Source organism: Liolophura sinensis, chromosome 8, assembly GCF_032854445.1.
Source record: "Liolophura sinensis isolate JHLJ2023 chromosome 8, CUHK_Ljap_v2, whole genome shotgun sequence".
Taxonomy (NCBI): Eukaryota; Metazoa; Mollusca; class Polyplacophora; order Chitonida; family Chitonidae; genus Liolophura; species Liolophura sinensis.
The window spans coordinates 41,328,509-41,380,870 of record NC_088302.1 but is presented as its reverse complement, the minus strand read 5'-3'; the positions used below and the strand labels follow the sequence as shown (position 1 = coordinate 41,380,870).

Sequence of the window (52,362 nt, the reverse complement as noted above, 5' to 3'; positions counted from 1 at the left end):
AAAACAGCGAGAGCTGGATTTGAACACACAACCTAGCTCACTAGTCAAGAACCTGGTCTACTGATCACCAGGTGTACTTTCAGGCTTTCATCCATCATCTGTGCAGTGATTAGGCAACTGTGTGGATCAAAAATTTTACATTCAGTAAAGTTGTAAGGTTCAACAGTATCACGAGGCAGCACTAAACTAACAGTGGCATGCATAAGTTATAAGCAAACTAGGTATAATGTAGTTTGGTTATAAATCAAGCTGTCCACTATCATGCCAACTATAATAAAACAACAAAGACCACAAACCTCGGCATTTTCGACAAAAATGGCATCATCGAACTCAACTCTTGGTCCAGATTTTTCTTCTGTCGAATACTTGGCAGGAGTATCCTCGGCTAGGTGACATCTACAAGTAGGACAGTGACCACCAGATTGAACTTGACCATCGGATTGAGCTTGATTATCGGAATCCTTGACAGGCCGACGAGTACCAGAACGGCCAGCACAGCACGTACAGTAACAGTGTTCACAACACGGAAAGCAGCAACACAACGAAGCCCAAAATCTCCGCGGCTTTCGTCTGTTCTTTGATTCCACCTCTGTTGCCAAATTTTCCTTATTATCAGAAGAGATCGATGGAGTGTTATTGGCATCCTTGTGTGAGGAACGGCTTGAGGTACTAGGTGTCCTCTTACCCGGACGCCTTGGTATAACCGGACTTCTTGGTGTACCTGGACTTATAGGTCTGACGGGACTGCTTGGTCTGACTGGATCGATCGGCCTGACCGGACTGGTTTGTCTGATTCGATCAATTGGCCTGACCGGACTTCCTGATCTAGCAGGGCTCTGTTCCCCATCAGGAGGCGACTTCACGGGAGCCTTTATCGGCCCCATCGAAATGGACGGCTATCAGTGGTTCAAGGCCAACCCGTTCTGTCCACTAGATTTCAACAACAGCACAACCATGAATCGCCGACCATGAAGCGAAGAGCCGTTGATGTCACTCAGACGACTTGGCTACGCCAAAACAAAGCGTCTGCTTGACGACGCCAGAACTGTGACGTCATAGTCATAAGCATTGAGCAAGGGAACAACGCCTGCGATGAATTGACGAGTATATTGTTACGATGTTTCGTTGCACAGGTGCAATACGTTTATTATGACGTCACAAAAATGGGTGGATGGGCGATCGAGTCATCATGACGTTACATAAAAATTTAGTTTATATAACCAATGTGTCCCTCTTTAAAACAGAGTTCGCTACATCTGAAACGATTTAACGTACTGAAAAACCCACGCTTGGACGTTCTATCGCGGTGGGACATTGGGTTTACCAGTTTCAAACAATGTGTTACGGATACATTCAACACATCCGATATCCAACCATCCCTTCTCGTGACAACGTTACTTTCCATTCCACTCCCAGTGAAAACAATTGTGACATCATGACGTCACAGGAGGATACTGAACATTTGTGACCAACGTGTGGGACATCCGGTTGACCTATTTGCAACAATACTACTTATGATTGGTCAATTGCGTGTTCTTGATTGACAGTTCGGAAAGGTCCATTGAACGACGTTGTCGTCAGCGGGATTTGGCTGTTACGCGGTAACACCTTTGCTTTTATTGTCGTTATTGCTTGTTAAATGCAATGGCAGCAAAGCATAAAGTAGCGCAATTCTAGACTTCTAACGTATTGTTATTAACATCACTACATATTTTTAACTTAATTCTGCTTAAGAGGACATAGGGGTGTGTAAGCTAATGCTATTGAACATTTACATGAACAGTTTAATAGCGCAGGGGGCACTTTCACAAAACTTGTAAGTCATATTTCTCGTAACCTTTTTCGTAAAAGAGTCGTCTAGGTTATAGTGTGCCACAAGGCGATGCCGTTTACGAGAAAAGTTGGGGGAAACTGATTTACGAAGTTTAGTGAAAGAGGGCCCTTAGCCGGCGGACGGACAAAAGCCTCGGTGGACATAAACCCCGGCGGACATAAGCCCCTCGATCAGTATTAAGTGTATATGATAAATGACATATGTTGTTTGCTCGCTTGAGAAAACTTGAAACATTCTCCCAGAAGTGACGTTTCAGATTTCAATACATGTTAGCAATCAATAGAACCCCTTTCTTACTCGTTCAATCTCCATATTTCCTTACCGTTTTCGACGACATCGGAATACACAATGCCCGACCACTATTCCAGGCTCATCTAAAAATTGCCGCCAACGTTCTTTTTTCCCCATTTCGGGGAATAGTATATAAATTATAATTTTACCAATTAATATAGAGTACTTCCGATTTAATGTTTAGATCACTGATTCGTTTTATTTATCATATACATTCATGTAAGGCATATAAAATTTTAAAATAGTTCACAGTCACCCAGAAAAATAAATTATTATTTTTTATTCTTTTTAAGAGTTTTTAAAAGTAATATATTCGTGAAATATGGTATGATTTCGAATAAATTTCTAAATAATCAAAATTTTAAATACATTTGTTATGGTGAACACATGCTGCATAAGATGCATGTAAACCGACTCAAAATACATACCTTGAAGCAGCTACGAGGTGATACTGTGAATCGTAGTAAGCTATAACCTATATACAATGCTGAAATATTTCAGCCAAACAAATTGAGTATAGTGGTAGAATAAATTTCCTCGAAGAAAAGCAGTCGGTAATAACATTAGAGTCATTCTGGTGATATTGTTTTGAAAACGTAGGTGTACAAGGCTTATGAGAGAAACTCGAATGATAAATGGGATATGCTTTGATGACAAATTTTTAGATGGAAAACAAAGTCACACTATATGAATTCAACAAATATTTAACATCATGTTTGTTAGACTCTCGAATATGTTTTATCGGTTAATTAAGACCACGGGGCTTTTGTCCGCCGGAAGTTTTGTCCACTTGGCTTTGTTCGCCGGGAGATTTGTCCTGGATTCGCCCTACCCGAGGTGGTAACCGTGCCAGAGCGGCGCAATGACCCAGAAGCCTCGTGTGTTTCCCCCGGGCTATGTCCGGTTTCCTGCCACTTTACTGTTGGTTGCTGTCGTGTAAGTAAAATATTTTCCAGTTTGAGGTAATACTTTAGTCAAATCATTAAGCAAGTTAATAGCGTAGTAAACTGACCTGAGGTAAAAAGGCCTGATTTTACTGGTCACATGTGACTATTTGCCAACTTTCGCACTGTCGTCGCTGTTTGACTCGCTGTGTTCTGTCTTTTATATACGATAGTGTCATCAGAAACACTATTACCGCACAGTGCCGACAAGAGAAGGCAATTCATAGGTTCAAATACGTTATAGATTCATGTCCATTTTAACTAGTTGAATACTTGCATGTATAAACTTTGTCAGTGAGATTACTATAGTATATTCCCCAGCACGCAAAAACGTCATTTGCCATATTTCGGGCAGAATAGTCGTGTCTACATAGGCGTATTACCATATTTACCCTAAAGTATTGTTCAATTTGTTAATAATGTAAAGCCATATACACCCACAGTAGATAATATTACTTCAATGGTAAAACAAAGATTGACACACCATTAGTTGCTCTATAAGCCCATATATCTATACCTTCTAAACTGTAGATGTACTATTGTTAAGAGTTGGCTAAACCCTTATGTTCATACTGTTGTAATATTTAACACTAAATAATCAGTTAAGTTTTTCTTAATCGTTTCCCACTAAGTATCTGTTTGGAATATATTTTCTTCTCTGCTGATTAAAAAAAGTTGCCATAAAGTGTTTTTTATCACCTATTATATCCGTGTAACAAACAGAACACTTTCTATCAACTCTAAGCGTGTTAGCCTATCGATTAGTTTTTTTATTGGTAATCCGTGATTACATATTCGAAAACGTGTGATATTGGGTCTCGCCTAGATGGAGCAAGAGCCAAAGGATAATATTCAAGTGAGCTTGATGATTTCACTACTAACTAAAACTCCTTCTTAGATGACATGGATAGGCATTCAGAACATTTTTTTAACTGATCTTCCTGGATTTGAACGAGTACTGCCTGTCATGAATCAAACATAGCGTGTTGATCTATACGGTTTGTTGATACGACATAAACCACCTTCATAAAATTTCGCAGTGATTGCATATATTTATGATATGCTAGCTTAGAAAATTTCTGCATATCGTACGCCGCAGTTATAAGAGAACATCGGAGAATGGTCATTGCTGACTCTAGCGCGTGATATGTTTTTAACAGATTCACGAAATGCAGAAAAGCAATTGAAATTGTCTCAGCCTTGCCCTGTACTACTACATGCAGTTTAGTCAAAATTTCTACACTCCACGCACAATCCGTGACAGTGCAATATAATTTCTTTCGATTGGCTCTGAAATAATATATAAGAGGATGTGCCAATTGACGATATTATCAGTTATAGAGAACAATGTACATGGATATCTACACTATGCTGACATTAATGTATTAATTGTCTGACAGTCCTTTTTCAGTCTAAGACCATTAAATAAATGTAGGGAATTTTTATTACAAATATTCGGTAAATGTACATGGTGTAGCCAGTTTTGGCAATTCTGCGTCTACGTTGCCTGCTAACTGTCTTTTTGCAGCCTTACAAATGAGGTATTTAATGATTCAATTCTGTTTCGCATCTTGTCATTGTAACATTTGAAACAAACTATAGTATCACCTCATGGACGTGATTTCATACAACCTAAGCAGGGTTTTATACAGCATAAACATGGTTCTGTACAACACGTACGACACTGATGGGTTCTATACAGCCATTTCAATTTTCAACTAGATTCAGAGAAAAATTTACCGTTGTAAAATTCTTGTCCACGTCTGTAAACAGAGTACATGTATAGTTGTGAGCTGAGTTAACGGGCAAAACGATATATAAATCCGCATTTACACGATGCGATTTGGCGTATCGAATGAAAACAGGACAAGTCTGTTTAATAAACCGCCTTCAGACGATACGGTTTGTCGACGAATGCTACAATCGCATGAAATAGCATACACTCCCCTGGCTGCAGGGAGCGTAGAAATTGCATACGTTCTGTTTTACTGGACTAGTGGAATTCGATGGGTCAACTCGACTGAATGAATGCTTGTGGTTTAACGTTGTACGTAACAATTTTTCAGTCATATGAAGGCGAGGAGTCATTTTTTGTCTATACATATACCGTGTCTCCTTGTGGCAGAGCGAGTCCATGCCGAAGACATTAGACACCCAGTCACATTGTACTCACACCAGGCCAACCAGTCCTGTTTCCTTGCTATAACCTCTCAAGCGAGGGAGCAGCAAATACCAAGTCTTTGGTATGACCCGACCCTGGTTTGATTCCGGGTCTCACGACTTCGAGGCGGACGCTCTAACCATTAGGCCACACAGGCGGTCCGCGGCGACTGGAAACTGAGCGTGAAGCGCCTGTTGGCGGCATAGTACAGAAATCGCGTCAGCTACTTACAGCGTTACACGACTTTTGGATTTTGGCTATCATCAGAATCAAACCGACTGAATCTTGTCGTTAACGGGCAAAATGATCAAAATTTTCCAGTAGTATGTATTAGCTTCTGTTAAGTCAAGTTGAAACTAATTTATTCGCCTCAAGGATAGAAGAATACGAAGTAGATTATTTTTGTATATGACAACATTACATGCTGAGCAATATGTTGTGGTTGAAATACATGTATTTTGGTCAATTAGGTATTACTGACCCCAGCGTAAAATACAAACGAATTAAATAAATACCTATCTGCAAGCAGCAAATAACCACCATAATAGTGAGATGAATTGTGATAAACATTTTAATAAAAAAAAACATACATATGCATGAAAATCAGAATTGTGCAATTTTCCCTATTCATGTTAATATCATGTTAAGTATGCGGTACACGAATTAATGTCAATTCCGTAATTAGCGATGAAGTGTTAATGATACTGTCCGGTAGGTTCTGTGATGGAGGTTTTTACATTGTGGTCTCACAAGCACACGGTGTGTCACTGCTCTCGGGTGTTTCATCTGGTCGACTATCCTGAAACACATACATGAAATCGTATAAAACTGCCTGAGAAGTTTGCGGTCGTTTGAATCTTAAACACATCAGCACAATCAAAGTTGATAATAGTGGGGAGTTCATGGGGTTTATTCATTTTCAGGAAATTTCAGCAAACTGATCAACCCATTTGCTTTCCATTCCCCAGATTCTCCTTTTTCCCCTTTTCAACTTGTAGGCGTACATGTAATTGTAAATCGTGCACTCAACAAATCCCTTTAACTTTCAGGTTTCCCTGTCATCTCCACCCTCAATAATACTACCTAGATTTCATTAAATACTGATTCCTTGTTGCTCTGATCCGTTCACCCTTGTACCTCCTGATTCTTTCACCCTCTGTACCTCCCGATTCTTTCACCCCCTGTACTTCCTGATTCTTTCACCCTTGGATACCCGGGGGCATTTTCACAATCTTTCGTAAATCAATTTATCGTAACTGATGTCGCCTTATGACACAATAACCTAAACAACGTCTTTTAACAAAATAGTTACAAGAAATATGACTTAAGAACTTTTGTGAAAGTGGCCCTGATCCCTTCAAACCGCTATATACCTGATCCTTTCACAACCTGTATATCTGATCCTTTCACCCCCTGTATACCTGAACCTTTCACCGTTGGTATAGCTGATCCTTTCACCTCCTGTATATCTGATTCTTTCACCCCCTGTATACCTGATCCTTTCACCCCCAGTACACCTGATCCTTTCACCAGTTCACCCACTTAACCTGATCCTTTCAACCGGTGTATCCGATCGATCCTCTGATCCCCTGTACCTGATCCTTTCGCCCCTTGTACCTGATCCTCTCACCCCATGTTTCGAACCTCTCACCCATGTTCCCGATCCTCTCACCCATGTTCCCGATCCTCTCACCCTCTGTTCCCAGTCTTTTTTCTCCCATTGTACCGATCCTCTCACCACTTGTACCCGATTCTTTAACCCATTGTACCCGATGGATTCCTCATACCTTGTACCTGATCCTCTTATCCTTTGTACCTGATCCTCTCATTCCTTGTACCTGATCCTCTCATACCTTGTGCCCGTTTGTTTCATTCCCTGTACCTGGTCCTCTCACATTTACTACCAGATCTTCTCACATCTTGTACTTGATCCTCTCACACCTTGTACTTGATCCTCTCACATCTGGCTCCTCATCCACATCAAACCTTATCTATACACACCTGCTTTTCCTCTTCTTCCAGCAAACCACTGAACTCCAGCTTCGGTTCGTTGTTGCTCAAGAAACCAATCGGCTCGTCAGGCCCTGGATCGCCGCCGAAACACCGCCAGACACAATCTGAGGTGCAGGCCACTAGGCACCGAACAGCGCCAACCACTGCCCGCAGGGCCCGCCGCACATATCCCTCGTTCCGCTCAGGAACCGCGTCTTTTCGACCAAAAGCTGGGATATCTTCGTCATTTAGGCCAATATCGTCCTCTGGGTGACATCGTTTAGTCAGACTCGGATGAGAGGATCCCTCGAGGAAGTGTTCTTGTGTAGGCGGAACCTCCAGGTATGTTTTCGGTCGTTCTGAGGATTGTCCAGCCTGTTTCAACCTCCCAAGTTTTACCTGGTGACTGGCATTTTTAAGTCGTTCCCTTAACGAAGCAGGATGTCCAGCGGGTCTATCACTTTCCGGTTCTATGACGCGTACTCCTGGAATGGCCAATGGTGGAAGGTCGTCTGTTTTCCGTTGTGGCGGCTTATGGAGACTCATATTTTGAACTCGCTCCACGAATGACGTTGGCGTTAAACGCTTCTGTACAACTGGTGTGATCTTCTGAGCCAAACACGGATCTTCAGGCGATCTCTTCAGCGAAATCGTATGAACACTATCTTCGTTGTCTACTCCGGAAGGCTCGGAGATTGCGATATCTTCCCACTTCTCATTAGCGTCTTTTAATTCCAGCAGATTTTCGTCGCAAGGATCTACTCTTCTTTCATCCAAGTCTTTGCCCATGTAGTCAAATTGTTCCGGTTCACTGATAACTGAGCCAGACTCAGACATTATTTTTCAGGCATTCTTCAAGGAAACGTGTCGTTTTTTATGGCGTGACTCGATTCATGTGTGAACTTCATGGCAACAGCATGAAAACGTACACATGGACAAACTCGCGTCACAGTCAACTCACGTCATAGCTAGGCGTTGTACGTGAAGGAAGGCGTTGCACTGATCATAGGTGTCTGACGTAGAGACAAACGCCTGTAACAGGACGCTGACGCCTTTTCATTTACGTCAAATGTTCCTTTCCCAGATCATTACAATGACGTCATATTGCAGCATGACGTTGCATGCAGTTAAGAGTGACACATTGCAACAATTAATGAGGTGGCATATTTTTCCCGTGAGGTGGGACTAGTTTCTCTCGTTATGTAAAAAAAAAAAAATGCCAGCACCGTTACAACATGTACACTGTATCAGTTTCTATTGCAACGCCGTATTGTCTTTAATGTGACGTCATCATGCATGAGCTGGGAAAGAAACATTTTACGTCAGTAAAATGACGGTTTCTGTTGCTTGCCGCTGTCGTATAACTGAAATATTTTTGATTACTTCGTAAAACACCAATGAAATAAATAAATGAAATAATATAATTTGCTACATAAAAGCATGCTTAGCCAATCTACAGATTGCATAACTTTTCGTGACAATGTTACTTCGCAATGAACTCGCTATGACGCCACAGAAAGCTTGAACGAGGTCACTTGTGTCATGCACGGTGATGAGTAAGAAAGTGATGTGAGAAGAGAAAATTTTCTGTTTCTGATAATACTTTATACACATGTATTCTCTTTACCTAAAGTATGTTGACTGCTGATTAAGTAGTTCCGCACCAGGATATTTGTGGTAAGGCTAAGCCATAACAATCAAGACTACCGATATGTGCGTCGCACGTACAGTCTGTATAGGTCAAGCTTAATTGCCCAGTGGGAACGGTGATGTAAATTAAGCGAGCGTAGAGAACGGCACATTAATTGTTATGAGGACTATAGAACACATGTATCTAACTTGTGCATGGAAATCCGATTGAAATATTTGCAACACTGTTTATGGTTGCGGAGTGGAGGGACTTGAGAAAAACATTTGCTCGAGTTACGAAGAGAAACAGCCCAAAATATGTCGGATTGACTGTAAGGAAAATTTACAGTTATTCACAGGCGCATTAAATCCCAGCATAAACCGACTATATATAAACCGACTGTATGGCGGTGGTTTAATGAGAGATAGGCCTATTCTGTGCACATGCAGTCGTTATATATATATATATATATATATATATATATATATATATATATATATATATATGACTATCCCCACGCCGAATTTGTTTTGTTACCATTTTGTTACTGGTAGTGATTTATTTGCCTATTCTCTCATTTGAGATGGCAAATGTAGGTTACATCCCGACAATTTAAAATATTTGCTTGTGTCGATTCAGTCTATAAAATGGACAGAATTTGTGAAAAAGCATTTTCCGAAGCCTGAGAGATTTTAACGGAATAAGGTCTGAGAAGTTTATTAACGTCTTACCAATAGAGGTGCTGCATTCATTCTGTGAGCCAAAGTATGAACAGTATATTCCGAACCTACATGGACACAGACCCCCATTACAACTTCCGTTTTTCGGTAGGGTTTTGTAGTTCTGTGTATTTCAGGGTGTAAAGTCTTTTTTTGCTGCCAGCCTGCCGTTTTTGGTGTACAGGTGCATGCTTGGTATCAAAATGATGGAAATTGTCTAAGCTTTGGGCAGGTATGAGTTTTAATGGTGAAAGTTTGAAATTCTGGGCGAGAGGACACAAGGAGACAGGTGGTGATGAGGCTGCGAGTGACGTCCCCTTGGCGTTGCTAGGCATCCCTCCCAGCTGCCGGCATGGAAAGGTCCAGATTTTGACGGTCAACCTATGTCAAGATTTTTACAGCTTCTTTCTCACAGGCTGGGACAGGTATGCACCAAAGCTTATTGGCCTCGGAATGTTTGGGACTGAGCTACAGCGCTAAACGTTAACATTGTCGCTTATGGAAAACTAATGGGGGTCTGTGGCCACATGTAGAATGTGATTTGAAGAGTGATTTCCCCTGTTCTCCATCTTCTGCGGCGTAGAATCGAGAAAACGCGGTAAGTTAAAATTCGGAGGAACTTGAAAGAAGAATTAGTTATGGTAAAATTCAGGCTAGGTTATATATTTCAGTGATTCCAGTTGTTGTACAGGGCGAAAGGAAATACGGGGGTGATTAGAATAGGACGTGATTGACTGTCCGACATTGTTTTAACACTTTACCTGACGAAATCTACACACCCTGTAATGTCGGCCACGTTTTGCGTTAAGCCTTCAGGCCCATCCTAAAGAAGGATAATGCCGTGTAGTGCCGTGTTCGATATTTACGGTCGGAGTTTACATCGAAAACAACAGCACATACTGAAAAGTATTGCAGAGATTAACATTCAAAACAGTTTTGACGTGATTTTTATAGTGTTGACAGTGTGGTGGGTTGCATTCAAATGATACGTTTTCAGCCAATGTTGATATATTGCATGTTGATAATGGATAAGGCAACTAGTGGTGTAGGTAAAATGGTAATTGGGGGCTTGTTCCTTTTATTTCTTTGTTTCAGACTCCTCTCAAAATGGGACGCTGGAACATTTGTACACTTTACTACGACCTTAAGATTAGTCCTGTACTGACATCTCTACAAATTCATAAAACTGTCCACGAATGAACATTATCATTCGTGACGACTCGCATATCACAGACTAGTCTGAGATTCCCCTGATGTTTGTTTTTGCAAAATTTTGGCCCTGGTTCAATAAGTCGAATGATACACTACTATTTCTTTGCCGTAAACCGGCTTTAAGGATGCTGATTTATCCCAAGCATAACATCGATCTGTTATTTCTTAAGCTGCATGGGTCTGAGATTCTTTGGTGATGCTCAAAGCAAATGGCTAAACTGGCAGCCTCAACATATATATATATATATATATATATATATATATATATATATATTTATATGTTACCCAACTGTACATGTCATATATATATATATATATATATAGTCTTTATTTGTAATCTTTGGAACCACAATAAGCCGTGACTTATACTGTGATCCCTTTGGTGAATACAACAATTTGACAGATACATAACTGTATGTGTGTGTATATACAATATAATCAGACTAGCGAATTACTTGTGCAAGATGGGGCCTCCGTGGCTCAGTTGGTTAGCGCAGCGAAATAACCCAGGAGCCTCTCACCAATGCGGTCGCTATGAGTTCAAGTCCAGCTCATGTTGGCTTCCTCCTCGGCCGTAAGTGGGAAGGTCTGTCCCGGGCTCTGCCTGGTTTCCTCCCACCATAATGCTGGCCGCCGTCATATAAGTGATATATTCTTGAGTACAGCATAAAACACCAATCAAATAAATAAATAAATAACATGTGCAAGAGAAAGTGCCTTTGGTGGGAACATGCAGTGCTGAATGGGCTACATATCAACGATTCAAAATGGACGATATAATATAGACACGTGCTTGAATAAATAAGAAAATCGACAGATATTTAAGAACAATATTTTGGAAAATTTCCTACAATTATACAGCTAAATATGCAAATAGGATTACAGATGTTTTTGTCTCTTGGAGTAAAGCCTGAGACTGATGGTATAAATATGCATTGCTTAATTAAATCTCCGGCTTTCTTTAATGAAGCAGCCCACATGTTGCATAATTATTTCATTAGATTTTACATTAGAATGTGTTGTCCCCAAAAAGTAACGTAACAAGTGTAATAACACCAGTATAACCCGACGCTGTAACACCATCCATTAGTTTTACCCTCTTTGCATCATACAGATGACATTTTAACAGGTAATGTTCAGTATTTTCATACTTGTGGCCACAAGCACATTTTGGAGAATCAGAAAGGAAGTTGTCAAATAGATCGCCATTGAGATTACTGCAGCCATTTCGAAGTCAGCATATTAAAATGTTTGTCAATCTAGATTCTGAGTAGTGCCATGGAGGTGGTTTTGTCGACTGAAATAATAAATTGAGCTTAGATTTAAAATGGGGAGGATCACTGAGTTGTTTCACATGATGGGGGAGAACATTCCCACCTCGAACAGTGTTAGGGAAAATGAATTTCTGAACCGTTCTGTTCGGCAGAAGAAAGGGGGTAATTGATCCAACAGATCTCAACGGATAGGGATTTCTGTTAGAAGAAAAGTATGGGATAAGACGATTTAGAATATGAGTTGGTGGTGAAAAACTATTTTATGGAAAAGTGTAAGTCTGTGGATGAGAAGCCTTTTTGCTAAAGGCAAGAACCCAGATTCCTCATACAACATTGCTGTTGTACTACTTCTTGTAAGACGAGTTATAGTTCTCAAGGTTTCTTTTTGAAGGATTTCAATTCGATTTATTTCTTGTTCCGTGAGGTTATCCCAGACTACATCAGCATGCTCAAGATGGAGGTCTAACAAAAGTTTTATACATAATTTTTAAACTTTAAAAATTTCTCAGCATATTTGACAAGGGCACGTAACTTCATCAGGTTTTTAAAAAATTGAATGTGCTCTGACATTGGTTTGGGGCCATCCTTGGCCAAACCAAATTTTTACCAAACCAAATGTTGGAGCAACTAATCACAGATCATAGATATGTTACCCAACTGTACATGTCATAACCTTGTCCTAGATGTTGCTATGTGCCAGTACTGTTTTGCATTGTAGGCAGGATGCTGCGAGAACCAGCATAATACAGCAGGAAGCCATGGCGACTGCCAGGACCAGTACACACCCGACCCCTGAGGGGTAGTGAGGAGATGGAATCAGAAGATGTGGGCAAGACGCTCATGGGTCAGTTAACAGCAGCTATGTTACAGGGCACCAAGGACCAGCTACAGACAAACTTGTGGAACCAAGATGCTGTTCTGGAGGCAGGTAAGGCTTGGTTTTTTTTTTGTGACAGTGGACTGGTGTGTAATGGATGATTTAGTGATGAGACCAGTTTAGCAGCATTTAAGCCACCTGATTTCACATAAAGTTTGGTGTGTGCAAATGTACTGTCAGAAGCACATTAGGGCCTTAAAATAACACTTGAGTTTTTCAATAAGAAATTCACCAAACTTCGCAAAAAATCAATAAGTAACCTTACTCCATGGCAGAGGTGGTTAATGTGCCAGCACAGCGCAATTTCCCAAAGCCTCTTACCAATGCGGTCGCTGTGAGTTCAAGGACAGCTCATGGTGGCTTCCTCTCCGACTGTACATGGCAGGTCTGTAGGATGGTGGTGGTGGGGGGGGTGGGGGGGGGGGGAGTTCCCATGGGTTCTGCCTGATTTCCTCCCACAGCCTAAAACACCAACCAAATAAATGAATATTGTATAACTGAGAGGTGAAAATTGTAAAAGGGGACAAGATTATTCTGTTGGCTTTTCAGAAAGACAAAATTTATGGTATTCTATTTAGTTCTTGACTGTTTTAAATTCAGGTGTAATAGACATATAGACAGAAATTTAGCCATCAGACAACAGACAATTTAGTCATTCACTTCTTTTCAACAACTGAAAATAAAAATGTCATCAAAAGTCACCACAAAGATTACTTTGTATCAAGATTCATGCAAGTATTAACAGTTTCAAACACAAATGCATGTTGGTTGTATTTGCTCTGCCTCCATATAGTTTCAGGATGATATAAAAGTTTCACACCTTTAAATCATATTGGTTGACCTTAATTTTTGCTGAGGTCATCACTGTGAAGAACTCCAACATTTTGACCCTGCCCATCCATACAATAACAAAAAAGTGTCATGGAAAGTGTTATAATGGAGTGCACGATTGTGCTTTCATCTGACTTTGACTTTTAATCCAATGACTTTTAATGACATTTGTATTAATGTTTCCTCTTATTTTTTTTTTCCATAGCAAAGCTGCCTCTGCCAGAAGAAGATGATGAGGAGGTGCTTAGAGCAAGTAGGTGAAAACAAAAAAAATAATTAGTTAGTGTTAGCATACAAGCCCTACCGATAAACCCATGTTCTTACCTATCCCATTTCTTTATGTCACTTTTGTAGCTTTGAAAATTTGAAATATGACATTGTACAAGACAATATCTTTGATGTGTAATTTCCTTTTTCAGTTTGCAAGAGTTACAGAGAGAGCTACACTCAGTGGTGACAGACCTGGCACAGAAAGAGCTAGTTATGAGGAGGTCCGTTTTTATAGTCTCTCATATCCGTCCAGATTATTGCATGTATTAGCATGTAAAAAATTGGATAGGGCCTTTGCTGGCTTGTTCAGTTTAAGTCAGTTTTGATTTTGAAATATGTGTAAAGACCCAAACCTTCAGACTCTTGAAATGGTACATAGCTATATGTACTACTTATAGCATACACCAGATATAATCAAGTTTAGATAATGTGTTTAATTTTATAGTTGTTCATATCACAATCCTGGTGTTTAGCAAGAACAGTGGAAGTACACACTTGAAGGCCTGTGTTAAAACTGATGATATCGTTGAAGCAGTTGACCCACTGACCATCAAGGTCACAGGCACAGATAGTGTATACAGCTTTATAGTTTTTATAGAAGTGTTTTTGAGTAAAAGTGGTACCCTCGGTCGCTGATATGATATCTATAGCTTGTGTTTTAAACTCACAGGTTACAGCTGAGCCACACCTTGATGGAAACACTGTACCCAGCAAAGGGTGTGTCTGCAGAGGGAGATGCAACCCAGAGAGAGGAGTAAGTTAGGGGGTCAGCCTGACGAGTCCACTGTCAGTGTAGTGGCCTTAAAGCGAGATTATTAAAGTTATTAGGCCATACAGACCAGTCACTTCCTGTTTGTTTGGCCTAAGTGACATTATGCTGATGACTGCATCAGTAAATAAAATGTTTAAAAGAATCCAATAAATATATGAATTTAAATGAAAACTAGTATAGGGTCTGTCAGATGGATAAAATGTAGATAATTTAAATAAATAGTGGAGCAAATGTACAAATTCACTGATTTATTTGTAAAATGGAGTTGAACTTGGTGTTACAGACTAAAGGAATTAGTGTTACAACAGTGTGATCTTGTGTCCAAGATTCTTGAGGAATATAAGGTAAGTTAAGAAATCAAACAGTGAATCTGATGGTAAACTCTGAACCTGAACCTGGTTGAAAGAGTTACAAGAAAATAAATGAACAGCCTTCTCCCTGTTCTTTTGTCTTTTTCTGTGTTTTTTTTTTTTTTCTGTATATATGATATTAATTTGTTTTCTAAAAATATCAGTCTGTTTTTGTTTGATTGTTTTGGTGGTGTCATTTTAATATTAATAACTATACTGGCTCAGAAATGTTCTCACCACAACATCAGTGACATATATAATACATGTGAGCCATAATCTTTCATTCACTTTTATTCTTGTGAAGGAAATGCAGGAAATGAGGCCCTAAACTGGAGGATGCATTAAACAAGAAATTTGGTATGGAATTTACATGTGTGAAGTTTGCTTCACGTTTTCATGTCATGTGTGTGAATATTTGTTATAAGCAGCTCATGGAAGAGCAGCGTTGTTGTTGCAAGGGTGTTCTGCTTGTCCTTGATCGTGGGTTGCATATTTGAAATGTGCATGCGTGGCATTAGTAAATGAAGGCAACACCGAATTACCTCCCTTGATGTCAGTCTCTGCATTTAAATGGCACGTTTGTAGGTGTAAGGTGTGGTTGGGTTGGACCTCTGGAAATGCCTAATTTGGACTTCGGAATTTTAAGCAGCATGAGCTAGTAAAGACCAGCCTTCAAGATAGATTTTAATTATCTTAACCGATTTGAAAAGACCATGTCAAATGTAATAGAATTTTTTTTAGCCATTCAGAAGAAATTTAGAAATCTCCTAATGACATTACAACATACTGCCTTCACAAACTCTTTTTCCTACATTCATTTGCCTAGAAATAGTTGTCACTTGTGACATATACAAAGCAAAGATACCTCATGGGTCTACTTCAGTAGACGAGGTCCCACTTTTCCAAGTTTTCACTCCCCAAAAACTAATCAAGTGTTTTGTCAAAACTACTGACATGTGACAAGGGAGGTAATTCTGATTAAACTTAATCAGGTACTTGGTCTTAAAAGACATTGCAGAATAAATGTAACCCCCTGCCCCCTTCACCCCCCAATCCCTGGGTCAGTGAACTTGTCTTGTGCACAGTGAAGTTTAATGGCAATCGTGTAAATATTTTCATACTACAATTTTGATAATTACCAAATACCCCACCTTAGCACTTCGTGTATTAATAGTGCTTCTCCATTTATTGAGATTTTGCCCAGGTAATCTATTTCCATGAAACTTTGAATACATCTTCCCTATCATCTGATCATGTTTAATTACAGTCAGGTTATTGATTTGTTTGTTTGTTTATTTGATTGGTGTTTTACGCCATAATCAAGAATATTTCTCTCACATGATAGCCACCAGCATCATGGTGGGAGAAAAGCGGGAAGAGCATGGGGAAAAGCCACGACCATCTGCAGGTTACTGACAGACCTCCCCACGGGTTATTATTTTCATAATTACTCCCGTTCAGGTACTAAGTGCAATAATGGATTTTCATGTGCGCAGATTTTGTTTATGCATCTCCTGCCAAAGCATCGCACCAACTTAACTGAAACATTGTGTATATCTTTTATATTATCTTATATTATCAAATCAATTAATAATATGATTATTTAGGATGTCGCTCAGAAAAGTAACTACGAAACTGTACACCATTGCTTTGGAATGAGGATCTTTTTGGAAGAAAACAACATACAATACAGCTTATTCTTTCTGACAATTTGAACCAAAATTTCATGTCTTTATGATCTCCTAACAATTCCTATCACCCTACATGCAACACTTTGTCCTCACCCACTCTCCAAACTGAACTGAGCCCAGGCATACCAGATAGGACACTAGAGTCGGGTGATTGCGTGTCATGTGTCGAGCAACCTGAAATGTACCTACTCAATCAGGTGCAGTGATCATCAACACTGGCAAGACGCTGTGGTGGCTTTCAGCACCAGACCACATTGTATTTGATATCTGGTAGTGTGGGATTCAAACATAGTTGATTAGTTTTCATTTTTGTCATGGTTTTTCTCCATGTTGCCTGGTTTTTGTAAATACTGTTACAGGTTGTACATGCAGGTTGAATTTTCCATTGTCTATGTACTTGGGCAGTTAAATCAAGCTATTCGTTGTTATGTTAGCATATGTTTGTAAACAGATGTTTGCCAAAGCTTAATTTTTCCGGTCATGGCAAATTAGTTCAGTACATTACTTTCATACTGTTTTCTTATTTGACATTCAGTTGGGCCTTGATGCCTGGCCACCATTGTTGCTGTAAGGAACGTAACAGCTTCAATTATTTTTATTATCATTTTCTTTCTTTTATTCTTTTAAATGTTGGGGGATGGAAGGGAAGTATTTTGGACTTCCAGATTCTAGTTGTTTTCTACTTTGAAGCTGTTTAATTACAACTGAGGTTAGTGAATAATACTGAAATCAATGTTACAGACTTGACAAGAGAGAACAGAAGGCTGATGAGTGTTCTGACAGAGAGACAGGATGCCCAAGCGACCAAATCAGACAAGTTCACTGAAAACTCTGATGTACAGGCGTAAGTACTGGTTCTTTGCTTCTTAGTCATGCTCATTAACTACCAGGAATTTAAATACCTGGAGATACATTAAAAAATTGTTAGTTTAGGGTAACTCTAACTCTACCTTCTCACTCAAAAATTTCCCTACCCAGAATTGTTTTTTTACCTTTTCACTTTGATACTAAAATCTGCATTCTCATAAATTTTTGACAGATTAAATTCATATTTAAAGCTTGCTACAGTTGAGATATTATTCAGCAAATGTTAAATGTAAGTCTGTATTTAATAATTAACTTGACAGTTGATTTGAAGATTAATTCCAGTCTTGAAAGGGCAAATAATATCCAGAATAACTTCACATGTAACATCCATAGAATCTTTTCGTCTTTCTTGAGACGAGCGAAAAAAAAAAATAAGAAACTAAGGAGACCTGGGTATTCAGAATTCACGAATACAGTTTGTTGCTATGAACAAACAAATTTTAATGGTAAATCGTCAAACATCCAGGACCGTGACGTCATTTACTTGATGTCAGATGTTCCTTTCCCAGCTCATTACGATGATGTCACATTAAATACAGTATTATGTTACAGTAGAAAATGATACATCGTAACACTGTAATGTGTAGATGTTTGTACTACAAACCATTTTTGAAGAAACATTTGTTGAACGTCCTGCATCACACTAGCGCCATTTCACAGGATTAAATACAATGTAATACATTCTCATTGCGTCAGAAGAAATCAAGCTATAGATAGAATTAAAGATGAAAGTACGGATCCCCATTTCAGATGTATATTTAGAAGTTTGGCGTATTATTGTCTGTTTAGACAGAATAATTAGACCTGATACTATGGGCGCAAGGGCTGTTTTGTTCAAAGGAAGCCTGTAGTTTCATGCTGGTTAACGAACACAGTCATCCTACTGTTAGCTAAGCAGGAGCTTAGCTAACTGCACCCTACCTGTGAGGCTGCTGCACCTCCTCTCTGGTTGTAAGAGCCTGTGGGAAGGTCTGCCAGCAACCTGTGGAGGGCCTTGGGTTTCCACCCATTATATTGCTGATCGCCGTTGTATAAATGAAATATTTTGTTCTCCCATCTGTCCAAATGGCACACAACGTGGATGTAGAGTTTGTATTATAGTTTCATTACCCAAGCTTTTCGTTATCTATGTAGTGTTACTGAAGTCGGTGAAGGTGGTGGAAATTTGGCCTTCAATAAAAGCCGAACTCCTTCAACACTGAATAGAAGGAATCATTTACTCTTTATATCCCATTTATTCACATCTCACAGAGACATACCTGTATTTGTGAGTGTTGTTTATTACAGGGCCAGAGACCGAGTTCAGAAGCTGATATGGAGGACAGAGCTACAGAGGAACACCCTACAGGGCTTGATCCTGGGCAGTGGGGTGAACTGGTCACAAGACGAAAGGCTACAGGAAATGCTTCTCAGTGTGGGGAAACCGTTAGATGTGTGATGATAAGTGCAAGGCAGAGAGACTTTTGGTGTTTGGGGAAATCATTAGATTGTGCACTGAGGGTGTTGACCTCAGGTGAGAGGGATAGACACTGTCGAGTCTGGGAAATTCTTAGGTGCGTAATGGGTGTGAGGAGAACCAAGCAGAGGGGAATATTTCGGCAGAGAGGAAAGAAGTGGCGCGTGTACATGCATATACGGAATAATGCATGGGTTTGTTTGATGTATGACTATGATAATGAGAAAGTGGTTATATTTTATGATTATCATAATGGCTGGTACAATGACTTCCCTGTTGTACCAGCTGTGATGAACAGTGTTGACTTAGGCAACTTTTCATGTAGTACAGAAATAATGGTGAGGATAGTGAACATTACCATTCAAATCAGTAATCCGCTGTTCTGTCACTATTTTATCATGGGGGCCCTGTCTCTGCCTATAGCTTAGAGGGAATGGGAGTGCGGCATCATGTTTATGTCACTACATTTATGCTTCCATTACTGACTATTTTGGGTTGTAAAGATATTTATGGTAAGTAATTGGTGCATTTTCATTTCACTTTATCCTGTCATCGAGCCATTGCCTTTTCGTTATTCATGCCATGTTCGTTCTCTATTACTTAGCCCATTACTGTATTTCATCCAAAATATTTAAAATAAAGTGAAAAATAGTCACAAGAAGTTGGGTTAAATCCGTTGGATATCTGTGAGTTTGAATTTTTGTTTGCTTGATGTTTAACATCGCTATCAACATGAATTGGCCCATTTCATGGCTTTGCCGACTTCCAATAGGCTTGTATTTTAACCGATATATTTAGTTCAATGGAACTGGAACGCAAAACATTAGGCATAACAGTCCACTCTTTCATGGTATACTTACACCGATTTGGCAATTTACTCGGCATACATGTTTCTCCACGCTGACCACCGAGCAGGGAAGCACCGGGATGGCCAATTTTATTAACGTCTTTAGTATAATACTACTCGGAATTAAACCCCGACCACAGCCCTCTACCATTAGACCATGGCGGTGCGGTTTTGGGCAATAGGACCGATGTGCCTAACGAAAACGGTCGTGGAACGACTGAAATAACTCTCAAGACGACTTTAAATCTGAAGGAAAGAACAGTAGTTCGGAGATCGCCGTGATGTACTTAGTTGATGTCATGTGAGGGAATTTCGCCGCTTGGAAAGCTTTGATTTCCTGGAATGTGGAAATCCTGGAAAAGTCCAGGGGTGTTATTTGCCTTACGATGTATAAACCGCGTAAAAGGTTGTTGGGCTGCAGGTCATAACATACCTGTCTCAGATTGAAGCAATAAATCACAATCGCTGTCACCGCTGTATTTTCCTTGACGTTGCGAAGGCAGTCATTGAATAAACTAGTTACCTAGTGTATAACAGGTATATTTAGGTACTTTGTTTAGAGGAAATTGAATAAACGAGTACATATCCGGCCATGGTGTACTGATGGCTTCTGAGTGCGGTTAACTGGTGATAAATATCACGGCAATTCAGTTATTCCTAACCTATGTGATAACTCTCTGAACAAGAGAACCGTTCAACAAGGCCTACGCATACTTCAGGCTGTCGTGACTAAAATGGCTTTCCGCTAATGCAACATTAAGGGGGATAATTATATATGTATGTATGTATGAAATAAACGCCACGTAATTTTTAATTTGACGTGTAGTCGTTTTGGAACAAGCTCCCGAAGTCTCAGAAACATTCCACTTTAGTGTATGGAATATGTAACTGTAAACGAGGAAATATCTGTAAATATGTTCGATTTTCGGCACAGCTGTTCCTCAGTGGATTGTTTTAACATTTTTCGGTGTATTACTGGGGACTGAAGGAAGTACCATGTCGAGTATCGAGAAATTTCCTGGCCACGCTAGGCAGTGCTGACGTCACAGAAATTTTCAACGGGCATCCATTGCCTTCTGCGAGCTGGACATTACACAAAACCTTTATTCTGCAGATCTCCAAGAGGGCTTAGCGGCTGTGTCTGAGAGATATGGCAGATGAAAATTATTTTCAACGCTCATTGCGTGCACTAGTTTTTATTTTATTAAAAGACAAGTGTTAGATTCATGATATGAAAACATTTTATTTCAAATTGTATTTGACACGACAATTTTAAGTATCCTAATACTGGTACGGACAACCTTAAGTCAGTCCGTTTATTCAGATGGTAAGCATGCACTATAAACGACATAGAAGGAAAGTCACTTATTGACCCATAATCCCGAAAGTATATTACAATAAATTAATTTTTGGCGTTAATTTACCGCTGGGAAATATTCATTTACCAGCATATAACACCGACATCGTTGCTATGACGGCACGCGGAGAAAAACCACCATTTCGCGCGCGGACAGGACTTGAACCAAGTCTCGTTGCCATGGCAAAGTGCTCGCGTGACTGTAATCTGGCCGACACCTTTTCCGAAGTAAGCTCCGGTCTTGGCCGAGCCGTGCTTGTAGCCCATCTGTCGACAAACCTGGAATAACAATAGAAAATGTGTCGATTAGATTTGCCAATCAGCATTTAGGGTGCATGACTTCCCACAAGCAACAGCTGTCTGTGCTTGGGAAAACTAAGTACATGTATAGCTTTATTGGATATGCTAATTATTCTCGTTAGCCTATTACCATATGTCATTATTAAAGATAGATAGTAATCTAATCTTTAGGTTGTTTGTGCCTGGCATTTTAACATGGTCAGTTGTATATAAACACTTCAAGTTCTCACAAAGTTCTTAACTGCCACCGTATAGGCCTAAAGGAGGTATCCGTGTACACGGCGTAAAGTTACCAATAAAATGAACTGATTTGACAAATTTTAAGTATCGTAATAGCCAAAGCTGTGGATGAGTAAATTGTACACCAAGGCATGATTTGATATTGGACAGACAATTTATACTTACCACATCGGTATTTTTCTGTGTCCAACCCTTATCACATACTGTGCCCCACCTTCCGTTCATGAAGATCTCAACGCGACCTGTTGGGACAAAAGAAAGAGGAGGAAAGATTAGTGGAGGTAGATCTGTTAATGAACGACTGAGGAAATGCCCAAAAGTCTGTTTTCTTGGATCAAGTGTTCCGAAATATTTTCCCGCCCACACTCTCCCATAATATCTAAGTAATATGTGACATACTATTCGTGAGCATATGCACGATGAGTTGATGAGTTGCAAGATGTATATGTTTGTTAAAAGGTCACATCTTGCGGCAACCTCAGAACAAGCGGCTGAATGCTTATGGACTCACCTCTTATTTTTCCACTGACATCCAGCACTGGGTTCGTGGGAAAAGCCAGGGTCAAGCCTGCTACGTTGCCTACAACCGCCTTATCGGTGGCCACGTGTTTAGCGACGGACAGAGACGGCTTCAGGATCTGCTCAGGAGTCATTTTCGTGAGCAGGGCTCGTTTCTTTCTGGGCAAGGCCAGCTTGGTGTTGAGGGTACCAGTGGCTAACGTACCGCTCGTGCCCGACAGGAGAACCGGAGCTGATCCGCTGTCATCGCTGGATTTAAGGACTGGGGGATTGATCACGGACTTGTACACATTGGCTTTCACGGTCTTCACCACGTTGTCGTCTTTAACGATATCGCCAATGGTTTTATTGACCACCTCGCTGGCAGGCACCGGCTCCAGTTTGGCATGCGCAATCGAGTCTACATAGAGACTTGAAAGACGACCATCCACAAGACGGATGGCTCCTTCGGCTGAAAGAGAAAACGTGATCATACGAACATCAATGAGTTCAGTGAAACGAGCAACATAAACGTGGTGAATGCGTCTTAATTTTAGCCCAAAGCGTTTTAGGAGACTGCCGCACCAAGGGTTACAGTTATTTGCTTATTACGTTCCAGTCTGATGGTGTCATTCATTTCCTCGACCGATTCATAGTTGCTAAAGATGTTAATGAAACAGATGTCCATCTTTCCATATTTTTCTGTAGCTTTTTTTGAAATAATGAAATAGTGAGTGAATTATTCACTTTGGGCTGCGTTTTTGCCATATTTAAACGGTATTGTATGTTTTGGGTGAAACGTGGCCTAGATGGTTAGCGAGCCAGCAGGGCGCAATGACCCAGAAGCCTCTCGCTGTAAAGTCAAGTCCAGCTCATGCTGACTTCCTATCGTGTATGGCCTATGACCGCGGATTCCCCCCGTGTTCTGTCGGCTTTCCTCCCACCATAATGTGAAAAGCACCAATGGAATAAATAAATAAATGTTAATTAATGGTACTCACATGGTACGCTGCAGTCTTGTCCGCTGAATCCACGGTAACATTTACACTTTCCGTCAGCCTGCATACACTCCCCGTACACACACTTACAGGTGAGTTTACAGTTAGGACCGGCTTTGTTCTTCGGACACCCTGGAAACAAGATAATACCTCAGGTGAGTGTGTGAATAGACCCGTACACCTAACGGAATTTCAACGTTGTACAGTAAAACACCTTCGACGTGGAAAGAATTCGTTGTTTGTGTTTAGGTTTTACACACAAAATTACACCTTCCTTGTTTTTAATACTTAAATAAGAAACTTTGTTTCACCCCTCTTTCCTTTGAAATTTATTGGCCGTATACATGTATAACAATACTTACGTTGGCACCTGCTAGACTTGGCCGGACGAGTCCATCCTGCTGCACAGGTGTGACAGATACCCGACGCAGGCGTCGTGCTGTACTGACCACTCGGACACTGAGAACAGCAAGGTAAACAGATTATTATTAGATCAAAACTAATGAAAATAAGTTTAACACTACATGCATAAAATTGAATTTTTTATTCAATGTTATCAATATTATTATAGAACTGAATAATCAACTTTTCTTATAGAGCTGCCAACGAATTTTCCAGCTCACGCGTCCAGCGATCCTCCAGGAGGCAACTGGTTTGGTATAATATTTCAGACATATATCAACAATGCCATAAAGTGGTTGGAAAGCAAATTAGAATGACGGCGGTCTCATCGACAGTGGGCCAGTTTACACGTATACATTGGTGATACCTACCGACACACATGCCGTTCTGGCCAGATTGTTCTTCTCATTGGCCTGCATACTGCACTGGTAACGTCTTCCGTCCCCAGGACATTGGTACCCCACGGGACACCGCAGGCACACAGGGCTTGAAACTGTGTATAACACAGAGATGAGGTTTGTACATATAATCTGAGATGCCAATACATTGTATGCTGACTTGCATAAACATTGAGGTGATTAGTTTTAGGAGATACTGGAACATGAAGTTCACGGAGAACTGGAATAGCAGTTTGATTAACCCGTACCATATTTTCAGTTACACGTCACTTGTGTTTAAAAGAGATTGAATGACTTGTGAAAGCATATCGAGACGTACCTTCTTGGACGTATCTTCCGGGTCCACAGCTGAGACAGACGTTGGTGGAGGTTTTGATACAGTGCACACAATCTTCCACTGCGGGTCCACTACATGTGGCCAAAGCCTCTGGTTGGGCGACGCACGATTTGTGACACCCTGTAAACGAAGTAAACCATGGAATCTGTGCTTTGTTACAGTCATGTGTTAAAGTCGTGTGCTAGCCCAGGAAGCTGATCAGATATGTTGTAAATTTTATCAAGATTTCCACGTTTCCTGTCTGCTGTCCTCAATCAAATCTAGTATATGGAGTAAAATATGGAGTCATTCAAATCACTGAAGAAGTAAATCGAGCAAATTATTTTTATGTGATTAAATTTTGACATAAATGCTTTTTTAGCAATTTGCCAGTCTTATGACGAAGAGGAGTTGTTAGGTGTGTGCACATATGATCTGTCTTCTTGTGACAGGACCAATCCATGCTGCCAAAGTGCTGCCGCCACTGCAGTATCACATCGAAAACACCAGGCATGACACCCCACCCAGTCACATTACCCTGACACCGGGCCAAACGGTCCTGTTTCTTTGCTTCAACTTCTCTCCGTTACAAGTACCGTGTTTGAATGTAAATTGTGACAGTGTGGAAATTGCGTCTGTTACATTAATACACTGGTATAAGGGATATCTTCAGTTCACATCCCTCAGTGACATTATGTTTTACTTACGTTTGCAGACGGTTTGTCCGTTGGGCAAGGCCTGGCCATAAGAGGAGGATGGACAGTTGGCCAGGCACTCGTCCGGAGCCCCTTCTAAGTAATATCTACAGGCACAGATTCCACTTTCCACTGCGTCAGGGATTGCCACCCTGTCAACACTACAGCTGCTGGCACACTGACCATCTTCCACAAAGGCACCTTCAAGCAAAAACACATAGATAAAGCATTCGTTCACAGAAGTATGGCTTTCTCCCAACGTTCGATTTTATGCCGACTTAACATGTCCATTAAACAATGTTTCATCCGTAAATTCTTGATAATTGATGATGAAATTGGAGTTCATGGAAGGATGTAAGAGGATAAGAGAAAATTACTGAAGAGTTAAGAGAGTACAGTTTACATATACGGATGTATGCAGCTAGAGTTTCATAGAGTACCCATGTGTATGACCATTTGGAGAACGTACAGATACAGGTTTGATCATCCTTGTCTGGTTTATGAGTATCCGGGCAGTCGGCCACACAGCGGTTGTCCAGCTGGTAGTGCTTACATGCGCGACAGGCGGTGTCGAGGTCCGGTCGGTGGCAACCTAGATAGGCCGAAAGGGTACAAGAAATTATGAAATGATGTGTCGCAGTCTAGTTTCTGTGTCCAGGGAATACTTTCACAAAACCTCGAAAATCAGTTTTTCAGAACTTTTCTCCTACATCGCGACACATACGGCACTATAACCTAGACAATGCCTTTTAAGTTAAAAGTGACGAGAAACATTGTTAAAGTGGTCCGTGGTGATCAGACTGTTGTTGTTGTGACGTACCATTACACTCTGGATGACAATCCTCCACACACTTGCCCTCAAACATGACCGTCCCTCCGACACAGATGTGCTCTCCTGTTGCTGACGTCCGCAGAACGTGCGCGTCCATGACGTTGAGTTCTCTTTCTCCATTGCCAAAGGCGTAGAATCGGACGTGGAGCGGGTCGTCGGTGTCCTCAAACACTGCATACACATGCCCTCTCTCCTGCAAGACGAAACAGAAATGTCCATTTCAAGGCCAACAGGGCGTATGAAAAGGGTTAAACCTGCTAAGTTTACATTTTTTACCTTTTACAAACTATACATTATATGATTCACTAGAGAGGTAGTTCACAGCTTATGGATGTAGATAAAAACATACTGACCAAACAACATGGAACTCCATTTATGGTCATCACAGCAATGGTCCTAAGCCTTCATTGGGCCATGATCTGTATCACAAGTTTCAGCATTCTTCCACAAAATGGTAACTTACCCTATTGTCGGGGGTCTTGCCATAAGTGATGGTAGTTTTCGACCCGTCAAGAGCCTCCTCCACACACACAAAGTAGGATTCAAACAGTCGTGGATCTCCCAAACTTCTGGCGCTGGAGTCATCGATGAACTTCATGACTTTGTGTCCCTGCAAGCAGAATTTAGTGTATATACATGCACCAATGTGAATACGTACATCTGAGTGGACGAAACTTAAAAGTGACGAATGACAATACCGTTTCCGGAAAGTAGATATCCAAGTATATGGATCGTGGTTGTTCTATTTAACGTTAGCCCTATTTCAGTTCTCCATAAACTTATAAACTGTATCTATTTAGCTCTGAATGATTCCTTTCTGCATGGGATACAAAACTCCTGTCTGTCTTCTGTCTTACCTTATAGATAGCGACACCATCGGGGCTGATTTGAACATAGTACCACGTGTTCTTGTCACGTGGTATGGCAGAGAATACGACGAAGATGTCTCCCATACAGACGGCTGTGAACGAGACGCAGCGACCTCCGACAATGGCGGGGTTGAAACGATGAGCATTTGACCAGACGACGTTACAAGGTGATGTACCCACTCCAAACTCATTCCTGTCAGCAAACCGAGACAGATGACGTATTACAGGCCACAAATTATAGCATCAAATTTCGCCACTGACTGCATCAGTATGGAATGTGTTAACCGTATAACATGCATAGGATCTGTTATCGATATCAGATGTTGTGAATGTATTAACTGACGGTGTGGTATGAATATATCAGTATAGGATATATTACCAATTTAGGATTTGTTATCAGTGTATCTATATAGCTCAGACTACGCAATATCTTATTACTGTCCGAGTTGAATCCAAGTTATGCAGTCACTCGCCTAAAGCCTCACTCTCATTTTCCCTGGTTGGCGTGTTCGAATACAGCTCTGGTCGGCTCATCTGCGATTTTTAAGTAAGTTACCTGGCCAAGGCTTTGCTTTATGCCGAGATCTGACCGGTTTTGTCTACTCGTAAACATTACCAACGTTATCTAAATTAAATATTCAATTAAGCAAATAAATAACTGAATCAGACTTACTTGTGTTGCTGAATCTGCTGCAGCATAGACACGTACTCCACACGGCCGACTATGGCTCCCTTCAGAGCCACGCTCAGGTGTGGAATCACCGCCTTGGAAGCCTCGAACTCGGTGGAATCAAGGGAGAGAAGTCCGGTAACGCTGTTATACTTGAGTACCAGGCCCCTGACAGAGATCTGCAGGAGACACAAAGGTACGATCAACCATTAAGAAATCAGCCATGAATAAGATAGACAGCCATTTCAGCTATGCCGTGATAGTTGAATAAGCCAGTGATGCCTGGACTTTTCTAGAACAATTCGACGCAATGAAACAATGATTTTATTGATAAGTTACTTTTCTTTTAAGATAATACGAAAGATATAAACAATTGGCTACTCCTTTGAATAAATGCTGATTTGGGCTATATTAGAATCAACAAAAATGGTGAAATTTCCAGAGTGACGATATTCAAAAAATAAATGTATGACATTGTTGACAGGTTAATTGTAGTGGATGTGCCACAACCGTTACCTTTTTATTGTTGAGGCTGTTACTGCCGCCATTACCAAAACCGTCATACAGATGGGTGAATTCCTCTCCGTTTTGGACGTACCACTGACGGGTGGAAGTTCTGTAGAACAAAAGTAGAGACTGAGCCCTACCGACCACGCCTGGAATATCTTCAGCCATGTCAAACACAACACGGAACGTTGAACCGTCGGTCATCCTATCCCAAGACGGCTTCCGGAGATCCGCCAGAGAATCCACAAATGCCAGGCGGTTCGTCTCACAGCCGGCTTTCCCTGGACGAAGATGAATGTCTGTGCTGGGAATCGGGCCCTGTGAGTATATACATGGATATTATTGTATAGTGCACTGATTCTGTGGATACTTGCTGGCAAGGATTTGTGTCTGGTGGCTTTACCCCCGGGGCACAATATGCCTGCCGTAATTTCCATTACAACATACAGTGAAGAGATACGTCACCGTGATTAATTCGCTCGATGCAGTGTTGCAACAGCTTTGTAGAACGTGCCTAAGATAGCCAAGTGAAGTGTCCAAATTACAGTTCAGGCCGTCAACCAGTTAAACAATATCCAAACTCAAATTCCCAAAGACCTGAATCGTTAACAAAATTTGCGTCACGATCTCTCATACAAAAGTTGAACGGAAAAAAAGTTGCCTTGAGCAAAAGTATAGGGCTGAGGCAAAAGGCATTTAATGATTTTCAGTTTGCCGTTATTGTTATCTTCTTAGGAAATTCTATTTTATTCTTTCTAGCATATTTCGTTATTATGGTGCTCTTGATACGCGTCCATTCCTCACCTCCTCAAGGTAGACGGCCACGGCGGTCCTCAAGGCATTACAGCGCCGCCTTAGAGCGTCCTCAAGGCCCTGGGCGTTCTCGTAATCACAGTAACGCTTGTGTTCCTTCACGTATGTCTCGTTGTTCAACTCATCCCACTCTTCCGTCTTCCACACGTAGTACTTCCGGCCTGTTCCGCTTTCTGTCAACATCGTCCTGAAAAAGATACATGCATGAGAATGTGTTTAACGACGTTAAAAAGATTTGCGTTGTCCGAATCTGAGATTTGCTTTACTGAAGGTGTTGTACAGACTGACATTCACTTAGCACTGAGAGATCAAGGAAAGAAATCAGTGAGAACCTATCAATTTTCTTTATTCTGCGAACTGTGGAAGTGTTTTTTTAATGAGAATTATGTATGTATTACATAATACGATACTCACTCTTCTCCGAAACAACCGAAGTCCATTGAAGCGTTAGGGAAAAGTTGTTTGAAGTTGATGTTACACAGGTCCGTAATGGGGGCCATCTGGAAATCGAAAGGTTTAGGATATCTGGGGATAGAATCGAGCCATTGGACGAGTTCGTGTTTGAATCCTGTTGTGTACATCTCACTGACGACAGCCGCGATACCTTGCTCACCTCCTTCCACCATCAACACTTCATTAGAGTACTTCTGCTGAGATCTGTTATGGTGAGAATAAAATTATTACTGACAGTTAAAAGAAAAGACAAGAGAAGACAAAATTGATATATGAATTGATACAGTATCTCACAGGTAGCTCAAATAGCATAAATTTTGTTTTTGTGATGTAGCAATATAAACGTCATGTCCGACATTCGTATACCATTCGTAGTCCGTAAGAGCGTTCCAAGTCGATAATCGTTGGACCCATTTCCAAAACAACGTTTAACACTAGCTCCCAAACACAAAGGTATGTAAGAAATTATACAAAAAGGAAATAAAGCCGGTAGCACACAAGGGAGAAGCGGTCATCAGTTTTCAGTGATGCCGGGCAGACAGTGGATGAATTCCATATCAAAGTTCAAATACGTAGTCCATGAATGAGTTGCAGGTCAAATAACAATTAAACAAGGTATCTCAGTCGCTCTTTGATTGCAACTGTTTATAAAGGCATCATGCAGATGTAATGAGCATGGCTGCCTTTACGGCCCCTAGCCCCAGGTTAAGCGGTATTAGATACAGTTCGAAAATGACGAGCGCTACAGTCCTTAACCGAACAGATTGTGATTCAAAAGTAACGGACTATTACGTCTTTCCTATTAATGTGTAAGTATCTCATACTACAAGAGGCGCGATCTATGATGTTACGCATGACGCGCTGGTCTGTATAAAATCTGTCTACTACATAGACGGTTACACTCGGCAACCAGCGCCATCTATTTTGTTAAATACTATGTACGCGATAGATATATACATAGGATAACAGCGCCGTCTATGTGGTTGATCACAATGCAGATCGCCAGAGATTTTGAACGCTCTGTCCATACCTGCCAACGACAATGTTATACTCATTGTAAAATTTGAGAAACTTAGAATGATGGCGTTTGACGGAGTATCCTTGACAAACTAGTTTTTGAACTATCAACTTGTGACGCAGATTAAAGTCATCACAATTTAAGCAAGATCTGACAAATGCTACAAGGCGAGATATGTACCATCAGGATTTGTTGTCTCCTCTAAATCCAATTAAGGCGGATAGATTTCCTTCACCGCTTCAGCAATATGGGGGTAATTTAACACCAGTAGATCATCAATATACCGCTTGGTAAACGCTTGGTAAAACCCAGATATCGCAGTTCAAACTAAAAATAATTGCGCACATTGAGGCAATCAAAAGCACCGCCATATGATCGATTTTAACCAAAAAAGCGCGAGTTATTTCTGGTTTACGTGACCCCTGACCTACCAACTACAGTAACCATGCAAATGTCCGAAAGGTACAAGTTGTATGGTTTTGTGTTCCCGATTGATCTAACACGGTGAATCCCATAGCTTGGTAAGAATTCCTGATCAGAAGTTCATTTATAGATTTATAAAGCACGTTAGCAAAAAATGTCTTAGGTCTTTAGGTCTCTTCCTACCCCTCTTACGAAATAACTCATGTTATATTTTTGTATTGTTTTCTATTAAGATGTGTGGTCGAGCACCATTTGCAATTCCAAACGTTTGCATTCCAAAGCAAACCCTTTCCTCTCTTTCAGGTTTGGAACAAAACGCTGTTACACTGAATGTATTTAAATCAAAAACGGTATGTAACCTTGCCTGATAATACAGTTACATATTTACTCATTTCACGTACACAGATTGTTCGCTTCCTTGAGTTTCGTCCGATTGAGCACCCGTATTACCATGGCCGACTGACACTTCGGTCTCAACTCCTCCTTCAGCTTTGTGGAACAAGCTCCGGGACTTGAACTGAGCAGAGGCCGCCATGTATGTGCTGAAAATCAAAGGTACGCGGAAAAGATATAAGAATAGAGCAACATGTGCTAAAGAACATTTACTGTACTTATAGCTTCTGTGATTTAGCTGTCTTGACAAACCGTTTCAGCAGATATCGTTATCAAAATTCTACAGGCATGACTTAAAATGGTCCTATGATGTTATTTTATATGTGATTGAGATACAGCAAGAGGCTTTGTTTATATTTAGTTTCCATGTAGCAATACCCTCGTTTCTATGACGACAGAAATGCCCATGGGCAGACGAATTTGTTCACCTGAACATGGCCTTGTAGTCGGACTGAGCTTTCTCCGCAAACTTCTCAATGGATTCCTCTTTGACACCTTCCTTTGTCTTCACCAGCTTTAGCTGTCCACCAAATTCTGCGCTCTTGACGTAGTGAGTGCCCCAACGCAAGATGAAATCCTCTATGGTTAGAAATGAAGAGACAGTATTTATTATTTAAACATTGTTGTTAAAATTCTGTACGAATCAAAAAAAGCCCCCGAGGCCTTGTCACCGAGTACCTGAAATACGTTTATTTGGAAGTACTATCAGTCCTAATTCAGTTAAGTGACAAACGCGCACATTTCTTCAATCTTCAATACAGCTTATGGATGGACTGTTATTTAAGTAAGACACTTACGGAATTTTTGCGGTGCTCCTGGGGCGAAATAAGATTGGGGTAAGAAGACAAAGTCGTGCAAGAAGTCCATGTTGAGGTCGTTAAAGGTGACGTCATCGAGGAACACCTCGTATCTGATTGGATGAAAGGAATGGGTAAATATCCAGAACAATTTTGCTTAGTAAATAGTACAATTATGCCGTGTTGGGTGTGAGGCATTTCCCTAGTTAAACTGGATAATATAACATCGGGCTTGCTATATCTGGCCGATGTGGAAATCTCAGATGGTCGTAGATCATGATAGTCTCCCCATTAATTAACTATCCGGGCAGTGACAGATGACGGCCAGGCTGTTTGTTGATTTATTGTGTGACTGTTTTATTGGTTCATTGATTGACTGGTGTTTAACTCAATAACGGTACTCAAAAATTTTTCACTTATACGATGGCTGTCATTTGCATAGGCGGAGGAACCTGGGGCACAGGTTAAGGTTTTGTGTGTGACAATGCGGGATGAATCTCTCTTCACCCTTGGATTACCAGCTGACCTTACCTGATAACGTCCACTTCTAGGCTGGACATGAACACCTGTCGAAATTTGTCTTGCTGTGAAATACTGTGGCTGGAGCTGGAGCTGGAGCTAGACGACGACCCGGACGCCTGAAAGTTTGAGCTGAAACCACCGCCCCCTCCGGCCAGTCCCAGGAAGCCTACCGAGCCGCGACCGTACGCCTTCACCACAGCTTCTGCGAACATGTAGCTGGACTGAGCCACAGCAGCCTTCTTCTCCAAGTAACTCTGGTACTGAGACACTGAGCTGAAGGCCATTGTGCGGACATTGGTGTCGTACACGCCGTGAACTGTCATGCTGTCCGGGACAGACTTTCCGTCATAACTACAGAAACAAAAGCACATATAGTAACTTTTATATGTGTTTATATGCGATTGCCACAACAAAAACTTTTTGGGTCATCCACCACACTTCTTCTCAAGCCGTTAATTAATATACACACGAAGAACGTTGTATTTGTAAAGGCAGAATAGGTAATGTTATAGATGTCATTTATTCAGAAACTAAATAATTCAGTGTTGAGGGGTCATTGTCTCTACCAGTCGTTCATAGTTATCTTTCTTACCTGCCACCTCTGTTACAGACTCTCTGGATCACGCTTTTCCGCCGGGAACTGGAACTATAGTCTCCTCTTCCATCAAACCCTACACCGATAAAATTGGCTGCGTCCAGCATGGTCTATCAACAGAAACCAATGCAGTACATAGTTATATAGGTTCGGTGGCATGTTTAACAAGGGTCATAGGACACTCGCTGCATGGCCTAGTGGTGTAAAGCTTTGCTCTCTAATTCAGCTCAGGTTCATGGTTTGTACGCTATGACGGACTCACATGACTGATTCCTTCACCCACTAACCTCACTGCCGTCAAAATAGTGACATGTTCTCGAGAAGGCGGAAAACCCATACCGTATTGTATATATTTATTTGATTGGTGTTTTTCGCCTTACTCAACAATATTTTACTTAGAAAACGACGGCTAGCATTATGGTGGGAGAAAACAGAACAGAACCCACGACCTTGCGCAGCATACCGTATTGATAAATAAAATAAGTAAATATGCCCTTGTGGGGTAGATATAATTATGGTATGAGGGGAATAAAAAATTATCCAGAGCTCTTGATGAGGGACGGCAGACATTGTATAATGATGGTTGATTTAACTCACCTGACATTTTGGGAGTAGTTTCTTGGCAGCATAACATGGATCAGAGGCGCTAAGGGACGGGCCGTAACAACCGTTTAGGAGAGCGTTTCCCACGCCGCTAGTGAAAGAGTAAGAATCACCGGCCTGACTGTCCGGCTCCGACCTGGGCGGGTAAATACATCCGGTTATATTGGCGTATTATAAACAAACTATATTTGTTTATTTATTTCATTGGTGTTTTACGCCTTGCTCAAAAATATTTCACTTATACGACGGCGGCCAGCATTATGTTGAGAGCAAATCAATCTCACGACTATCTGTAGGTTGCTGCAGACCTTCCCATTAACAAATATCAACAAAAGGATACATAAAGATAAATTACCCTGATATAGGGAAAGACCAAGAAAGGCCCACAGAGGTTATGTTCGTGGTCAAAATATCAAAAGAATGTGTTTGTCATTTCCTTCCTTTTGTCAGAGGAGGGCAGTATAGGTCTTTGATTTTGTACATTAGTAGAGTCTAGTTTACGGGTATTGGAAATTTTTAGTGAACTTTTCTTGTAGTTCACTATCTAAACCTTACAAGGATTGTTTTCTCAGCTGGCTATATATTCTCTGCTGGTAAAGCTTCTTTTCTGTTGCTTGTCTCTTTAAAGTTGTTGTTATTTGATGAACGTAGGAAATGTTTTTCGTGAAGCTTACCTGATGTTCGTGTACTGAGTGTCGATCTCTACTCCCGGAGGTGAGAAGAGGTCCCCGAGTTGCATCCCTTTCTGTGGCACGATGTTAATCTTAGCCTGTAGAATAGACGTACAAGTAAGAAATATAAAAAAGAAATTTACTAGTGTACGTTTAACGTTTAACCTACAAATGCGATACAACTGATATACTGCTTAAGACTGAACACGGGAGGAACGCACCTTTAGTGGATTTTCTTGTTTTAGATTTAGACATCAGATGTTTGTCTGTCATTTAGACAGTAGTTTATGGAACAGTATTGTCTCCTCAGACAATTTTCCGAGCTGGAATGTGTGTTATACCCTTATCATCACAGTAATTTCCAAATAACAATCATATATCTGGATCAGACAACTGGGTAAAGACTAATCAAATGTACTACTTACGCCTCCTTCCAGCATATTGGCGTTCTTCTTTGACAGTTCATCGATGACAGTCTTAATGGAGGTTTTCAACTCGGCGGCCTTTTTGTCGGATTTTTCGTTGAAGCTCGCAAAGTATTCGGCCAATTCCTTGTCGATGTCGTCTTTGTGGTTTTTGTTGATGATTTCGTCGGTCAGTTTGCCGGCTATCTTGGTAATAAGATTTGTCGTAATGTTCTTTCCTAGTTGCCCCTTTAGGATCCCTGTGACCCCGGTTGACATTTGACCCCCGATGACCTTGGCCACTATGGGTATTAATGTCTGGACAAACCTCTTCTTGCGGCGTGTAGCGTGGTCGGTATAATGTTCCTCTAGAGTTTTCTTAATGTCCTCCTCCACCATCTCATCGTTGGTCCTAACGGATTCTACACAGTGAAGGATTTCAATTAGAACTTAGGTTTGACTACTCTAACACTTTCAAAGACTTCCATTGTATAATTAGTAAACTGATATATAGCTAGCTAGAAACATAAACAGGTCCCCATATATACATCTATACCTGTATAAATACCATCCTGAATTTTAATACGTTCAATATCATTTATGAAAAGTTTTCACGAAATAATTGGGCAGGCTCCATTGTTGGGAAAAACAGCATTCTAAAAATTTTCTGAATTTATATAATTACAAAAAGAGAAAAATGACTCAAAGCAAAGATGTCACTGACGCATAATTGTGCGAAGTGCAGTTTCATATTTATTGCTAATTGAGGTATTGGGTAAAATCAATCCAGAACGCTTGAAAATGCCATCAAGTGTAACGGTACTTAAAAAATAAAAACACGGCTGTTAATGTAATTAATCATAATTTTGGAGAAAAAAAATGAATGAACCACAAGAAGGAGCTAAATTAACACGCACCTCCATAATTAACCAGACACAGAATCCATAGAATTGCGGCTGAAATGATGATTACTTGGCTTGGTCTCATCGTTGTGGATATTCTCGAAGTCCTTGGTTAGGTAACTGAAAAACGAACCACAACTTCGATATTTGTACCCTTAGGTTGTCATGCATGGTGAATTTTTGTGAATGAACCGAATAAAAGGAATCACAAAACACCAAGAAGAACTTGGTGACCAAATATTTACTATATTTGATAACATGTTTACAGTTTTTCTTCACGTCTTTAAAAAAATAACGTGTCACGTCTACATGAACCAATGAATTCGGAGAAGACAGATATCTAACTTGTCCACTGGCTGAGTCTCCCGACCAATCGTTTGTAAGCTGTGTTTGTCTCTTGCCACTTGACCTGTTCTCTACATGACGACGAACTCTCCATGACAATCAGACATGTAACGGAGGACTGACGACTCGATGAAAGCGCACAAACCAATCTAGGTCGTCTGCCATACATTGATGATGCTTGTAAAGAAAGTCGCCACAAAGAAGCATTGGTCTGTGAATGACGGTCTGTGCGCGACATTTGGGTTAGTCTTTTGACTGGGTGATCTGAAACACGTGCGTTTAAGGTGGACGTTCAGGACGATATACGGACTTTCTAAATATTTAGCGAAGTCCGGCAAAAGCAAAGCCCCTCTTTGCTTAGTTATAATTATACTAAGCTGCCCTGTGGATGAACCAGAAAGTTGTCGTGCTCTAACAATATATATATATATATATATATATATATATATATATATATATATATATATATATATATATGACCCTGACCTAGAAAAACCAGCACATGTACATGTATATAATGGGTGCCTAGCGATAGAAAAACATCTTTTAGTATTTGTCGAATACAACACAAGAATGAATCGTATGTAGACTTGCTGTAGACCCTCGGGCCGATTTAATGCATGTAACGACCATCTATCAGTTCAAGAAGACAAGTTATTAGTTAATGAAATTTGAAATTTTAAACAATATAACTTCTGGATTTCAATCGTTTTTTTCAGTTCCTTGCTTTTGTCTTCTTTTCTTCGTCATTATTAATAATCGGCTGGTGGGTGTCTTTAACAGTATTTAAGCTCCGAGAATGATTGCGGCCAAACATGCAGATATCTTGTCGATGTCATTATTGGATTAGACTTATAAAGATGTAAGTCTGTATCAGTCCTTTTGCCGCAACTGTTGCTGAACTGTGTTTTATAAAGAGCGAAAAAAGGAAACATAAATTCCAAATTTTACCTTTTACATTTACGGAAACTGTTCTGTGAAGGTCAACAGAAACCAACACAAATAATTCAGAAACAAAGTATCTATTGATAATAACCTATATATTGCCTATATAGTCCTCACCTCGTTATATCCATTTAAACCGGTAGTTGCTAATATAAGCCATTGTCCTCGGCAGACCAGTAACCTATATTAACCTATAGTAACTTATACAGTGGGCCTACTTGAATTTAAATTACCGGTAATTATATGTAGGATAAAAACACCCGAAAACGATACAATTAATTTAATAAATTAATCAGTAAATTTAAAAGGTATTCAGTGAATTTCCTAAACTTGCCTCATTTAACGTTATATGACTGGTGGTATGCCATCAGAGATATTAGTCATACGTGGGAAGATCTGTCAGCTGCCTGTGGATGGTCGTGGGTTTCCCCCGGGCTCTGCCCGGTTTCCACCCACCATAATGCTGGCCGTCGTCGTATAAGTAAAATATTCTTGAGTACGGCGTAAAACATTAATTAAATAAATAAATCAGACATATTAGTTCTGACCAGCACGGCCAATCATTGAAATACACATTCATTTTCCATTATCTTGGTTTATCGTAGTAGAATGACAGAAACACTCCGAACAGCTGTACGACCAGTCAAAGGCTGTTTTACATTTTACCTGAGTTACTAAAATATTAGTTCATAATTATATCAATATTTTTTTGTGTAATTTGTTTCTATCAATTTAAAGGCCCTAACCATCAGCATTATCTGAGCCTGAATACAGTGAAGGACTAGTTTTGTAGATTAAGACGATTACCTCCCTTTTCTATTGTATTGTTCAGATTCACGCTGTGATAATTTATTTATTTATTTGACTGAAGTTTTACGCCTTTCCCAAGAACATTTCACTGATACGAAGGTGGCCGCATACTGATGGAAGGAAACCGACAAGACATTTAGGAAAACCCTTTTAGTGAGAGATAAATATATTTATTTGTTTGATTGTTGTTCATGTAATTCCACACTGGGCAGTTTTTCACTTTAATTAAGGCTATCAGTTTTATGCGTGGAGGAATTAGAGTGTTTAAGATACCCTATAAGTTATAGACAAGTTTCACACTTGTGAACAGATGATATGCGCATTATTTTCTTCACATTTTCTGGTGGAAGGCGAGTTGCCTGTGAATGTCTTCAATGTACAGGGCCATTCGAGCGCCCTTAGCTTTTTATTGTCACCAATGCCCCACGAACAACGAGAGCGGGGAAACTTAAATATTTCCTGTCCAAGACTGGGAATATGCTTAGGAAATAAAATGCGAGCGTCTGAAGCACGATTTGCTCCCGTGAAATATTGTATGGAAGAAGGACTCTCTGCTTCAAGTACATTGAAATTAGAACAGAGAATTGATTGTATTAAGGACAACTTATTCATGGTCATGCGCAATAAATGAACCATTGTTGGCTACACTGAGCCTTTGAGAGTATCTTTACCTAGTTTTCCATTACGACATACTTTACTTGCACATGTAGGTTGTAAGTTTGTTACATTTGTTATAACTACTGTTGCTGTTTGTAGCTGCTATATATGCGGCCTTTTCTAAGGTTACTTTCAGTCAATAGCTGTTCGTCATTCGTACCTGTATTTAAATTCGTGTGTACCTGGAATATTTAAGGACAGTCGTCCTCGGCTGACCATTAAGTACCTGTCATATGGATAAATGTATTTGGAATAACCCCGTGTAAAACCATTCACATGGAAAGCCCCGACCTGATAAGAATGGGACCCGTGCTGATTGGTTCATCCAGGCTTCTCTGGAGTGAGATAACTTAACAGGTGTCCTTTCGTGTGACGCCCGGGATAGTATTGCCGTGGGGTAGTCATGCGTCTCGTTAGTATTATCACCGTTAGGGTAACATCCTGTTCCCCTTGGCAAAGGGCACCTCAGTTTGGATCACTCACGGGACTCTTACGTTAAACCACTGGCTGAATTTCTGAAAACGTAACACGATGTTCAGTCAAGCGGGATTATCATGCTTCCCTGTGGTAATAAAACAGATTCTCTCAGTGAGTAACACACCCTACTTCTGGTGGAGATAAAAGGCTGATATACTACCTGATATTGCCTCACAAATCACGACACCCTGCGAAGGATACTTGGTATTTCCTGAATTGTACACCCGGTACAGGCGTAGTGGCGGAAAACGTAGACGAAATGGGACGATACACAGATTAGGGACTCAACAGAGCATGGGTGCAGCTTCGGGACTAAAAATTTCTTCAGTAATGAACACTCATTTACCTGCATCCATAACCTATTTATCGATTTCAAAGGTAGGCTAGGCTCATGGAAATGCTAATTAATGTTGTACAGAATTTTAAGGAATTACAAATAACAGGATAAAGATAGACGCACACATGAAGATAAAATATATTGCGTCGGTTAAGTGGTAACCGTGTTACTCCGGAATGGCGAGTTACACGGACAGGTGCAAAATAGAAAAAAGTAAAAAATTCCTATGTGCATTTCCAAAAGTGTAACTCACGCTGAAAAACGAAAAAGAACCTACACCATCGCCAAGAACAATCAGAACAGCAAAAGCACTAGCTATGCCTCTCAAGTTGCTGATTGTTGGAGCTAAAAATCAAAATAGATTATGTGATCTTCAATAATATCATGTATAGGTTTTAATTAGAAGCATTAAACCGTATATTGTAGTTATCCATTCCAGTTGCATGCGATTTTCGTCCAGATTAATGTACAAACTGAATACAAGATTTGTGACAGCTCGGTGATCATGCAGGTCGGGAAGGAAGCGACATAAGCTTTGTGTACAATATTGGTTTTATTGTGGTAACAAGGTACATCTACGTGCATGATTATAGATGCTTTCGGTCCAGTGTCCCCACTTCGACTCCGCATTTCCTACATGCCTTATGTAACGTCATTGCACAAACTGATACATTTACTACATTCGTCCCTCCTTTTCACGACGAATGTCTCCTGACACTCATTTTCTGAAACAATCAAAATGGTACATAATGAAAACATGTTATTCATACAGATATTTTATCCTTACCAAGTTTAACATAAAGCAAAAAAATTTAAACTTACTAACTCGTGAAAACCAAAAAACATAACATCATCTATGGCAGATGTTCTGAAATGTTTACTGATGTAAATAACCCTCTCCTTTGTGTGACAATAGCGTGAATTATGGTGGATCATATCGAACAACAGGTTTGGGAATACGAGGGGATCTTTGCATACTCCCCCCCCCAAACCCCCGCCACCCTTCCTTTTACTTGTTTTTGGGTGTGTCCCCCGCGTAAAGCAGCTCTCTCAAAAGTTTTCCGTGGCTTTGGGCAGCTCTCCCCAAAGTTTTCCGTGGCTTTGGGGGCTCACATTCTGGACTAGAACAAGTTTTTAGTGGTGTGGTGGATTTCTGATGGTCTGTTTTGATGTAGACTGGCTTCTAGTTACTGGAGTTCGCAGCTGTACTATGATTGGTCTCATGGCATCGTATTTCATAGCTGATTGGTCCAATCACCTTGATGACGTCATACGGTGGTACTTCTTGTTCTCTCCTTGCCTGAACACATGACGGGCAAGATATACTCTATTACCTGTTAATATACTTCTCGAAATGTTGAGAAGTGTTGTAGGCCATGGTAACCAAAGATAGGTATCTGTCCCAAGACTTCACATTTCCAGCAGAGCACTGTTTTGTAGTCACTGCCAAAGATTCTTCTAACTCTTTGTTGGAACGCCCTACATGTTCACTGCAACGTGGCGTGTATGGAACAGAATCTGTCTTCTTGATCTGCAGCAAGTTGCATAACGTTGTAGTTTGGAAGTGAGGTTAGCTCCTTGGTCACTGTGGAGAATTTCCGGGATGCTAAAGTGAGGGATAAACCTTTTCATCAGGCAATCGGCGACTGTAGTAGCCTCTTGATTTGGTAAGGCGTATGCTTCCAGATACTTTGTGAAATTGCACATCAGGACAAGGATATACTTCTTCCCACGTTGACATGTTTGAAGTGGACCTTGGACGTGGGAGCCTGCCTTAAGGCACAGTGCTTATACTTATTGCAATATGCTTTGGCATCGTTTCTCCATCAAGGCCAAAAGAAGCGATGACGAATACTGCTTTTTGTTTTCTTCTGTCCTAAGTGTCCAGAAGTTGGGTTGTCATGGGCAGCAGCCAAAACATTTTCAGGCTGTTAGGTACGACTACGAGCCATTCTCTGTTCATTAGGGAATATTCTGTATCTCTCTTGTACAGAACACCATTCGGAACTAGACAAAAGTGGTAAAGCCGTTTCCAGTAGGTTATGAAATCTGGCGAAGAATATTTTATCTTTCTTGCCGATACTGTCTTCCTGGTGGGCTGCGTCCATCACTCTGTGACTTAGTGGTGTTATAAAGTAGCAGTTACTTTCGGAAACGCTCGAGACTAAATATTCCGGTTTGGGTAATGTTTCCGGTTTGTTTCAAGTTTCCGGTTGCATGGAAATGCTGGATGACATGCGTATCATACTGATATTCCTCCATTTCCAAACTTCATCTGGTAAGTTTGGAAATCTGGCTTTTATAGTTATGGAGATAGACAAGAGACTTATGATCCGTGACGAGAAGAAACTGGCGTCCATACAGGTAAGGTTTCAACGCTCTGCAAGCCCATATCATGGAAGGACATTCGCGTTGTATGGTAGCGTAGTTGCGTTCTGCTCTATTGATGGTCATTGAGGTATATGCTGTGACATGCTCGGTGCCATTCTGTATTTGTGCAAGTACAGTTCCAACGGCTTTAGCTTGCATCATTATGTAACGATAGGAATGGCGCGGAGCCCGGAATTAGAATTGGCTAAGAACAACTGGTCCTTAAAGACTGCATTACACGTTCAAAGTTTATCTCAATGTCCAAAAATAACCAGGGAAGAGCTCTGCAACATATAAACCAATACAGTTAGCTTACAGGTACATGTAACCTTGACATCATTCAAACAATCATATAACCTTGTTACCATAAGCCCTTTCACATGTATTCAGATAAAGTATGTCGACAATGGCAACCTTGATCTGATTTTAATACAATATAGCTATGGCTATTAATACCTCCTACACTATTTGTAACCATTAGCAACTCTCATATCTTGGCCATAAACACATATGGTACAATATTAGGATTAATGAAGGTGTTTAAAACCACACATAGTAACCTGTCCTCACTAGTCAAAATCCCTTGGTGGACTAGAACAATTCTGCTATCTGCTTAATAATTACTGCTATCACACGCAGCATACTTTAATGGTCATGTCCTGACATGATAAGATAAGCTGCATAAGATTTCACAATCTAATGTGCTCTTATACCACATGTATGACCTTGATATTACCATGCATATGTTACAAGTATCTTTACATTTCTCACAACATAGACATAATCGTAACATCACTAGACATAAACATACACAAGTTTTACATATGCCTCTGGTCATAACTACCCTACATGCGCTAAATTACTATCTGCCACACAGAATATATGTACTATAGCATGCAATTACACACAACAGTCACGAATAATCTGCTCTCTCCAATGACATTATACATACAACACCCAATGTCAGTTACATCTAACAATCTCAAAATATGTGACAACAAGAATTGTCTGACCTATAAGCCTTTACATGCCCAGTTTATACCAATGAAATGTACAAACCTGTACTATTGTACACCGAATTGTACTAACTCGGAATTTTCACCACATTCTTCAGCTCAGCAGACCACATCATGTGCTCGTCCACACAGAAGTCAGCTCTCATGCGCTGTGTATGCCACATACACAACCTTTAAATGAGTAAATCCCGAACAAGTATGGTAGCAATGATATAACAGGTGTTAACTGGTCACATTCCATAACCTGATTATTTATGCGAGCAATACAGATATAATTCTTAATTGCTGACACCGTTACATGTCAAAGAATTGGAGGGTGTGTCACAAGATGGACAACATAACAGTAGAAGAATCTAGTTCCAACCGTTTAGCTCAGTTACACTGTTCCATGCTGATTTTTTTACTTGTACTCATAGGGAACATGCTCGAAAAGCGTTTCGAAAATTACAGAAGAACAAGTCTAACGCTAAGGGTTATTCTATCCGAACTTTCAATTACTCCCATCGTCATCATTTCAGATAGAAAATATCCACACAAAAAATAGAACGCAGACCATTATTGGCTTCCCTGTCGATTATAAAACATTGAACAAAAATGCTTGAAATCATGATCACATGACAACATATCGTCAGCAATGTTTGATTAACTTTCAGCCATAACTAGAAAAAACTTGTTATTACATATTCCTTGTACTAACTATCATGAAAGTTGTTGACACGAAAACATTGTTTGCGTATGAAAATACCAGAAATTTTTGTTACCTGGTTGTTTCTCCTCAGAGAAAATTATCCCCAATACAAAAGATCACAGAAACTCCAATACAGAAACATAGTAAAAGAGAAACAACTTGAGAACGGTAGCGCACCATTTGTTGAGTGCTCTCCCCTGCATTAACAAAATGCTATTTACATGTACATACAGTCGGGAAAATATTACATGACCTATTACAAGTATAAAATTGAAATGGATGAAATCTGGGAATGCAACGGTGGGTTCTGAATTTTTTTCACTATCAGTTGTGACAATGGTTTAGAAGTTGGCAAAAGCTTCTGTTTTACCATTATCTGGAGCCACTCCACTGATGCCCAAGGTAAAGAACCTTCTCCTGTGCAATATAGCACTTTGTTCACTTAAGTTTCAGGTTTGCCTGTCACAATCGGTCAAAAACACAACGTAGATCAATCAGGTGGTTAGTGAAGTTCTTGGAGAAGATTATAATGTCATCCGAGTATAGTAAGCATATTTGCTTTTGCATACCTCGCAGAATGGGTTCCATAAGATGGCTAAATGTTGCCAGTGCGTTCACTAAGCCAAATGCCATTTTGCGGAAGTAATACAGGCCTCCGTTTGGGGCAGCGAAATCAGTCTTCGGTTTAGATTGTGCATCAAACGGAATCTGCCAGTAGCCACTAGCCACATCCAGCGTTGTACAAATACTGGCTTGGACAAAGCATCCAAAGTTTCGGCCACACGTGGCAACGGATAGCAATCTCTCTTGGCAACCGCATTTTGTTTGCAAACGTCTATGCAGAATTGAACTTTACCGTCATTTTTCTTCACAATGTGTGGATTGGAAACCTCCACAGATTATCACTTGCTTCCACTATACCCTGTTCTTCTAGGTCTCTGATGTAGTTTCGGGCTGTTTCTTTAAGAGCCCACGTGCGGCATGTAGCTTCCTAGATAGGGCGAGCATGAACCGTGTGAATGTTATGATGGACAAAATTAATTTGTCTCAAAGAATTTGAACTTGATCCAAAGATGTTCGAATTCTCCCCTAGCAATCCTTTCAGCTGATGTTTCTGGGAGGAGTTAAGGTTGAAGTTCGTTCACTCAGGAAAGTTCGAATAGGAGCTGTTCGGTGACTTTCTGTTCACCTTAATGCGGTTCACCCACAAATGTTGTGTCTCATTAGCAGGGCTCGTAAGATCAACAGTTACAGATGAGTGGTTCCAAAGTGAGACGTTGCCAACTTTCTCGGCCCAACCTATCCCTGTACCTTTCGAAAAAGACGCTGGTTTCTCACACATTAAACATGATCAGCATAGCCTTATTGTTGCAAACTCTTGTTAAGCTGTTACCAATAAGTACGTTGGTCTTCTCTGACAAACCACAACTGAGATCCAATATGGCGTCGTAGCAAACCTATGAACTCGTGCCATCTACTTTCACAGGTGTTATCAGGTGTTCTCCTGGTTTCAGTGTGACATCTCGGCTGAAGGAGACCCGGCACATGGCAGCTTCTCTAACATCACTTACAATAGGCAGAATTTTAGCCAAAGAACTGTCGCGCTCAAATTCCACAGTACGTTTCCCATAGTTGACATTGATACGATGCTATCCAAGAAATTCAGTTCCTAAGATGCATTTTTCCGCAAGGCCTTTCACAATGTATACTGTGTGTGGAACAATTGGTCCCAGCTTGAAGTTCAACAACGTTTCTCCTCAAGCATAAAACTAGTGGTTGTTGGCAGTCACAAAAGTGGCAGTGAAAGCTTTAGTGTCCCATTTCGGAGATGCAAAAAGTCTTGAGTAGAATTGTTCATTTACTACTGAAATGTCTGAACTTCCGTACAGCAAACAAACCACACACTGGCCTCCAATTATGGGGGGTACAAGTATTGATTTTCCTACCATTCTTCGTCTTTGATGGAACTGGGTTTCCTTTTCCAGCGGCCACCTCCGTACTGAGTACGATCGTTGATTAGGGTTGTCGGTGAAATCTCTTGGGTAATGGTCTTCTTGGGTGCAAATGTAACATCCACCGAAACGGAAACCGAAACGGTGAGTGTCATGAATGTTGTTTAGGACTTTAGAGCTGAAATATCTACCGCCCCTGGGCTGGCGTCTGTAATTGTGCGCATCATTCGAATAGAAACGTGTCTTTGACGTCTACGGTGAAGGTTGTATCGGTGTGGAGTCTCTGTTGCATAATGTTGAGATGGAGAAGAATGGTTACGCCAGTATCTGTTATGCCTAGTTATCTCTGTGGCGGAATCACCATCATTCTCACCACTACTTTGTTTTGTCTTTTGGATGGTTGTATGTGATGGTCTTGATTGTTTGCTTTGGGTCTATGCAACATTATATCTGTTTATATGTTTATATATTGTGTTTCCTCACTGTGACGTCATGCCGAAGATACCAGAAATATTTGGCTAGGGGGTAGATTTGAATAAAACCCTGACTGAGGTAAATTTTCAAAGGCTCGGATTTCACCGGTAATAGTATGGCTATTTGCCGACCATCACACTGTTAGTAGTGTGTTTTAAGCTGTAGACTTTTAAATTATATTCCTGTCCAATCCAGGATTCTGCTGGTGTACTAAACATCCCTGAGGCCTGGTCACCTTGTATTGCTTTTATGTGACAACAGAGCGTTTGAGTAATTCTAGACCAGTGACGTCTGATAAATTGCGGCTAACAGCACTGCAACTCTTTACCTTATGTCCAGCAGATTATAGGTCAGGGTTGTCCAGTAGGTTATAGGTCATGGGTTTCCAGCATGTTCTAGGTCAGGGTTGTCCGGTAGGTTATAGGTCATGGGTTTCCAGCAGGTTCTAAGTCAGGGTTGTTCGATAGGTTATAGATCAGTGATGTCCAGCAGGTTGTAGGTCAGGGTTGCCCAGTAGGTCAGGGATATCAAGCATTTTATAGATGCCCAGTATAACATATATGTGGGACTAAAAGTTTAATCAGAGATCTGTAGCTTGTTATATGTCAGAGATGTCCAGCAGGTTATAGGTCAGGACTGCCCAGTATAAGTCTGGAGAGTTGGGATCGGGTACTTGTTGCTAAATCGCTTAGATCTCAGCACATTGAAGTTGGAGCAAGGGAACAGGACTACATGGTTTGCCCGGTGTCAGTATGTCCTGTAATGTGACTGGGTAAGGTGTCTTGGGCATGATACTTTAGTGACGGAAGCGCTTAGGCGGTATAGATTCACTCTGCCACAAGAAGACATAGCATATGTACACACCGGATCACTTCTCTTCGTCATACGGCTGAATCATTGTTGAATACAACGTAAGACCCATGTATACATACATAAATACATACATAAATACATACATACATACATACACACACACACACACACACACACACACACACACACACACACACACACAAACACACACAAAATCTTTTGCTTCTGGCATTAAGTGTTCTCGCTGACATAACAAAACGAGTCGTTTTATTAAATATTTGTAGCATAACACTGTATTTCCTGAACGTTTTTATTTCCTGAACACTGTATTTCCTGAACTGAGTTCTTATTTGTTCATGAGCCACTTGCATCATCTATAACCTATAACCGCAAAACCGACCTGAGTTTGACACCCGAACGTTGTTATTCCTGAACTAATTAACAATTCTGCTGAAATGAACTCGAGGTACATGTCCCTCTCTGCGCCCTAAAGGATATTCACGCAAAATTTACAAACTTGAGCTATTTACAGGTTTTTAAGAAATGTGTATATTGTTAACATGAGTAAACCACGTGGGTATGTCATTGTACAAATACACAAATTTAATACATAACTTTAACTCCGTAGTCCTGTTACAGAAAACATACTGAAATGATTTAGAACCGCTCCATATACAAATGTTACACGTTACAAGCATAACCCTTACTGTTGAATTCGATTTATAGCATGAAAACTTTGCAATAAAAGTTGCTATGGTTTGGTCGTCTGGATTCTTCTACGAATGTATATTACCTTTATCAGCGACTTAAACTGGTAAACTGATGCGACATTTGTAGGAATACTAATTGAACTGTCTTTCTTACCCGATTATATGAAAACTTTTATAATTTTTATTTTCTAAACAATGACGAGCTAATGAGAGTCTTTCCTTGTATGGGTTAGGTTTACTATGAAGCACGTTTGTAGATATCCACCATCGAACAGTTTTTAAAATACCAAAGACGCGACTTCCTTGTGGCGTAACCTAGACAACAGTCTTTGCCGTAGGGTTGTAGAGGTCGCCTCAGCCATTCGCTGAGATCGGAGACAGCTCCCTGGGCCGGCTTAACTATGAATATACTGTGTCTACGTTACACCCGTTCTTCTTCAGTTAACAAACACAAACGCGTAATTCGAGTTCAATCTGTCAAAATAGAAAAAAAAACAGTATGATAGAAAGCCATACTGTTGAATTATCTAAGTACGATAAACTCTGAGTTAATCCAGGCATTAAGTGTTTCGCCTTACACTTAAATTTGACGACCTCAGCACACGTTCAGAATCCATAATGGTTAGAGCGTCCACCTCCAAGTCAGGAGAGCTGGGGTCAAACCCGAGGCGGGTCGCACCAAAGGCTTGTTGATGCTTTTTGTTGTTACGTGTTACTGCTTCGCTTGACGCTCAGCACTGAGAGATTAGAGAAGGAGACAGGACTGGTTGGCCCGGTGTCAGTATAATGTGACAAGGTGGGGTCTCTTGGTTGGTGTCTTCGGCACGATACTTTAGTGGCGGCAGCATGGACTCATCCTGCCGTAAGAAGACACAGTATATATACACATGACTAATGACTCTTCATCGTTATATGACTGAAACAATGTTAGGCACGACGTTAAAAGCCAAGCATACAAACATATATAACTGGCTCAGGTGAACTACTTTTCAGCTGCCTACCATTGCGCATACCATTGCGATGAAAATTAACGAGTTAAAAAAGTTGGAAAAATACGAACCCTGTTATGGCTACGCGTATGGAAGAAGGCCCCTATCAGGATTGGAGAAAAAACTGTATTGTGGTACACAAATTCACAGAGGACGAAATAGTTATAGGCCTAATATCACAATTTGGTAACAGAGGGTTTGTTTTGTCCCAAGTGCTGATTCCGCAATACTCACCCTTACACATTTAGAGTATATTTGTATGCAGACCTTCATTTCTCTACAGGAAACATGGGTTCATATCAAAGATACAACGCGTAAAGCGGCTAAACTCTGGAATCTCAGCCTGCATGCTGCTATAGTTACGTGTGCATTTTTATACGGAAATCCTATCTGATTTCAGATGAAGGCTGTGGCGCTTATCTTTGTCCTCTTGATCAGCCTACTTGTTATCAACTAGAACACGGCTATTGGAAGCGCGAGTGTACACGAATATGCATCAAGCTCTGTCGAAAAGTGAGACCTCTTGCGTATTATCATAAAAAGTGTAAAAAACTTTGTGGATGGAGAGGCAAAAGAGATGTGAATAAAGCAGAACTCTAGCTTTTAAGCGTACATTAATGGTAAATATTAAGCATGCAGGAATTAAACCCATACCATTACGTTTTCGTCATATAAACTCAAGTATACCCAAACTTCTTACGTGGATTTAAATGTAGTAAATCGTGCATCGTGCATCCTGTTGTTTTTTCGAATGTTCATACTTTTATTCATTCTAAAGGAGTAATACCGTATATGACATTGTAATACCGTATATGACATTGTAATACCGTGTATGACACTTCATGTATCAGTGCCTCTTATGTCCTCCCTTTGCGGCCGTACGTGAGAGGGTCTGTGATCAATCTCCGCATAGTTGTGGCTTTCCCCTGGGCTCTGTCCTATTTCCTTCCACTATAATGATGGCCGACGTCGAATGAGTGAAATATTCTTAAGGACGGCGTAAACTACCAAATAAATGTATCAAAAACTTTCCTGAGACGGTAAGAGCTGTGGCTCGCTCCGACTGTCAGACCCTTGAACAGTGAATTCTCGTCTTCGAATCGCGCTCTTGTTGGTTTGATTGAGGCTTTAATCAGATACCGGCCAAAGGGCTTATGTGAAAAATTGTTGAAACAGTAAGGCGTTAAACATTTATGAAATAAATAAATGAATCAAATGAGTGGTTCAAACCCAATTCTCTCCAGATCAGCAGCTGTTTTAAAACAAGAGGGTGGCCAGGGATCTGCATGGTGATGGATGGTGGCTCACTCCGGGCTCTCTGGTCCCCTCCGGACTCTCTGGTTTCCTCCGGGCTCTCTGGTTTCCTCCACCCACAAACGTCATGTCTCAAATGGAGAGAACTTGCAGGAAGAAAGTAAGAGCTGACTTTCGTTCCCATTTCTTTTCAGATTTTGACCCAAGAGGAGGAGAATGAGATGGAGATTCTTAAAGTGTTCGGGGATATGTAGTTAGTATATATTGTCATACACTGCATGGTTTGACCAGTAAAATCACTTTAAACACGGGAAAAGTATAAACTAAATTATAATATGCTAATCAGTATATATACTTGGTATGGTATACTTATTGTTTTATCTACTTATTTATTTGATCAATGCTTAACGCCAAACCCATACTCAAGAATTTTTCACCTATACTCATCACTCATCAGTTTTATGGGCGGATGGAAGCGGAATGGCCATCGTAAACAACCGAGCTTTGACAAGTTACTGAGAGATTTTCCCCATATGTGATATACAGATATTCACACCATATTGGTCTTATAGTGTATTAGGCGACACTTACATACAAATAAAGTCGGTCTTCGGATGATGGGATATTTACATGGTGAAGAAGACAAAAATTTCTCAAAAACTGTAGAAATACATAGTAATATTACCGTGGCAATTTTAAAACTCTAACGTAGTAACCTTTGGTGAAATCCGTGTAGACAAGTGGTCTCCAAACAACAATGAGAGCTTGCATAGACAGCTGAAAGAAAAAAAGCATGCAAATAGCTATAACAAACACATGTACAGTTGTGCATAAAGCAGTGATAAAACATCAAACAGCAGGAGATGATGTGAATGAGTTATATGATTAAGTCTTTTAATCGCTGTATGGTACATTTATGCGATTTGAATCTAGGCATCATTTCGTTATATCGAATGAAGGATTATGGTTTAAGGCCACATCGGTAATTTTCCAGCCATATGGTGGCAATCGATGTACTGACAAATAATACTTTATGCATATGTTAACAAAGTCCGGAATCTGTCTGGAACCCTAAAATCCTATAATACATGTATATTTATACACCGGTTAGGCTTTATAATAATGTTAAAAACCCGCCCAAGGCTGAAAGTCCGAAAACAAATCCAACTGTAAGATGATTACGCTGTTTAAAGTGCATACAATTACATTACTAACCACACAAGCCTAATGTTTAACCTGTGCTTGTATCTCTTCCAGGCGGACCCGGATGACTGCAAGTTCTAAACACGTGGATGGAAAACTCCATGGAAATTCCATAAACCAATCTCTTGTAGCCAAGTGAATTAAACGGTTTATTTAAACCTGAACTAAACCATATCGAAATTGTCCTTACGTGTCATCTGTCTCTACGTATACACAGGTTATACTGACCGTTTGTTTACACGGTGAATCATTACAGTATTGTTTATGTGATTGGTGTTAAACATGACACGGAAGAATTTTTTCGCATATATGTCGAATATGTGGGGAAAGATGAGCCCAAAGTAACACATACAACCCACATGCAAAGCTGCGAGAACTGTGTTCGAACACACGAACACAGTAATCAAGGGCATAATAGTCATATCTGGTCATCTGTGCCAGGGAGGTTCCCTGAAGTAAATGTTCCAGTCTATACAGGGAATTACTTATTTATAATATACGTTGTGAAGGACAGATTTTAAAACGACATCATTTAAAATTCAGTAAATTCGGCAATGAGTAAGACGCCCTGGTTGTAGCATGCACAGTTGAAAATCTTCAACATCTTAAAGGTGTGCAGTATACAACTGTATGCTTTTTAATCCAGAAAAAAATTCAGAGTTCTGATCACAATCATGGAATTACAGGAACACTGCCAAAATTTTTTCTTGCAATAAAAAAAAACAAACTTAAAAACAGAAATAATTTTCTTGGGAGTGACACAAGAAAATTAAGAAAAACTTCTTGAAAATCTTAAGAATGCGGTTCTTATTCTACATCTTTCACCAGTTGTTTACTTTCTTAGAACTAGAAATATACAAGAGAAAATGAGCCGTTTTCTTCAAAACAAAAACACACTGGAAATTTTTAATCTCAACCTCGTCTACCTGTAGAGGCGTCAACGTGAGAAGACACACAATGAGAAGGCTGTTGCCATTTTGCAAGATGATAGGAATTTCAGTCGTCTTTTTCTCTCGGTCAACAGCAACGTCTTCCTCATTTTACAGTTCTATAATGCTCTGGTTTATGTCAAGTTCTAACACATATATAGATAAGATTAACCAACAAATGCTGCTGTAAATAAGACTTTAAAGAAGAGAGATTGGTCTTAACCTTCCACCTCTTATTATTACTTACAGTAATATCAATCACACATGCACTGAATACTTTATGGTTCGCAGTATAATGTAACTGAATAAATGAAGATGCACGCCCGTTTGTGCTTTAACATACTTCATGGCTATAGCTAAATGGAAGTTGATCCAAGAAGGTTTGCACATATACGTGGTAAATAAATAAGTAAAATCTATCTAGGCATGTATGGTCATGCAGACTTACTTGAAGCTTCTTAAAAAGAGGTACTGGTCTCTTGCTCTTCTTACTTGGTGGAAAACTAAACAAAAGCAAAAGCTAGCAGAGGTCATACGCCCGCATCCCAGCTATCAGATACAAAAACTTGTGGTTAAGTCGTATATAAATAAGTCAAAAGATGTACTATATGTACAAGTCAAATTCAGAGCATAATTTTAAGTACCACTGAAATAACTAGAAAATGTGTTTGTTTATGACAAACACCGAAGCAGCACCCT

At 40.3% G+C, this 52,362-nt stretch overlaps 2 protein-coding genes and 2 long non-coding RNA genes across 4 annotated transcripts; 2 read left to right on the top strand and 2 right to left on the bottom strand.

The window, feature by feature from the left end:
• Positions 1-5,789: 5,789 nt before the first annotated feature.
• Positions 5,790-8,251, bottom strand: LOC135473977 (uncharacterized). The gene is made up of 2 exons (XM_064753949.1): positions 7,232-8,251; positions 5,790-6,029 (listed from the first exon to the last, which is right to left on the bottom strand). The coding sequence occupies exons 1-2, from the start codon at positions 8,057-8,059 to the stop codon at positions 5,964-5,966; spliced, it is 894 nt and encodes a 297-aa protein (XP_064610019.1). The 5' UTR covers positions 8,060-8,251; the 3' UTR covers positions 5,790-5,963.
• Positions 8,252-10,039: 1,788 nt separating this feature from the next.
• LOC135472133 (uncharacterized) lies at positions 10,040-14,014 on the top strand. Its single transcript, XR_010444502.1, has 3 exons — positions 10,040-10,169; positions 12,776-12,985; positions 13,971-14,014. It is a non-coding gene; the product is annotated as an uncharacterized LOC135472133 (long non-coding RNA).
• Positions 14,015-14,163: 149 nt separating this feature from the next.
• Positions 14,164-19,824, top strand: LOC135473013 (uncharacterized). Its single transcript, XR_010444570.1, has 6 exons — positions 14,164-14,256; positions 14,706-14,789; positions 15,091-15,151; positions 15,462-15,514; positions 17,590-17,692; positions 19,003-19,824. It is a non-coding gene; the product is annotated as an uncharacterized LOC135473013 (long non-coding RNA).
• A 1,418-nt stretch (positions 19,825-21,242) lies between these two features.
• LOC135473788 (uncharacterized) lies at positions 21,243-35,798 on the bottom strand. The gene is made up of 25 exons (XM_064753681.1): positions 35,710-35,798; positions 34,814-35,214; positions 34,392-34,486; positions 33,712-33,853; positions 33,112-33,224; positions 32,529-32,870; positions 31,998-32,110; positions 31,629-31,779; positions 31,209-31,349; positions 29,328-29,570; positions 28,905-29,100; positions 28,110-28,418; positions 27,597-27,772; positions 26,912-27,116; positions 26,518-26,664; positions 26,043-26,247; positions 25,692-25,814; positions 25,235-25,423; positions 24,531-24,668; positions 24,185-24,306; positions 23,774-23,870; positions 23,415-23,543; positions 22,427-22,885; positions 22,081-22,157; positions 21,243-21,654 (listed from the first exon to the last, which is right to left on the bottom strand). The coding sequence occupies exons 1-25, from the start codon at positions 35,777-35,779 to the stop codon at positions 21,460-21,462; spliced, it is 4,578 nt and encodes a 1,525-aa protein (XP_064609751.1). The 5' UTR covers positions 35,780-35,798; the 3' UTR covers positions 21,243-21,459.
• Positions 35,799-52,362: the final 16,564 nt, after the last annotated feature.

Coding starts and splice junctions, on each gene's coding strand:
- LOC135473977 (XM_064753949.1), bottom strand. CDS start 8,059: ATGTCTGAGTCTGGCTCAGTTATCAGTGAACCGGAACAATTTGACTAC. Junction 6,030..7,231: donor TGGAAGAAGAGGAAAAGCAG/GTGTGTATAGAT, acceptor TATGTGTTTCAG/GATAGTCGACCAGATGAAAC.
- LOC135473788 (XM_064753681.1), bottom strand. CDS start 35,779: ATGAGACCAAGCCAAGTAATCATCATTTCAGCCGCAATTCTATGGATT. Junction 34,487..34,813: donor CCAATATGCTGGAAGGAGGC/GTAAGTAGTACA, acceptor TCTATTCTACAG/GCTAAGATTAACATCGTGCC. Junction 32,111..32,528: donor CTAGAAGTGGACGTTATCAG/GTAAGGTCAGCT, acceptor TCATCCAATCAG/ATACGAGGTGTTCCTCGATG.